Below are 65,000 nucleotides of genomic sequence, written 5' to 3'. Positions count from 1 at the left end.
CCTACCAATTAGCTGCGTCCATCAGTCGCCTTAATTGGAGTGTCGTGACTGGCTATGCGATGACCTTGTGCGCGAGAGAGCCAAGACAGACGAGAGGCCGAGCGCTGCTCTGGACGTGTGGAGCGCTCAGGCCTTCTTTAAATCTTCTGTATCCAGCAGGCCATAAGGGTCAAGCCATATAATAGTAAAACATTATACTGTAGACGAGGGATGTTCTCAGAGGTCGGGCTAATGTTAGTCATGCAAATGTACCTGGGTTTTGAATACATTTATGAAATGTGTTTGAAATGATAAAGGAAGTGTGCAATACGTTACTCATATAACCTGCTTCACTCATTACATTAAACAAGCAAACCTGTGTCATAGCTCTAAATCTGCAGTCTTTATCATGCACAACCAGTGCTGTTCGCACTGCAATAACAACAGGGATTTCACTGTAGGAAAAAAGGTTCTTACAATTTTCTAATTATTCTTTTGTTTAGTGGGAAAGTGCCTTTGCGCTTTATGAATAACAGAAAATGACAGGAAGTGGCAATGAGTTCTAAAAGGAATCTGTCTATCTATGTCATCATTTCTCTGACAGTTTAAACATTCATTTAGCAAAATGAACCACCAAACAAGGGAAAACAAGGCACGATTTGAAGCACAATCTTAAATAGAGGCTGGATAAGACTCCTGTAGGTCTACACACACCACACCTTTTCTCTCAACACGTCAGTCAAGCTCGCTCTGTAACCACTCAAACATGAAACCTTCCGTTCTTTAATATTACTATCATCGTCTTATGACATTGCACACTTCCACACTTCCAAAGAGCTCCGAACCAATGGTACTTTGGTTTCCTCACCACAGGACTCGACAGCGCAGTTACCAGCGGATGTCAGGGCAGCTGACTGAGGCACGGCGACAGTTGTTTCCCCTCTCTGTTATTGCACACAGATAATTCAGTCAACGGGCTTTGAAGTGTAGATAAGGGAGGAAGAGGATGATCCCATGGCCCAGAGGCATATGAGGCAGGGCAGTGAAAGGGACATACTATCCATGCAAGGAGCATGGGACCTGCTGAGAGCCGGGTGAAATAACACCATAATACAACTTGTGATGTAACAAAATATTTATTTGAATAACTGACCTTGCATGGCTAAAGTTAATATAGCTGTATGTGCAATACAAATAACTTTTTTTTTTTACATTTGACTGAAATTAGATTTAATTATTCTCTCGCTGAAAGTGATCTGCTTAGCTCAGTGATGACCCATGTTCCTGTCTTCTCTATATCATTTTTCTCCTTTCTTCCTGTTTTATAAATGCTAAGTGTTTTTGGAGAGGAAATTAATTTCCAATAAAGCAGGACAGAGTATCTTTTGTGTTTCCTCTGGCTCGTGGGTCTGTGTACCTGCCAGGTGTGGTTCTTGGCGGTAAGAAGCACGATGAAAGGCCTGGGGTGGCTCATCAAAGAGCCCTTTGAGACACAGCCACGAGTGGGACAGAAGGCCGCAGTGAGGAGCGTGGAAACATGACACCTCTGCACAGAGACACAGCCGGCTCACAGCCCCCTGAGGTTCAGCACCAGTGTGCCCCAGAGACAGAAAGAGAAAGGAAAAAGAAAGGAAACAAAGTTACAAAGTGATATACAATCTTTACTTCCTACTGCTTAGGATCCATGCTCCATTGTTGTTTAGCAACAAGATACTTACAGTTTTAGATGGGTACCGACTGTGACTTTTTCATAAAAGAGACAGCTTGGAGTTGCAGAACCTATTTTCTTCCACAGTGCAATTGCTTCACAATTTTTATAAGAAGTCTGACTTGATGTGATCAAAGTGCGTCAGCGGGCAGCACCATGCATGTCAAACGATGGCAGCCATTCTTGTTGCTATGACGGCTGGAAGTAAAAGTCCTTAGGAAACCTTCCTGGCATCGCGCCACAGCATTACAAGGTTAGACTGTTTGTTGTTGTTTTCAATCTGCACCAAAGAGCCGGGTTTGTGCACGAGTCAGTGTCTCAAAGATACCTCTGTCCTGTTAAATGATGAATGATGGAAATGGAAAGCAAAATATCTAAACCTACAACAAATATGTATAAAATACATAAAATGAACCGCCGAAATGTGACATGTAAAGTAAAATGTATAAGACAAATACTCTACCCCTCCCCTATGAGTGAAACATGTGAGTCCAGGTTAAAATAAAAACAAAAAGAGTGACATCAAAAAGAGTAATTATCCAACTTCTAGTCTTTACACTAATTGACGTTAAGGATGTTTTCATCCTGACAGAAGCATTCAGGCAATGTTCTATAAACCAATTTAAGAATGGCCAGCAGAATGAACTTATTAAGTGCTGCCTTTTGAATGTCACTCCGCTCTGATCAAAGAGAGGTGTGCTTTAATGAAGTGTAATATAATTTTAACTGTGTGGCCCTTAAATTAGCAGCGGTGGGGTCACGGCTGGGCCTCACCTGTCGACCAGTAAAGGCACACACAGGCTCTTCAATCAGAGCACAGGACAGCTCTGTCCCTCACTGCCGCAGCACAAGTATTTATAGAAATAGCTCCACTCACAAAAAACACTTCACACAAGTCGAGTCACACACACTACAAGTGATGCTGATTAAAATGTACTCTACAGTTAATGCTGGAGGATTTGTAATGCTGAGTAATGATCCTGATGCTGAGTACATCTAGAATCAGAAGCTTTACCAACAAAAAGGGCCAATATTTAATACAAGTTTAAACCTAGTTTGGTTAACTTGATATTTACTTTACTACAATTACAGCACAAGCGTCTCATTTATAAAGCATGTATACGTTCAAACATTTTACATATTTTCCATGTGAAGTGTGTGAGGATTTTTTTATTTTAAAAAGGCAACTTGACGTGGAAACGGGAAGTCTGGTCCAAGATTACTGAAGTTTGCCCAAAGAGGCTTTCAGACGTGAGGCAGAAGGCAACCTGTGCTCAGAGACATGAAAAGTAAATAGGGTTGAGGTTTATAGAGGTTTGTGTTTTGTTTGTGCATATCCAATGTCAAGTTTTATAAATGAGACCCTGGGCTTGTTAAAGGCACACTATGTAACCTTTCTGTTGGAGGCTACACATCTCACCAGTTTCACTATATGACATTAAATATATATTTTGTTATTTATTCAACTGCATGTGTACATACCAACTCTCCACAGATCTGACTTGTAACTTGCCCATGTGGCATTATATGTTTGTTCTCCATAAAGAATGATCGGTTTAATACCTGAATTGTTATGGTGCACTTGAAACTAAACCTGGACTAGATCAGCACTAGAACACTCAAGTGTGAATGCACAGATTAAAGTGTTTAGCTCAATATCTTTACTTTGCACTTAAGTAACTTCCAAGTGTTCCCTTATATATTACACTGTATAAACAATAGACTATACACAATGTTTTATTCCCCCCTGTGCTGTATGAAGAATACAAAGGGAAGAGGTTTGTACTGGTATTGCAGTATTGCATGTACTCTGCACCTGCACCAGCCATTCAGCCTCAAGTCTATAATCGCACTGTTCTGAGTCGTGGACAAAACCAACAGCGTCACCTTACACCCTGTGAACGCACACATATGTATTTGTGTAACTTCGTACATGTTTGCTTGCCCTGCGGCCCTTTGATCCAGCTGCCCACCCAACCCACACACAGCCAGATTCCATGTGCGATCCCCCCACTAACCTACCCCGGACCCTCTTCCCTCCACACTCCAAGGGCCACCAGTGCGCCGTGCATATACAAATCACTACGGCCTTGTTAGCATAGTTTAGTGAAGATGTCAGCTTTACGAGGAACTGGGATGCTTGCTATGCGTGTCAGGGATGGCAAAGGGGGGGCAGCGGAGGGGGAGGGGGAGTACATTGGTCCCAAACAAGCCCTGCTCTATAAATTTAGGTCTGAGGAATGAGAGAGGCGAAATGACATGGCCTGGTTGCTCTGCTCCTCTGAACCGACGGTGCAGTGTGATTTAACAGGGCCGGCAAAGGGAGAATGGAAACAAGAAATGGGATCCACAAAGATGTCCTCTTTTGTGATATATTACGAATAATAATTAATCATAAATCACAGCGCCTCTCTTGTCTCTCTCGGGTGTGTGGGGCAGTGTTGTGGAGAGCGTGCGCTGGCATCATTAGAGTGTTAATCTCATTTCCTTTTTGATGATTGAAAATGGAGAGCGGCTCGAGTTTATCAGGCAGATAAATGGACGGCCCGTGTGAGAGGGTCCAATCTGTCACGCGTCGACACTGTGGGTTCACCTGGCGCTCCTGGAGAAGAGGGCACTGCTGCTGCTGTTTGTCCAGGAGAGCGTCTGATGGTGTCGCTCATTAAGGAGTCACAATTAGCACGTCATGTGACACTGTGAGGCATCTACAAGAGAAATATGACGTGTTCAAATGTAGGCTGACACTCCATTAGATATGACCTTTTGTGAAATTACTGATATTTGAGGTTTAATTTGGAATTGAATGAAAACTTCATCTTTATTCTTGGAGCCGGGCCCCTTCCGTCATCCCTCTGAAATAGGGTCTCCGTGGCAGCCTGCAGGTTGTTAATTATGGTCTTTATAAATTGAATTAGGAGCACGTCACTGTTGGATTTTTTATCTTCCTGTCCTACAGGTTCAAGACTAGATAAGATATTTATCATGTCTTGGATGATATAAAAATACAGCCTCTTACATATTAATTATACACTGTCTGATTTCCATCTGACTTTTTTCAGCAGCTTCAACCTTGAAGTAAAATAAATTCATGATTATTTATTAAAATGTTTATAATTTAGGGCTGCTTGGTGGTCGAGTGGTTAAAGCTGCAGCACTTATTCCCAGCCCCAACAATTTGCTGAATGTCCTCCCTGCTCTCAAAATAACTGACTGCGACCGTGTAAACAGAGGCAGGTTTACATGACTGTAGAAAATAATATCATTTAGACCAGAGCAAAGTAGTATGCTGTGAAGTATTGTCAGGTGTGCCTTGCAAAAAATGCCAGTTTGAGTTAACTTATTAATCATAGTTAATTTAATAATTTACCATTCTGTGTGCGGAGCGCACATCTGATCCAGAAAAGAAAAGGATCACCATTTACTACGTATACAAAACATCTTCTCTACATGTCGTATTATTTTAGTACCGATATGTGCATTTTATTTATGCAATGCTTTTTACAGACCAACAGGCTACAATAAAACACAATAAATGTAAAATTAACAGGATGACATACATTGTGTTAGAATGCTTGTTTGAGTCTTAAATTGCAGCGGAATAATTCAAGCCAAAAAGTCAAAAAAATGTTGAACAAAAACTGATTTAGAGAGTTTTGTTGCTATGAAACTGTATAAACAAGGTTGTTATGGAACACAATAACCTATACCTCTACTATGAGTGAGCAGTCCCTGGTCTGATGGTCCCTTGGCTTATGGTCCCATCCTCTGTGTTCCTCACGTCGATAGCGACAAACCCAGCCGCACAGCCGCCAGCAGCCAACGTGCATTTATTTATCCCTTCTATTCCTAATTCAGTTTGACGAATGAGTGACAGCTTGACACTTCATTCGGCAAGATTAATAGAACGACACAATATTTACGTGGCAGAGACAGCCAATTATCCCACCATCTATCATCCAGATTATCTTTCTGATTGAAAACTACTCGTCCATGTAATCGGAATTATTTGGAATTAGAAGGGAATTTATGGCTTCTTGTGTCACTTTTCCTGGACGGTGCTAAATTAGAAATATTAGCTACATAAAGACAATATAGGAAACGGTGGTAAGAGGTTAGACATTGATGTGTTATATTATTTCTTCCCCTCAACTGAACTCCGTAGTGCTTCCATTCTATTAACAGATGCTTGTAAGTCAGCTGGATAAGGGGCGATGGCGATATATTCGTGGGTTGTTTCAATCAAAAGCAGAATTAGTTGTGTTTACCCAGTGATGACAGTAATGGATAGATATTATCAGTGCAGATAGCCTTGTGTGTATTGATCTGGGCCTACGTTTTCAAACACACACTCAAGCAGCGCCACCAATAGTTCATTTCTCCCGGCTATGTCCTTCACCTGTCTATTTCTATCTTCAACACTTTGCATTTCTACTCCATGCATCACCGTTTCCTCAAAACTTCCACGGCTAATTTATTTGTCTAATCTGTCAGACTGCCTAATGCTATGAGGGTCTGTATCCTCCCAGAGCCTAATCGTGTTTATTAAAATCAAAGGGGACGAGAACAAATGAACACTCTGGCAGATGACAGTCTATGATGTGACGCGCGGCTCATGGTGAAGCTCCACCGCTCCAATCAATAAATGCACTTTTAAACAGCTCTATGGTAAATTAAAATAGACCTCTGATGTAATCTGTAGCCACCGTGGAGCCAGAAATAACTGTACCTGGCAATTATTTGTTATAGTCCATGAATTGACTTGGCGCTTTTTTCTGTAAGTCTTTGCTAATGAAATTTGTGCAGTGACGTTTCATCCGTTTAGGAAATCCTGCCGCTCTAAAAGCCATGCACTTGTCGTACCTTGGACTAGAAATAGTAAAAATGGCCACACATTGCACTCTTTAAATCTATTGCCAAAGTCTATTTGTACTTGTAAATGGGATTACGTTCTCCCAATATAGAGCTTGTTTATTTTTACCCCATATTAGGCCTAAAGGGTGCCAAATGATCCTGCAGATTGCTGACAGCAAAAAATGAAAGGTCTCCAACAGTTATTATAAGCAATCTGTCTGTGCTGAGGCCCAATGTGACTGCTGCGCTTGCTATACCAGTGGGGTGACCTCAGTCAGATGAGGAGGTGAGGCGCGCTCAAAGTCAGACACACCGTCTGGATGCCGGGACCACCAGGAATACACATTCCACATCCACTGTACAATGTATGCTGCTCAAACTCCTGTCCAATGACTTGAAATGGAACACTTACAAACTTTTCCTCCTGAATAGAAAAGCTTAAGCGCTTCCTCTGTTGGCTGAGCGCATAGCTGTAAAAAGCAAGTATGGACTCACCTTGTCACAGCCAGAGGGTTTATACATAAAATACATTCTATTTAATATTTGTTGATACTGATGGATTTCTGTGGTTTTGCAAACTGGATCAGAATGAACTGGCAGAAAAGGCAGCTGTGGCTACAATAGAAGCTTAAACACTACCAAGTGTGTGGAGAATGAATAACACAAATGTGAAGTGTCCAAGCGTCTGAAACATCATTATCATTGTAGGTGTCACACCTAAAATTAAATAAGGTAAATTTGTATTTTGAAGTGCTCAGACTAAAATACTCTCACTTTGTGTTTCGGGTAGAACAGCTGTCTGTTGAAAAATGTGATCATTTGGCTCGACCCGAGGGAGCAAATTAACAGTATGGAGCACTAAGTTTTCCCGTAACCTTTCTCAGTCTGCAGTGACATTTGTGATTTTGCCATAGGCCTGTGCGTCCACAGTTATGTGTGAAGATGCACAGGGACCCTGCATATGTTGCATGTGTTAGGGCCCAGTCTGTGATGTGTGCATGTGGGCATGTCCAGATGTCAGTGGGGGTCTCCAGACTGAAGAGTCAGGATCTCACAACATGCCATCCATACACTCCCACACGCTGATGCATGAATACTCACTGCATTTAAGCACCACCAAAATATAGTATTATAATGTTTTTTACAACAAATATTACAACTGCACTCGTGCATTTCTTCTGGTGTATAGTGATTGTATTTCAGGGAGTGTTTTTCTAGTTTGGCAAAGGGGCGGTGGGTCTCCAAACCAGTGTGGGATAAGAGGGCTGCAAATATGGCGATATATGAACCTTACCGTTGAGCTGTCATGGTGCTAATGGAGGAAGTGGAGCAGAAGGTCAGAAGTCCTCAGCACCTGTGTGGAAGATTAATGACCGTTGAGTCTCTGGGAGAGAGAAACAGACAAAGAAAAGGTGAGACTTTTCCAGGCCTGAGCCTGGAGCCGCTAACTCAGAGACAAGACAAAACTGAGCCTTGCTTGGCAGTAATAGATTTGTCGGGAATACTGTAAATGAATATTGTACATTAATTGTTACTTCCAGCAAGACTGGAGTTCCTCTTGCAGATGCTCTCGGCACTGATGACCGCAGAGGCCTTTCTGATTACCTCCGATCCATGTAGTGCCACAGAGAAGAGATATCATCCTTATCTTAAGACAAAGGCCTGCACATTGTTAAAACAATTTGGTGAGTACTAATATAGGCTGTCAGAGCGGCAGGCTACTTCCAAGAGTGAAGTTATAGGGGCCCCCCTCTTTGGACCCCGGGGAATCACACCGGATAAAAGGCTCATTTCCTCATCAAACACAAGATGAGTGAATTGGAATATTTATGAGTCTCCAAATTTAAGTTAGACATTCAACAAAAAAGCATTTGATTATAATGAGACTTAAAAAAAGAATGGGTTAAAATTAAACATGGATGAATTCAAGTCGCAGCTCTACAGCTGAGAGCAGGGACAGCTGTCATGTGGTTTATGAGACAAGTTTTCCATTAACTGCAATGAATGAGCAGAAACTCACTAGTCAAGTTGAGTACAAGATAATATTTGAACTGTATTATTAAGGGATGTGGAAATTAAGTTAGTATAATTGATTATGGTACAAAACTGTGGCTTGAATCTGACTTGTGTGGAACATGATGGCCCACATTGTGCAGACAAAATGAAAACCTCAGGTCTCTTGATCCTTTGTAGGTCAGAGGGCACATGTAACACAATGCCACATCGACTTTATTGATAATCTATGACTTCTTCTTCTTCGACTTTCTTCTGGTTTGGTAGAAACAAGCAGCTCTGATTTTCTCAAATGGTTAAATCTATCGAACTATTTATACAATCAAGCAAAAAACGATGTTGTAATTCTTTGTCTATTGGGGGAAAAAATATATAAACTGATTTTTTTTGTATTTGACATAAAACATATAGTCAACAACATTAATATGATTGTGCATGTTTCTCTGTTTCTCTGTGTGCCCTGGGGGAGACCCCCAGAGCCAGGACGCCTCAGACAGAATGACCCTGCCTCAGGACATCATACTTCTCCACAGAGGAGTTCATCCCTAAGCCTGTCATTTACATGAGATTGATTTAATGACTCTTTTGCTGGTAAACAGTTAGTGCTTTTTTAAGATTGACCAGAAGTGGAAGGAAAAATAATCTTGATCTAATGAGCAAATGTTCATTATTATACAGTATGTAACCAATGAAGCAGGTCAGTCCGAGTCAGCCTCCTCTTGTTTCAGTTTGATCTTATTCTCTCAGCAGAGACAAGAGCCACCAGCCTCCTTGTGATCCACCTGGCAGCGGGTGGTTTGGACCCAGATATGTGCACTGACCTCTGGGAAAGTGTCTAGCTGTGCTTGGCCAGCTGCTCGGGCATGGGTGTCTAATGCTAGAGATGTTATTAGCTGACACGGCACCTTGATTTTGCAAGCTGTCGTATTCAGGATAAGCAAAGAGTGGCTGGAATAGAAATAGATGTATCGACCTGTTATCAGAGAGACAAACATGCTATTTTTTGCAAAGGGGGGACACGTAGCTAGCAAAGTCTGTGACGTAGATTGTAATTTGTTCAGTCCTGAATAAAGATTCTCTGTCTTTTGTAAACTCAAATGCATGTTGAGTACAATTATTTTTGGCCAATCCAGAAAAAATAGCTGTAAAGAGATTGCAATAATCCAGAGATGCATCACAAGACTATGCACTGCAGACCCAGAACATGTGTTTTTCTTGATTTTATTCTCAAATTAAATTGCCATGAATAGCACTCATAACGCTCTCCTCATTGTAAGGATTGTATTGTATGTGTTTGCATTGTTGGTTTGTGTATTTATGTATTTAAGGATAGCCCCGTGTCTTTTTTGAGAAGGTATGTTCACTGGAAGGTGACTAGGTGCTTTAACTGTGAGGGACAAAACAAAACTTCATGAGTTCCTCAATGAAGCCATGAAAATGATCCACACAAATGACCAACCAAACGACACGTAGGCTCGCAAGAAAAACCTTTAATGACCCGAATCACTTCTTATTCTCAGAATTTGAACTCTTAACTTCAGGTTGACGATTTAGCCATTAAATATACAACTAATTTATAATAGGTTAGCCCTTTTAAACAAGACTACTGGTAGTTGACCCACCTACACTGGTGTGATTTAATGTATGTGCCTTTGATCTTTTTAGTCATTTAAATAATGAAAAGCATCTTTATTGCGTAAATGCTCTGATTTGAATTACTGTTGACTTTAACCTTCTCAGTGTCCTTTTATGTGGACCTATAATGACTTATAATGCAATGACAACTAATTGTAATGACAATTGTAATCTATTCATATGTATTGCCTCTATTCTCTATTGTATTTTACACATGTACTTTATGTATAAAGTGCTGTACTGCATTTTGGTAACGGTGGTGACAGGGCTCATGATAGATTTGTCATAGATAGAGTGGATCTTGTACACATGTGTTTGAATAGTGTATTTGTGTAATTTTCTTGAGTGATTGTGACTGTGTTTGGAGCTTTATGTCATGCAGCTCAAGTGAAACTGTAGACCAAGACAAATGTCCACTCTGGGGCAATAATGTTTACCTTACCTTATAAGAATTTCACTACATATTGTACTTGTACGTGACAAATAACCTTAGCCTTAACCTTACTTCTCAAATCTCCCAGCCAGCCCAAGTACAAAGCTGTGATTTGCCTCTGGCTCTTCCCTGCCATAGGCCCAGGGCATGTGGGCCAGAATGCTCCGTTGGAATGCCATAACCAGCCAGAAGAGTTCAGAGGAGGCTTATTCTCACTCACGCCACTCACTGAACTCCTCCACTCTTTTTGCATAAAGTAATTGCTGTCAAGCTGTATGCACTGCAGAGAGTTGCTTTGGCTCTGCATGCACCAAGAGTGAGATTAGGGAATAAAAGAGCTAAGTCAGTGCTGCTTAGGCACTCCCAGATCCTGCGTCTGTCATGGTGCTGCTATGGATGAGGCCTGACAGTGATGAATATTGGCTAAAAGTTGGTATTCCACATGATGGTTTTCCCTAATGAGAATTGATGATTGTGGGAGGGAGGGACTCAGGATTGTGTGATGAGAAGGGGACCACTCATTAGAAGCCAGTCATGCTAAGTAGAGCAGCTTTAAGGTGGGCTGGACTGCTGTGCTGAGCTGTGCCACACCAGCAGTTCTTCACAAAACATCAGCTGATATCACTGATCAATACTCCCTCACACACACAAGTGTCAAATGAAATACATCCATATGAGAAGAAAATCAATAAGAAAACTCCTCCCAATGCACAAACAGCATTCAGCCATAGTGTCCACATAGCAGTGCATTTATGGGGCGACTCTCAGCGTCACATGTGCTATAGTAAGCTTCTTTCCATATGCATGAAGCTGCAGTACACCTGAGTGTATGAGTGCGACTGCGGTGGGCAGTGCGGCATGGGGCACAGGACCACTTCTGGAGCAGATGGCTGGGTGCCATGGTACTGAACACGCCTCAGGCAGCCCCAGAGGCCATTGCACAGCCAAAGCCTCATATGTGCAAGGGTATTAAGTGGCTAATAGTTAATAGTGAGCCAGGTCATTTACTATCATGTGCGTACTTTATGGAGCACAACTGCCACTCCCGAGTGCAGAGGGGGCTGCGCCTAATGCGGCTTGATCTTTCAGATGTAGATAAAAGTGCTAAATGAGTGCACCGGCCCATTTGAGGACTATCACCTTCTTAACCAAACATTGCACAATACATCAGGTGGTTTAATAGCTAGTGGCTGGAATGATGAGAAAAGGCATTAGTGGAAATGTTGTTCTCTTTAGTCATGAGACTGGTTACAGAGTATGTACTAAGAGTCCCAAGAGTCCAGCTCCACTTCTTTTTAAAAGACCTGGTCTTGTGATGTGGCACTCCTCCAGAGGTAAAGGGAGATGAAGAGATAACCTCTTTACACAAATACATTTAGAGTTTGTGGGAGCCTAGCACCCAAATATACTACTACTATACTACTATATGTGTAACTCTAATAAGACTTTTGGTTGGATAAGACAAGTTGAAAATAAATAATAGGGAAGAAAACTCATAATTTCAACAAGATTTTTAGATAAAATAACACAGAAGGGACTATGGGTAATACGCATGTGCAATAAATACAATTTGACTAACAATGTAAAGTTAAGCCAGTACTGCAACTAAAACCACTCAACTACACAGCAGCATTTATCTAAAAATAAGATGAGTATACATTTCCTCACCAAGTAAACTAACTGTCTACATTCAAATCTACTTGCTTACTTTGCTTTGATAGATTCAGCTGTCATCATCTACAATATTGTGTTTTTGAAATATTTCTATTCAAGGAGCCGTTTTGATTTCCTTCCTGTTGAAAAGACATGCTTTTAATCATCCAAAGCACAAACTGTCCGAGTGTAGTCATTAAACCACACACACACACACACACACACACACACACACACACACACACTGACTGCTGCCTATTACAGAGATGGAAGATTATAGCCTAAATGAAGCCATTAGTTACGCAAACCGAATGATCATCTTATTTGTATGTATAAATCTGATCCATTTGCATGGTTCAAGGCAAATATTCCTTCCCTCAAATGCTTTTAGAGAAATTGAGTAAAAACAACAGCCGCATCAAAAACAAAAACAACATCATGGCCCATAATGAAAGGAGTGAAGGCAAAGGCACAGGGCGATTGCATCCATTACCCTCTTTACTACACAGAGCCTTCATAGGGATTACCCCCAGTTTCAGAGAGGTTGATTATTAGACGCTCGCAAAAGTTTCGTTTGAATCGCCCCAGTTAAAGGAGAAATTGCAGGCTGAGGAGAGAGGCTAATAACAGTTATTAACCCCGTGCGGGCGGCAGTGTAAAAGAGCGCCACAATAACGAGGTGCACCACCAAGGTTTGCGGCGCAGCCAGCATACCCCCGAGGAGAAGCTAACTTATTAAAATAATGAATTAGCCGACCAGATTACTGCAGCCTGCGGCAAAGGCAATTATCCCCCTCCAAATCCCTGGACAGGACTCCCTAGCGCCACCATAAAACAAGTGCTCTGAAAGCAGGAGCCCCGTGCTCCACACAAATGAATAGGCTGTTAATTAGGATCTCTCCCGCTGCGGGTAGCCTTCCCACTGCCATAACAGAAAGCACTTCTACCACAGTACAGAAGAGCGTGTAATGGGAGGTGAATGAGGGAGTGATTGCGAAGATAGTGAAACACATAAAAAGTAAGAGTGGTTTAAAAACACACTGTGACAAAGCAAGAGCAGCTCATAGATAAAAGGTTGAAGCAACCATTGGTGGCCATAATTACAATTTACCCCTCATTCTTTCCAAATAAAACACAATTATTACAACTATGGTTATTCACATTCACAAAAATACATGTCATAAATATTAAAGGCGCAATGGACGATTTTTCGGTGATTTGAGAACGCAGGCGGAAGTGCGCATGCCACTCCCCCGTGTGGACTGATACAACACACACGTGCGTTTGTTTATTAGCGCAACGGATCGCATCTCTCGTCTCCCGTAGATTTCTGTCCACTTCTGCGTCAGCTCGAACTGTCTTTCTCCGTCTTCATTTTGCCCCGTACACTGAGGGAACTATATTATGATAGATCCATGCGCTTAGGCACGCGGAAACGTGGGGACGAGCCTGACGTCAAACCAGTAACACACTTGACAAACATAGTATCAGCTGAAACAGCTGCTCCAATACCAATACTCAACATGCTCTTGTTCGGAAGTTGTTCCTCAAGTAAAACACATGAATGTGTGTTAGCTAGCTCTGTAGCTTGTGATTTGTATCTGTTATAACATTATGCAAAATGGCATGAGTTCAGCCGGACTCATTAGGTCCGGACCTGAACCTAAACCTCTGGATTCGAATCCGGACTTGAACCTGAACGTGGGTTTAGGTATGCATCCCTATACATGATGGTTCAAAGGACACAACGGGTGATAGTGACTAACCATAGCCATACAGCTTTAAATACCAATATTTATAAAGACCATAAAAGTGGAACATATAATGGTGGCCTTCCCCACCCTTTATATGGTGCTTTGCTCCCAAGAGAGTGATTTCATACAAATATGCAAGGCAAGAAACATTATGCCAGTGTATTGTACAAAAATGCCTCCAAGGCTTGACATGAATGCAATTTCATGTAATTTGAATGCCTTTCATGAGGCAAGGACTCTTTTGAACTGTCTTTAAAAGCTCATCCACCATGGTATCTGCCACTGGCCCTGGGTACAGAGGAGTCATGTCGACAGGCCCAATTAATGATGTGGCGTCTGAGAGTGAATGAATGAGGAGCTTTGAGAGGATTCCTCCACCTTAAATCCCCCTGTGCTGCTGCTCCCAGACTGCCTGAGAAGAACAATCAAACGGCAGCAACCCCCTCCTATTTATCACTTTAAGACATTACCCAGACATGGGCCGGAATATTAACCAGCTCCTTCTCCGGGCGAGATCCACACCAAAGGCTGCGTGTGGCAACATACATTTTTAATCACAGGGGAAAATGAGGCATCTCAAACGCTCTCATCCACTGCCTGATTTAACTCATCACCATTTCTCTCAAGAGCTCTCAAGTTGTTTTTTTCTCTGTCCAAAGACAATACAGTATTTTCAATTTGCTGATATTCATCCCCCTGTTTATTTTAGGGTCTTCCTCTGTCCCTTCATTTGCCTAAGTGTGCTGTGCCTTATACCAGAGGGACAAGTGCAGCCAGCTCCCACAGATTAATTGAAGTCATGTTCTCCAGAGCTTGGAGCTGTACCAGGCTCTCTATGGTGAGAGCGGAGGGGCCAGGGCATGGACACCAAGCGGGCAGGGAGATGATCTATTCACCCCTACCTCTCCCTGCTGGGCCCACCCACTGTGACACATGGCACCTGGTAACAAGGTCAGCACACTGTTGTGGCACCACAGGGGAAGCTGCTCTTATTATCAAGAGAGAAGTCATTCTTAAGAAGAATCTGATCTCAAATTACAAGACAAGGTTTTCTATATCCACCAGCCTTCCTTCAAAGTTTTCAAGGGTACAGTAATATCCACACAGTTGTCATTGTGAAGTTGTACAAGAATTTAGCTGAATGTAGACGATTTCTTTTACCATCAATACGAACTTTGTTGGATTTTGGAATTGTTATAAACCAGTTGTCGAGTTTGCTCTCCCTGTTTTCTAATAATCACATCCACAGAGTTAGTTTGATGTGTATTGCATTGGTGATGAGGTGTCTGTGTGCTGTGTGTCTGTAGCACACGGAGGGAGCTGGGCAGCCTTCATTCACATGTGGCGGCAGGTGAGCGGTGTCACAGACTAAAGGTCATGGACTGGACGCTGCACTCTCAGCCACTTGATGCAGCCTTCAGTCCTGCAGACATCACACTCTACTGTGGCTGTAGGTGATGGATTATGTGCCACTCATGCCGTCATGATACCACATTGAGGCTTGGGTCAAGATGAAACATTTGCAGTGGCAGAAGCTGTAAGCTTAATGAGTGCGATGCCTCTTGGCCTGATGTACGGGCCCCTTCAACACTCCCTTCAACTGTCACATTTTACACTTCACACTATTTCTGAACATGGAGCACAGACTGTGCTCCTTTTTGTTTTTATGTTCATGGACACCGATTAGAGTGAAGTCACAGTGGGAGTCATGTGACTTGAGGGTTCAGCATTATTTGACTTGTCTAATTCTCCTGACTCTGTAAAAAGGTTCCTTTGCTCATCGATAAGAATAGAAATTGGTCTTAACACTTTGCTGGGCACTGGGGAATGTTTTTATCTCATTTATTGAGACAAAGTATTTGTGGATACAAGCATTTTGGTTCCAATCAGCTTTTAAAATGATAACATGCACACATTTTTGGATTTGCTGTTAAGTTTGGCGTCAGAAACCTTTGTACTCGCCTCTTCATTGTGGGGGAAAAGGGCATTGATAGGAAAGCAGATAGAGCTGATCAATACCAAGTGCAGTTTTCTCCTCAGGCCTTCTTTCATATCTCTGTCTTGTTTGTGTTTTGAAGGGGTCGGGATGGGCTCTGTTAAAGTGCTGGTGTGGGCGGGCTTTTGCCCCTTTATCAATTGGGATTTTAATTACACACGTCTAGGGCGACAGCTAGATTAGAAACCAATCGACGCTATCGGCCACAAAATCTAATTACTGTTTATTGACAGATAAGGGCAGGCCCCCTTCACTTTTCCAAATAAGATAAACCTCTCCCGTCGTACACAATGAGGTGCAGCGCATACTGTCCATGAAAGACTCTATGATAAGTACCACTGTGTTCCTCTTACTTATAGGGCCCCATCCTGTAACTGACGACAGACTGTAAGTGCATGAATATGTGGCCCCTCAGGTCAGTTATGCACAAACACCTCCAAAACAAAAGGGTTCAGTTTAATATCACCTACAATCAATGCATTTGGATGATGTGAGAAGTTGACAAATAATGTAATGCATTCTACATGACATGTTTTTGTTTCTTTTTCAAAGTTCTCCATAAATCACTATTGTCTTAATGATGAGTAATGGATGACACTTAGTCACAGAACACAGACAGGTGAGTCCCTCTTGTGTGGACAAGTGTCCCTGGAGGCCAGTGCGCTCCACTGGTCACTCTCGTCGGTGTAAAAACACGGACCTATCAGCTGTTCGCCACAGCACGATGCACATTCCTCTAAAAGGGAGAATCTGCCTCAGGTAAATGCCGACTGAATGATTGGATTATTGTTCTTTCATTTAGCTGTGTAATAATGGCTGGATTATAAACATTGCACAATATAGATTTCCTGTCAGATCCTATGAATCAGACATCCTTATCTCATTTCCAGACTGCCACTCCAGTCAGTGATGCCATCTCACTGCGAGGCAGCATGGGAGCGCAGAAGAAGAAGAACATAAACGTAACGACGTAAACATAAGCAGACAGAAAGACATGAAGCCGCACAGACAATCAGACACCAGGCTCTGCACGGCACGTGCAGCACAAAAACACACCTGTCCATACAACTTAAACAAGAGAGTTTAGCTCCCTGCTGCACTGAATTCAAAAGAGACGCAGACAACAGCCATGACGAGAGGGGGACAGGAAGAAAAATCTTTTCTAAATGAAATTTACTGATTGTGGGGATGGAGCATGGCTGACAGCAGGTGGGACAAGAGAGGCTCTGGACCCTCTGATTTAGTTTCAATCTTTCAGAAAAATGTTTGAGGTTAAATTATGCAGTATTTTGGAGCAGACCAGGAGATTGATGCTCGGACCTCAAACGCATCTGTAGTTCTTTCATGCATTTTGCTTTCTGCCTCGGCCACTCTCTTCTCACTGATTTTTCTTTTCACTGGATTACCAACACTGTAATTGGGTTATGGAGCTGCTTGGACCAGCAGTCACAGCCCGAGCAGGCTTTTGGTGGAATCAGTCTAAGCTCTCAAGTCAAATACAGAAAGTCAACCAAACAAAACACAATCCTGTGATAGCAAATATACTGTAGGTATATATATAGAGAGCAAATATACTGTAGGTATATATATATATAGAGAGAGAGAGCAAACATACTGTGTAAGTATAAAACAACGACTTCATAAATAATAACAACAAGATCGTACTATATTACTTTATATAATTTCCCAGTGAGCTGAAGTTCCTGGACAGAACCTGGAATCCTTCTTTTTGAAACTGCTGCACACTTTATAGCAGATCCTCTAACTCACATTTTAATTCAAGCTCGAAAAGTTGCCCAGTTCCAGTGTCGCATGTGAGAAACCTTCAGCATCACCAGTTTGAATCCAGTTCTGACAGTTTGTCAGTTTGTCTTCCCCAGTCTCATCCCCATTTCATGCTTTACTGTCCGGTCTAAAAAAGCCTATGGACCAGAAAGTGTGTGCTCCTTGTTTAAAAAGTGGCGATCTAAGTGAAGATTCTCGAAAAGCTGGTCAGAGTCCAGTTGAAAGACTTTATATTTTATCAGTCTGCTTTTAGAAATACGGTAATGTTTAAGGTTCTGATAGATTTGTTTGTGGTCCTCAGATTTTGATATAAATCCTAAAGCAACATGGCATCTCTGACTTAAAGCCTTAAACTGGTTTACCAATCATCAATCAATTCGATCAAAATGTATCAAATTGGCAGGGACTGTCCAAAAGAGTACCTCAGGGCTCCAATTTGAGCCTAATTTAATATGAATAATCTTTGAGTTGATCTGTCAAATGTCAAGTACCATTTTTATGTAGATGAGGCCGTACTTTACTGTTTACCTCACTGGAATGGGCTATTGAGTCAGCTTCTCCTTGATGCTGTTAGTGCTGAATTCAGAAAAAAAACTACAGCTATGGTATTTTTTCATGTTTCATGTTAACAGAGGGTATTCCCCTGATTAAGACCTCTCAGATGAACAAACTGTTGAGAACCAGATTCAAACTCACTAGTAGAACTTAAATCACTTCTTCACGTCACCTTTCTGCCCCTAACTGACCATCACTGCTGTTGTCATTCTTAGTGCTCAAACTGGGCCATTTCATGTATAGATTTTCTGTTTGATGGGATAATTTGGTCCTTATATCGCTCACAAATCAAGTGATCCTTGAGCACTTCACATAACTCAACGTGCAGGCCCTATTTTCACGTAGCCTACAGTTAATTACAGAGAATCAATATTACCTTGAAGTGAAATCCTTTTCTTTTAATGCCACTTTTCCCCTCAGCCTGTACTCATGTAATTGTACCTTTGTATTTTTTATGGATGACACTGTTGCTCGCATTGTCCAATCTGTCATTCAGCTTTTCTCTGAGTAATAAATAAGTAAAGTGTGGGCTACCTCTGCTGCTGCAGTTGGAGGTGGCTGTGTTGAGGAGCCCTCCCTCTAGTGGAGATGATGGACTCGGCTGGCGCTGTCAGAAGGCCCGGTGCAGTCTGGGACAGCAAATTAAGCACACATAAAAAACATACAAATGAATAACAATGACTAAACATCCTACACAGTGCTTCCTCCTTACACAAATGACACTTTAGAATATCCAGCCAGACAATAACGAGGTGCCTGCGGGCTGAGTCCTGGGACAATAAAGGGTCTGATTTAATTGAGTGATCACGTAGTATTTGAGGAGACTCCACAGTTTAGTTTGGGGACATTTTCTCCAGCGACGCATTGGCAGTGAACGGGCCCTAAAATGTGGAGCAAAGTGCAGCTGTGGACGCAGAGGTTATGTGATCTACCAGCGGGGATCTCTGCCACAGACGAGACGCGGCTGCTGCTTTTGTGCCGTTATTTATTCATCAACAGTGGAAACCGCGAGCCGCCGCGGCGATGGCGTTCACCCGTTTCTTTCTGTCTTCTGTCACCTGACGTTTCCTCGGGTGCAAATGCCCTCACTTGTGCTCTGGGTGTCGGGTGAACTTGGAAGAAAACGACTCACTTTTGGCTGAGCGGCATCCGATTAAATAAACCGCTCGACAGTTACGCGCGCATCTCCCACGTGTTCCCATAATTAAGAAACAACTTCTTTTTTTTTAAATAAAATGAGGAATGTTTTATGTGACTGGACATTTTCACAGTGAATAATTGACAATAAAACACGTGCTGCAACACAATTCATAAATACTAAATGTTATTCGCAGTTAATATGGGTTTTTTTGATGCCCGTTTGACCTGGCGCGCCCGGGTCCCGTTGCGCGCAGGAGGTGTTGGTTTTGCCACAGGGTGCACACCGGAGGAGGGGTGGACGTGTCGGCTCCGGTATGTAACGTTAAAGCGGCGCACGCAGAGACGCACAGCCACCACACACCTCCTCCCCAGCCCGGAGTAGAGGACTAGAGCCACTCCGCACCCGCACCATGCTGAGGAGGAGCCGCACAAGTGACATGACCAGTCCAAGTAAGACCCCACACATCACGCACCCGTTATTCTGACGGTTTTGGAAGTTGCAGTGTCAATTTATGCTTGTTTATTATTCATAGATTTGGTGGAAACGTTGAGGGACAAACGCCACCTGTAGCCAGTGTCTTTTTTTTTTTTTTTTTTTTTAATTGGATAGTTCAGCTAAATGCATTTTTTTCCTTAAAAGTAAATCTTATTCTCTATAGGTTTGGGGAAGGTTAAATGTGTTGATATTGTCTTGTTTAGGCTGTAGAATATAGTCACTAGGCCTACTTCCATATTGTTGTAATTAGCCATTTAAGAGTGGCCACCAGAATAGGCAAAATACAGATTTTTTTAAATGTTGCTCAGTGAATACAGTTTTTCTGTGTGACAGATTGAATTCATAGAGCTTTTTCATCTCTTACTGGCATATCAGCTGTCACAAACAGATTTCTTGTCTCAGTTCTGATAGGAGCCTGAAGTAGCTCAGACATGTGTGTTCTGCCAGTCACTATCCAAGCAAGCCCACATTCAAATATGGACAAATGTGATGGAAACATGACTTTTGTTTTGTGAACTAATATAGCTTTTTTTCCTAAACCTTTAGTTATGTTTGTGTTGTGTTCTGTTTCTGTAAGGATTTTGCTCTCTCATGAAAGAGCCAGATGCTGTGTGATGTGTGCATTGGAGACACCACTGCTGCTCATCAATAGGCCTGTGATGATCAATAGCCATTGCGTGATGTTTTTGCATTGATTACAGAAACGTGGGCTGATGAATGCAACTGGATTCCTCTCCAGGGCTTATGCAGTTCCAGTTTTAGGGAAAGGCAGGCATACAAGGACGCCATGCGCACTCCTTTGGGTGCAGGCTGCAGGTTGAGCCCACAGGTGCTGCTCCTCCACACATCCACACTTCAACTGCAGGAGATATGTGTAGCTGGATTGAAGTTTGCAGAAAAGTGAACATTTGGCTTGTCTCGTTATCTTGAAGCAGTGTGGTGTACTAACTCACCGGCCCCCCTCGTTTCTTCAATAAGATCCCGTGGTAATCTCTGTTCTTATAATGTGGGGATACAGTGACATGCAGACCCTCACTGTCCGTGAAATGGTATCTGCATTCTCCACATTCTTACTGAGCTTCATCAACACTGAAACACAGGCGCTTCTAAAGCTGGGGTTAGTCACGACAGAGCTGGATTTTCCAGCGCTGAAGAAGCTGAAGGGATTCCAGAATATTAGTTAGAACTGAGATCACCTCTCACAAGTGGTGAAAGCTTTACAATGGTCCCCTCACACGTGCAGTCTCAAACAGAGCCAGCCACCAGCTCAATAAACACATTTACTGTTTTCTGTGGCTTAAAAGCTATTGCTTTTAGAAAATGAAGTGCACTCAGTGGAGATGGACAAGGGTTTTTATGTAGCCACAACATGCAGTACTTTGTGTTCTACTCAAGTTTAACTCTTTGAAGAGAATTGCCCTAAAAATACAAATAAATATGGAATTATCCCTTAGACGAAACAGACTGTTAAAATTCACCACAATTATTTCCAATTATACAGAAAACTATTATATTGAAATATATTGAATTTTGAAACATGTAAGTGAGTGAACATAAGATGTCCTGCATGCTTGTGTGACTCTTGCTGCTGTAGGTGACTGGAGCTCTTGACTTGGGTCCGTCCCGTGGTTGTTTCCCATTGTTTCCCTGTGTTTGTGGTGCTTTGGTGCTGCGGTCCTGTGGTGTGCCGGCTGCTGTCTGCCTCCTCTGGGCGCACAGTGCGAGTGAGCGCAGGAACCCTCCTCCCGGAGCTCCGCCGGCCCCTCTGTCGCTTTAAGTCCTGCCCCTCGGAGCCAGCCAACAGCAGCTGTTCCATATTCATCAAGCCCTGGAGTCTTAAAGAGCCCTATCCTGAGCATGGAAAGAGTCATTCCTCTCAGCCGCGCTCTCATGCTCTCTCCATCTTAGCGCTCATCCCAGTGCCGCGTGCTGCTCCTGGTCCCTCCCCTCTGCCTCTCTCACACTCTCCCCACACTGTCCTGTCTCAGATCCACACATGCATGCACCCAGCCCGTCCCAGAGCCACATACCTGTGCAGGCCGGGGGGACTGCTGCTGCTGGAGGGGCTGCTGCTCGCCGTTGTCTCTGAGGTGCTCTGCTGCGTCTGGAAGAAGCTCTCAACTCTTTTCTCTGTCCTCTGCTCTTATTCTTGGAATGCTAAAACTGGACTGATGGACATTTCAGAACTTTGTCTTCCAGACCCTCTCAGCTATCATAACCAGTAGGTGCCCCTTTCTTCTCTCACTAACCACACTTTTCTTGAGTTCCGTCTGTGTGTCTCTGTTTTGTTTTGTCAAACTTTCTTTCAGCACTCAGTGTCATTTCTCCATTTACCTTTCTTTTCGTTTTCACATTGTTCTCCATCCAGTCCAGTGTTTATTGCCTGGTCTAATTTCCTCTATTCTAAATTTCATTCAGAGCATGGCCAATTGATTTTGCATGCCCTGAAGGAGAGGGGGATATTTTCCAGAGGCTGAGGTACATGTCTTGTTAGGATAACGGTCTGTGTGTTGATGGCTTTGTTAGCGGAGTGCACTATCCTATCGAGTCAGAATAAAATAATATGGACATATTTTATCAGTTCATTTACATCTTAATGCCAAAGTAAGTGCGGAGGCAGAGAGTTAAAGCAGCTCCAGCTGGGACTGTGCTCCTGAACTATACTAATGCTTATTTTATCAAAACATAACACATGTTTTCAACGTGACAGTTTTCCACTTCACTTTAAGTGAGTAAAAATGTCATTAGACTCATTACACAAAGTGTAAATAATGTCAGTATTTTCGTATTATGTTTGCAATTAATAATAACAATTAATATAATTATTTATATTTGTTTGGTTTCTTTTTATTGTAATTATATATTCTTCACGAATTCCAGTCAATATTATTCTCGGACAGAATTGTCCTTTTTGTTGTTGGAAATGTGTTACTCAAACGCGGGTTTTAATCATAGATGTAGCATTCAAATGTTTTATATTCACAGCTATTGACGTTGATTTTTGAAATGTTTTTTTTAACTAAACACTCTTCTGCATATTTTAAGCCTGATATTTTTCTATTTTGTGATATTACTTGGACGGATTGACTTAACTTCATCAATAAGTTGCTGCTCCCACCAAATACACTTAATTCAGAATTAAGTTTAATTCCAAATTGTTTTATTACATATTATAAACCCCCTTTTTTGTTAAATCCACTCGTGTTGTTTTTTGAGCAGACCTTTTTAAAGTTCTATTACATTTTGTACTGTTTTATTAAAAAGCAATAGCTTTTAAAAAAAATAATCATAATTTAAATTACATTAAAACGTAAGTACACTTAATAATTAAGTTAGGTTTTATTCTCAAATATATTTATAGAAATATGACTTCCTTGTCTTAATTGATTTACTTGGAATTCAGCCTAAAATATTTAACTGAAAATAAGAATATACGCAAATAATGAATAGTGTAGCTGTTCATTTTGTGATTTCTTTATTTGTATAAATAAACACGGTCTTTTCCACATTTCCAAGTAGTTATGATGAAGTCATGTCTCGACTCAGTGCAGTGTCTTTTCCAAATGTTACATGAGCTGATTTTTTAATAAACTTGACTTTGCGGTGCATCATAGGAAATCAGATTAATTTATTGATAATGGCTTATTCAAGGTTTTTTGTAATAAAAATAAAATCCCCCAAACTCTGCAGGCCAAATCCTTTTAAAGTGATTGCGCGCAGCGATGTGACGGGAGCTCTCCAGCACTGGCCTGAGTGTGCTGCTCTTTTCCCTGGCCTCACTCCTCTGTCCTCTCAGCCTCTGTTTGCCTCTCCGTCCTGCCCCTCCGTCCTGCCCCTCCGTCCTGCCCCTTCGTCCTGCCCCTCCGTCCTGCCCCTCTTGTCTGAGAGGATTAGTGGGACAAATGCGCTCCATGTAATTAGCACAGCACCGTTGTAGTGTGCACTCTATAGGCTGACCCCAGGGCTTCCCCAGCACCTGACAATCTTTGCTTTAGTTCAGATCACTTATTATTTCAAACACACAAACAAGTTTGACACATTTCTCCTCTTTATTGTAGCTTTGCACAGGAGCTCTATCTGTTTTATTGTCCAGTGTTGAAGTTACGGTTTGAGCTGTCAGCTTGTGTTGGGTCTTGTCTGTTAAGCGTTGTCATTTTTATAAAACAACTGTGCAATCTCTGAAATGTGCTCATTTATTATATCACAACTTAAACATGCCCATTGCTTTAAAGTAAAGGGTTTGCAATTTCCTTTCATCAAATAAAAGTGTTCATGTATTTGTTAGATCGGCAGAAAACAGTGAGCACACATTGATGAATTAGATTTCAATTTGTTTGACTTCATTCCCGGTCTGCTACTTTAGAGGCTGCAAACGCTCTGCCCGCCTGATTCTTATTAGGTTTCAGAAAACAAGGCGCGGGAATTGCATTAGTGTATCTTAAGTTAAAAGCTCTTTGCTCTTTGACCAAGTGTTTCATTGTTATTGGGGTAATCAGATTTTTGCTGTCTTCATGGAGATGCTATCACGGGCTGGAGGCAGCGGTGGGTAACCAAAGCAGCCGTGCACAGACACTATCCAGATGGGATCAGCTTACGGTAATTTGGTTTCAGAATACATTACCAGAAGAGGCTCCACGCCGCTATGGGCCTGTGGTGGACTGTCCAGTCGTCCCACTCCCGCATATTCTGTACTCTGAGTTGGAATGGGACAATCATCAGAAACATGTTTTACACTGAGTTTGATTCAATTCTGAAACCTTGTTCCTTGTACCAACAGGGCTTTGTCCAATTCATTAGAGAGATTCCTGCGTCCCCTGGCCACGCTGGAGCCCTCTCATTTCTGGTATCTAGTATCATTACTTTTCCTGTAAATATGTCACTCAGCCTCTGTGTGGGGGAGGGGAGCATGTTATCTCACTGCAGGCCAAAGGGATGCACAGACAGGATGTCCACATTTGTGATGCTCTGAGTCCATCGCAAATGAATTCAAAATATATTGTTAGGTTATTTGTTAAATAGCATTAAATACTTTTACACACTATAACTGCAGCATGAAAGCACTGAAAGATATAGACACAGTTCTAGCTCATAAAGGGAAATGCGGGTGGATCTCCTTGTTTTAGAGATGTGCAAAATAGGATATTGCGTGTATTATTGATGATATTTAAACTATTATTAAATTACATTAAAAAGAGAAAAGTCTAGTTTAATCTCCCAAATAAGTGTATATATACTATATATACATACATTCAAACATTGTTATCAAGAGAATTCCAACAAATATTCAGATCTTATTTTAGTCACTATTGCCCACCCTCGTGAGGTCATCCAAAAAGATCTATCATTGTAAAGAAAATAATAATCGGATCCTTCTTGTAGAAGGCTAATACGTACATACGTACCCTTTAGGAGGTGGTAATCCTCACCAACTGTAGTGTAAAGTCTGTGCCACTCACCACAGCAGATGTGTGACTAGTGTGGTGTGTGTGTCGTGGTCTTTCTGTTTGTTATTGTGCCTTTGTTCATTCATTTCACATTTACACTTTAGTTCTCACATTTGCAAATGTGATGTAGGCTGGATAACTATATGCCTGTTTATCAGAAAAGCTCATTGGTATTGAGCGGCCTGCTGTTTGAAAGCTATGTTTCAGAGCAGTAATTGAAATGCAAAATAACATTAGGATCGATGGTTAGCTTTGTTTATTTATGAAATCAATATTGAAACGGTCCGTCACAGCAGCAGCTGTGATTCTCACTGACAGCTTCACCAAGTCTCTGGGCCTGGCAAGAGTGGCACCCACAGTGCACCACTCTCTGCTCCGACTGCTAGTCCTCCGGACATTTGAATCATTTCAAAATAATGACGTGTATGTTTTGAAGTTAGTATAAATCAAACTTAGCTCCTCCCTTTTATCAGCAGCACTTTTCATGTGCAGCGTGTGGTGCAGATGAGTCTGTGTAAAGCACTGTAACAACAGTGCTCGTGGTGAACACAAAGTCCCAGCATCATCAAGCTCAAAGTTAGGCCTGAAATATGGTAATCAAAACAAAGTTGAATAGATTTATCAAATCACAGAAGCTGCAGTTATAAAATCTTCTATGAACATTGTAAAAAGATGGGATTTTTGCTTTAGTTCAGCAAGTAGTGTTTCTGCTTGATGATCTGGTCATGTTTAAAATGTATACTGTGAATTGAATCTTATAACCCATTATAAAATCTAGCTTCAATTACAAAAACAAAAATAATAAATCTATTTTAAATATTTATAATTAAATATAAAATCACTGCATCCTTCTTGAGGAGTTTAAATCTTAGCGATGAGCAGGTCTTGCACGCAGACTGTGAGACAGAGCAAACATTTGCGCTGTGGATTGTGTTCAAATGCTCCATTGTACCTGATAAACCTGTGCTTTTCTGTCTCTTCATTATCATTTTCTTGTATGTCTGTGTTTGTTTGTATTTGGCTTTTTTAATGAACAGGATAATTTATGGCACAAATGGGACAGGCTCTTTGTCTTAAGCAGGTAGTGATTCCCCATAAGGAAAGATTAATGAAGTAATTTCATGCATGATTTTATGCCTCCATCCATTGTGTCCACACCTGCAATACGCACTAGACTATAGTATATTCTATGGAGCACTCGTTTAGTCACATTCTTGGTCTTGTAGCCACTGTACTGTGATATTGGCGCCAGTGTATCAGTTACATATTGGATATTACAGGATAACATTGTGTCCAATATCATTGGCTTTATGTCAGTATTTATTCATGATGCTATAAGATTAAAAGAAAATACTTAAATGTTTTTTGGCTTTGTGTAAAAAGCACAATGTGGAATATGTCCCATTCTTTTTTTTACAGTGAGAAAGATGATCTGTTTTGGTCGCGGCTGTGCCCCTTGACAATGGGCACGTGCTCTTTACTTCCTGAACTGAGCCCATTGTTAGAACTGGATCTGCCCCGAGCGGCCCAGACAGTTTACGTCAGGCACACAGTCGCTCTGCTGCCAGAGGCTGCTGCCAGGGCCGCTCTCAACAGGAAGAGGAGCAGATCAATAGATGTGATCTGTTCTGGAGCTGCTGCTGGAGCTCAGGCTCATGTTGTCGTAGTGGAGTGAGCTCATGGTTTTATAAAGACCACTGCGGCTCGCTAGGCTAAAGCTAAATATAATACTCTCCGGCAGACTGAAAAACTTAATTGCCCAAGCCACAGAGCGGCCTAGTCCCTCAGCTGTAACCCGGCACTAGAATCTAGCCTACGGGCTATTGATCCGGGCTCCGGCCCTCCATTGGTGGGAACACAGGACACTCACTCTGTGTTTGCGCCCTAATGTATCACTTACTGCCTGCTTCCTTCTTTCCCTATTTCATGTCTTCTGGACTGGCTTTTGTTTGCGTCCACATATCGGCACATCATACATCTCTGTCAACTTCTCTTCAGTGTCTGGAATATCCTCCCCTTAAGGGTGGCTATCTTTGCCAGAGCGGGACTAATGAATGGGAAACTCTAAAATTAGGGGCCTCTCCCTCATAGATTAAAATGTGTCCCTGTGGAGTGGGGTTTGCCTCCAACCAAACCACAGCCATCACCTGCTTTTCCACTTGAGCTTTGTGCTTGTGACTGTGCCTCCTAACGCTCACAGCCCATGTGCAGTGAGCCAGTGCAGCACAGGGACATGTGTGTCGTCTCTGGAGGCCACAACCTTTATTCCCTCGACAGTCATTAACCTGGAACCAGGCGTGCTCCATATTTCAGCTGAGTGTCTGAACCTCAATTTCCCCCTTTTTCCCTGGGGTGCGCCGGACCCCACATCCATGCCATTTACATTTCCCCGGAGAGCTCTCACGCCCAGGTGACACACCTCAGTCTGGAGGTATTACTTTGGTTGTAGTTGGTTTGCTATACTCTGTCCATCAGTGCTGTGTGTGACAGTGGCTCCTGAAGAGGGTCAGTGTGGCAGCTAAATGCTGAGGCTGCTGAGAGCAGGTCTGTCAGGAGATAATTGACTTGGTCCTAGCTGCACTGAATCTGGGGCCACTGGTTTTGCAGGACCCTGTGTCCAGGGATCTCCACTCCCATCCGAATCACCATCACCTCTGCTAGAATGCAGGAGACATCTAGGAGAGGGCTATACTTATCAAAAGAGCAGCAGAGGATGTGCATGCCGCTCAGCAGGAATACCTACAAATCGAGTCAATTAGCTCCCGGATGTAACGTGTTCTCACAACACTGTCGTCTAATGTTCACTGCTGAGGAAGTGCTGAGACATGAGGGAAAGGAGCTCTCAGTTCTGTTCAGGAAGTGAAGAGGAGTGTGAGACGAGCCGGCGGATCATTAGGCCGCCTAATCCTGGTCACAGCAGCACCACTGGAATGATATTAGGGATCTAAAATGCAGTTAGGAGAGCCAGGTGGAATCAAATTAAAACCAAACTGCACAGTGTGCGATTGCAGGCCCATAACCCACTACTCAGCATGAATTTTGATGGGTACAAAGGGAACAAAAGGAGGAAGAACAGAAGAGAAAAGAGAGAAAGGGAGATAGTGTATCTTAGACGAGCAGCGCACCTTTGGGCAGCAGACAGCACAATTTGAAATGTTCTTGAGGAAGAAAGGAAGACACAACTATAGATTTTAGAGCATTAGGTCTCAGTCATTTCAGCACACCTTTTCCAAGCTGCCCTCTGTAGCACACAAGCTGATTAGCATGTGGTCCTCACATTGAATTATTTATCAGAACTGTTTTTGCTGTCATACTAGTTAATGCTCTTGATTAATTTCCATGTACAGTTGTAGTTATAGATTTAAATTAGACCAGGCCCATTAGAGATTAGGAATATTTATAGAATTGTTGTAGTCTGTTTGATTAATAACTTTGGTTCACGTGGTTAGTATTGCCCTCGTGTCATTAATCAATGTATGCAGCTTGTTAAAAACATAAGCATAGTCATAGTATAATGTGTCATAGCAGAATGAGTTAAGGGAGCCGGGCTCATACATTTATTATAAATGACCACATAGAGCCGGAGGGGAAACAGTTAAGACACTTATGCAATTATGCTAAGTGTCACCCTGAGGATGCCCTTTGAACCAGGGTTAAGCTTACTCTGAATTTGTGAAATAAAAGCTAAATGAAGCCATCTTCTTCTGCTATGTTTTAATATATTGCCTTTAATAAGCCAAGTGCATGTGCCCTTTGGCACAGGTGCACATATTCATCTAAAATATAGAACATAAAGCAGATGAACACAGAGCCACGCATTCATTTACACACGTGCATTTGGTGCAATTATTAAGTTGTTTCAGACAAGCATAAAATAAATGTATGTTTTTAGTTTATTTGTGCAATGATACACTTGGAGGCATTGGACATTTTACAATCCAAAAACTGTTTTTTTTATTATTTTTTTTATTTTTTATTTCTATTTCACATCATAATAAAAATATTGAGTTTCATTTCTATTGTTGTCCAGATTGTTCAGAGCAAAGATTGATACCACAAGGTCAACAGTTTTAACAGGGGCCATTTTTATTATTTATTTTAGCTGTTAACCTTTTTCAGAATTTCAAGAAGTGGTGGGACCTGGAACTCAGATGAATATACATGACAGCAGGGAGGGAAACCCGGGTCTAATTTGACATGCTGACCCCTATCTCCACAGGCCAGCGAGGCAGGGTGAGAAAATAAGGTTGACCTTGTGACCCCTGGGCCTGAAGCCCTCCATCGCACACCCTTACAATTTAATCAGCCTGGAACAGGAGGCCCTGTGATAGGGGGACAGGCTAGAGGCTCCTCTCAGGTGCTCTGTGATGGACAGCTATCATCCAATCAGGCAAAAAGCGTGAACATCCCTGTGCTGATGCTAAACTCTCATGTCAAATGTGTAAACATTAGCATTAGCTGGCAATATGCTAATGACGCTAATGTGGTAAGGCAAAACTTTGTCTGTCAAGCTGCCACTCACTAGGAGCCTCTGTGCCTGTATTTGCATAAGCCACACCAGGCTCAATTTTGTTAATGCAGGCAAGTGCAGGGGACCTTTGACCTCTGCCACGGTAACCAATGCAAAGAAGTGCGTCTATATGTTCATGTGTAACCTTGCCTTGACTCTAACAGGTCACTGTGTCTACACCACATCTCCAATACACCGAGTATCCATCTCCTCTGCCTGTCCGCTGCTGTAAAATTAGCCCTGGCTCAGTTGATACGTTGTTCTCCCCAATTTTGACTGAAAGGTCATGGAGCAAGTCTTTATCTAGCCCACTAAAATACGGTTAGCATAACAATCCAGCACACAGAAACTGTACTGACCTGACCAAGTATATTTTGACTTTCATCATCATAATGAATCAGATTATTTTGCAACATGCATAACATAAGTCTATACATTCACACAGACGCCATTCAGTTGCTGTGGTGAGTGGCTAAAGAGACACTGAGGATCAATGTCTTATTGGAAAAAACGGGGGGAGGGATGTTGAATGAAATGAGTGATGATGTGTAGAAATACCAGTTCTACACATCAACAAACATCAATCAATACATTTGAAATACATTGAAAAATAATGTCTTCACCTAAGTATTTTAAAACGACTACGACTACAGTAGAGATTTAAACTTTTTTTCCCCTTTTCCCCCCTTGCTTCCCCTCCCCTTCCCACAGGCTGTTGAATAGAATGGCTGCTGATGACCGGCACCTGCCGTCCAGTTGTGGGTCCTACATCAAGACAGAGCCATCCAGCCCCTCCTCAGTCATCGACACAGTCAGCCATCACAGCCCCAGTGGCAACTCTGACGCCAGCGGGGGCTATGTGAGCACCATGAACCACTCCAACGGCCTGGACTCTCCTCCCATGTTCACCCCCGGCGGGCTCGGCCCAGGATCCTGCCGCAAGCGTTACGATGACTGCTCCAGCACCATCATGGAGGACTCGTCTATTAAATGCGAATACATGTTGAACTCCCTTCCCAAGAGGCTGTGTTTGGTCTGTGGAGATATAGCCTCTGGGTATCACTATGGAGTGGCCTCATGTGAGGCCTGCAAAGCCTTTTTTAAAAGGACAATACAAGGTATACTTTATGATATGAGAAAGCCATTACACACACACAAACACCTTATAGTAAGAACATGTGGTAATAGACCAGCCGATACAATACAAGCTCAGCACAAAGTCGATTAATAAGTCACATAGTAACTATGTGGAGTAGAGTCAGGATGAGTGTAGACCTGGGAGGACGTTTTTTTTTTCAATCCCTGTCATGTTTCCTCTGTCTTCAGGCAAGGACTTGAGTGAGTGCCTATCAGAGGCTTGATGTGGAACAGCTTCTTATTAGAGAGGCCCCACCAAGTCATCTGGAAGATTGAGACTGTTGTACTTTGAGGGAAAGCAGCATAGCAACTGTTGGGACCTAAGTGCTACAAAACACCAAAAACAATTCCTACACCGAAAGAAAATACAGATTAATGTGACTTAATGTTCAAATATCAAAGTTTCACAAGCCCAGCATATGTCCTTCAGTATTTTCAGAAAATCTTCATGAACAGATCATGTTTGGACTGTTTCTCTGATAGGTGTTGATTTTGGCCCTCATGGCCCTATCAGCTTTAGACAGTCTATGTACCTTTTTGCAGACAAACAACAGCATTAGGCCAATCCTCATGTTTGCTCATGCTGCCATCAGCAATCCTCTATTGAAAAAAGATGAGCATTTTTTTCGCAGAATCAAGTAACATAACAAGGCCTTTGTTTCCTCAGTCATCGTACACTGACACTCACAATAGTAGAAAAAAAAACTTAAGTGGAGCTACGGCCCAAACAATTAAGTCAAAGGTACACGCAATAAACATAGAAAGCTCCGCCACACTTTGTATTGTCGATTCAAAGTCCCTCTTTCTCTTCTTGGAGGGTTGCCTGTAATGGAGCTAATCTGCCGTCGTTTGTCTGAGCCACAGGAGTTTTGTCAATAACAATCAGCGTTTGGAAAGTGTAATTAAGGCCGAGGCTTTTCATTAGGAAGAGGGGAGGGGGCTGTCTCCAGGGACGGCCATGCCAATTAGAAACTCAGGCACGCGTCGCCGGGTAATTTCAGGGAAAGGAGGGGAAAAACCCAGGACTTCTTTAGATTGGAGAGGGACCCTGCTGCTGCTTCAGAGGAGAGCAAGAGAGGCTTAATGGCATAATAATCAGACCAGGGTCCAAGACTAGGAAGGCAGGAGGACGCAAGCCCTGTTTGGGGGAGGTGTAAGCGTTACAAAACTGATGAAAAGAACAAGCATGAACAGTTGGATGGAGAGTTCTTGAGGATGAGAGTGCTGCTGATGAGAAGTGATTTATTAAATGAATAATAAAGTCATCCAGGGTGGAGTTACAGACAAGTCTCTGTAATGAGAACAAATCAGTCATTATCACAAAGACTCTAAAGTATAGGCAGCATTTTTACTTTTTACTTGTGTTTCTGATTCATCCACCGTTCCTTTTCAATAGTGAATATCCATCTTCCAGCACTTATTCATTCAGAAAATGCCCCTTGAACCCTCACATGAGGATAGTTACATTAGTCAAGGCTAGGTCTAAATTAATGTCAGCCCTGATGCCCATCCATCCTGGATGTAGCACTCTGACCGCTCCCTAATCATAGCCCCATCCCTGGACTTCTCCTGTGCCACCAATCAAAAACATGCGAGTGCGTTTTCTTCCCATTTTGAACCCAAGTGTAAAATTGGTTGAAAGCAACTGAACTCTTTGGCCTTCTTTTATATGAAGTAATAGACCTTGACAGAAAGCCTGTAAAAGTCACTTTAGATTTTGATGAGAAATACCTGCCATTTTAGTGTAATTTACTTACAAGACCTGACTTTCCCCCCTGTGCCCTGGCATGGGTCCTGAGAAGCCATAAAATAGATTGAGACCGATACTTATCAAGAAAAGAAGGAGGGAAATCTTTTTCTTCTCTTTTCTCAATTAGGTTATTGGTAACCATAGCATAACCTCTAACAATGGATAAGCATGCAGTGGGCAGGAAGTCAAGGGGATTCTTTGGTCTAAACTGGTTTAATGGGAGAATATTTCAATAAGAAGCACTTAAAGGTGCACTGTGTAACTTTCCTGATGATGGCTCTGCTTACGATGTTATTGCTTTCCCTGGAATAAGATAGTTCTAATTCAAGGTATTTTTTTTAAGCAATAAAACACCTGTAATTGGAGGAAATGCAGTTTAATGCCCCTTTAATGCCCCTGCCCCAGTAAAGTTACATTGTGCATCTTTAAAGCTAACCAATCTAACAATGGTTAAATATATGAAAAGATATTCACAAATTTTACCAAAATAATCTGACATTAAATGTAATGTATACATCTAGTTGTTTATTACTCTGATGTTTACATTGCTCTACAAATGATGATGCCATTATTATATTCACTTTACTCTGTAACAACAGAGAAAACAACCAGAGGAAAGCCAATCAGAGCTCATCAGCCGCTTCCCTCACACCTTTATTTACCCCAATCCCAAAGAGATGAGAGGAATTAGCATAATGATTTCTATCACAGATATAAGATGGAATTTCTAATTATTTATAACAGCTTGGGACCTCCGTCTTGATCTGTCCAATACTGTTAACATAATTGCATAAGTTGTCAGAGGGTTTGTCGAGCGATGCCAGTGGAATATCACTCGACTTTCTGTTACTTCTAATGTTTACTACTGTCACACAATGTAGTAAATATGGTCTGGGCACATTTTGATATATACACTGAAACTCCTCATTATATTTGAATACATAAAATCAGTATAAAGTGCAACATGATTTCATAATACAATAAGAAAGACTTAGATGATTAATGTCAAACCTTAATATCTGCAAGCCAATTGAAAAGGAAGATAATTCAAATTCCTACGTCGAAGCCTCTATTATACCAAATCCCTTTTACTGAAAAGGCCTGAAGTCAGTGAAATGTGGGGAATCAGACGGCAGCGGAAGAATATCTGTGCCTATTACTGATGCAGGGGCGCACTGGAGACAGCTCTTTTATTGTGGAGCAATGAAACTCTTTTTCATTGGAGTCAGACGTTGCAGCTGAATAATGCATCAGGGCCCTCGCCGGTGCTCTATGTAAATAGTCAACAATGGCAACAGCGGTAACAACAGGTATGGGTTTGCCTCAGTATTATGTAAAGTGGTCCGAGGCGCATGTCCGGCTTTCTCCTCCGGCTATTGTGGCTTTAGCTGAACCATCGGAGTGGAGGGTACAGGAGCTGGACAGAATACATGAACGCGCCCGCTGTCCGCTGAAGGGTTAGCCGGGTTTTAAACATTCATCAAAGAAGTTATGTTTTGGCTCTTTTTTGTAGTAGGGTTAGTCGGTAAATTACTATATGTCAGGAAAATGGCAAAACAGATTATTTTATTAACCTCCACGTAATTCAAATCTTTACATTTCCCCATGAAATTTCCCCATGTGGGATAATAAAGGAATATCTTATCTTATCTTATCTTATCTTATTTCTTTATTGGGTTGTTCCTTTTGCTGCTGCTATACTTTTAATACTAGACATTTGCTTTCAATGTAGAAAGGAAGTGAAAAAACAAAACCCATTCATCACACACAACAAACACTAAATATACTGTGAAATATCCTTGCCAGATTCCCCCTCCCCTCTAACGTCTTTCTCCTTCACTCGCAGGTAACATAGAATACAGCTGTCCGGCCACAAATGAGTGCGAAATCACAAAAAGAAGACGCAAATCGTGTCAGGCTTGTCGCTTCATGAAATGCCTAAAAGTGGGGATGCTAAAGGAAGGTAAGAAGAGCTCTTTCTTTCACCATGTTGGATTCTAATTTATAGGTGTATGTTTGGTCAAATTACAACACCAACAGCCTCGCAACATTGTCACTTTAATTCTTTAATCTCCTGGGCTTAAAATGCAGTGATTGGTTGCAGTGCCTTAGTTAAAAAAGCAGTCAATTAACATTGACCGCTCAGAATAGAATCTACAAAAGCCATACCAGGGATGACAATGGAGCGTATCTGTAATATTGTGAGCTACTGACAATAAATATGAAAGCATTTAACGACCAGTAATACTATACCATGAGATTTGGATGACTATTTTACTAATATTCCATAACCATGAGTGTGTCCTCCCACCAGCACTACAGCGGTAAATAATGTGCAGTTGAGTCGGGGACAGAGAAACGCTGAATAGGTTGATCGCTCTGTCTGAGTAATAGAAATGTAACCTTAGTCCTCCTGGAAGGGCTCAGGCCAGGTCCCCCAGCACACGCACCGGTCTCAGCTCTCCTCGGAATATTGATCCGCTAACTGTTTTTTTCCGAACATCTCAGCTCTCTTCCTGTGGATGTTTTTTTAAAGTCACGCCAGCGGGGAATTCTGTGACAATTAAACATGCTTGCGATGGATTAGTCTGGCTGTCCTCCTCCTCCTGTCCACATGGCCCTGAAACCCCCAGAGACACCTCTGGGAAGCACCTCTCCATTCTCTTTTACCAGATTGCATTGCACTAGTGGTTTTTCAGCAGCCTCACTCGGACGCACTGTCTGCTCCTGTCGAAAAGCTGGGAGAAATGAATAATGAAAGATGTGTGGCTTGGGGTTAAGTGGTGTTATTACATTTATTCAAACCTCTAGGGGAGCTGAAAGAGAATTTGTTGCTTTTTGCTTCCTTAAATTATTGGCAGGATGCTTAGAGACATGACGTGACTTGAAAATGTCTTTATCCTTTCAACCAATCAAGGAATCTCACTCGTTATTTGATTTTGAGACACATTTTTCTTCTTTTTTTTAAATGAATAACCTACTTCAAAAGAATTTATTATTATTATTTATATACTGAATTCGGACCAAAAGCCACAGCCTTAGCCCGTGTGGATCGTCACCCAGTAACAGAATCCCCCGTAGCTAAAGCTAAAGCCTGAAATATGGAGAAATCACATTATCTGATGAAAAATGTATGTCAATATATCATCTCGGAAAATAAGAGACAACAAAAATACAGTTTATATATGAATGACCAGTGTCAGGTGAGTGTAAAATGAGTGTAAAACTTAGAATACGCTAAGCCCAGTCAATTCTGCACTCTTCAACAGCACAGAGAGAGAATAAGAATGCTTCTGCTGGACTTTTGTAATTGTGCCCTGTATTTTACTTAAATTCAGCCAGCATCAGATGAAGTACGGTAGTGTTTCTTACTGTAGGTTGATGCTCATGAAGCCGGCAGCTCCCCTGAGAGAAAGGGCCACTGCTCATGTGACCCAGGTTACCACCGACTTCCAGTACTGTAGAAAGGTCACATTGTGTCTCAATGGAAAATGACCTAATTATAACTTTACAGCAATATCGGTAGTGTTACACCGCTCGCATATGTCTTATATGAAGTTAGCTGGGAAATAGTAGTGAATCGTGGACTACGAATATGCGTAGTTTTAACATTAAGTGCAGTACACTATGGTAAACAAGAAAAAGAGCAGAGTCTTGGAGGAGTGGCTGTACTATCCTGACTGTATAAAAGAGGAAGTGATCAATAGAAGAATCAAATGTCAGGGGCAACAGGTTTTTCCTCAGATCAATGGAAACGGATCAGGGCTTAGAGCAAGAGAGAAGACAAGATACTATTGAGAGATTACATTGACATCATTCAGTGGCAGTTACACTGAACCGACTTCCTTTATCCCTTACTGCACAGAGCCTGTTCCCTCCCTCACACAATGACTATACATTTTTCTGCAGATTTGAGCATCTCACACATCTGAATTACAGCCTCCATTTTAATAGCTGCCTGAACATGATGTTGTTCACTGGGGATCTTGTAGCTAACCTGTAAACGGAGCATGTGCCAGAGGTGTCACTATGGCAGCCCGGGGGTCAGCGGGTGAAGCGGGGGGCAATGCGTGACAATTTTTCCACTCCCCTTGTTCATCACCCATCGTGATTAAAAATGCTGTCACACACTTCAAGCATGCAAAGCTGGCCAGAGAGGCCCTTTGAAATAGTGCTGATGGCAGTTTAGCCGGGAAGCTTCCTTGAAAGGCAAGGTTCACCATGCCTTACCATGTGGCCTTCTGATTTTCCCAGCTAAAATAGGGTCTGGCTAAGCCCCCTTTGGCATTGCCAACCATCCCAGACATCCTGACACTTTCCCCAGGGAGAGACATCAGAACAGGTGAGAGACTCAAAATAAGGACCCCTACCGCGGTCAGCCGCACAAAGTGAGTGAAGACAGCCCCTTTTGTAGACGAGTGCTTGGAAGGGGATTATTATTGTTTTTGGAGAGAAAGAAGAGCCCGGGGTCAGCTGGCCCTAGCCCCCGCCCTGGGCCAGTGATAATCCGTGCATAAATGCCAGCCGCCTTGGCCACAAGCCCTCTGTCCCAGCAGCCCGCTTTGAAGAGATGACACCCGAGCTCAGCCTGCTCCCATGGTCCCACTGTAGCGGCCCATAAAGCACTGACATGAAGTGGTACGCCACTCTTTTCACACATTTATAAGACACCTACTGTTTACTCTGGAGGGAGCCAACCACTCAGAGTCAAATCACTTAAAGCTGTGAGAGCCAACAAAGGGACATTTGAACCTCACAAAGACTTCTTTAAAACCCTAGCCATGGCACGCAGAAGCAGTCAATGAGTCTGCCTCTGCTTTTAATCAGTGGTTCCTCCCTCTGTGTCTGTCCTGTTGCACAGTAAAATGAGACAGGTTAGTGCCAGGCTTTAATTCCTGTCAGCATCTGTTAATTATGGCCAGGACTATTCTAATTAAAAGAGGCACCCATCTACCTTCAGCAGTGGCTTTACACTGGGCTCACATAGCCCCATGACGTGACTAGGTGAGGGGAGCAGTGAGGACACAAGACATCCAGGAGAGTCAAGTCTCCAGTTTAAAGCCTTATCTTTAAACTAAAGCAGAAGAATATGAGGCAACATACACAAAGAGAATCATTGATACAAAGTATTGTCGAACCATTTTCCGTTTTACTTGCATGTGCACATGTGTACAGGGAGCTCCTTCTACTTGCTGGAAAGACTCAGTTGGGAATTGGGCATAATTGGGTTAGTGGGTTGTCAGTGTCAGGAAATTGAAAGACAATTCTAATCAGATTTGAGTTTCAAGGGAATCAAATTATTTCTGGTAGTGTAAGAAATCGTTGCCGTTACATATCATTGAGTGTATTTTCAAAGTTATCTCAACTCATTACATTGACCAAAAATAGTCCAAATGTACAGTACTGTGCCCGCTCTGTCCCCGCTGCTGTGGTGCTGTACTGCGCGACCTCTATCCAGCGCATGGGACACTTCCAAACTCATCCATTCCAAGAGCACTCGCTGATGGGCAAATTGTATTAGGCTCATTTGCAGTGGCTACACAATGCCCCGGTTTGACACCATTCTCCCTGTTATAAAGTGATGAAACCATCAAGGAAGTGCTGCGCTGCCCCTGCCGCCGCTTGCTCAGAGGACACGGGACGCTGACAAATTAACTCCTCCTCCACCAGCAGCATTACACTCAGGCTTCTCTCATCCACCTTTTAGTATTCAATTTGTTTAGGAGGTTACATTATGCACACAAGGCAAATTGAAAAGGATTCTCCCTCTTGACAGATTAAGATATCAGGCTGCGCTGAAGCTGTACAGTCGAATATGGAGGTACAGGATAGAGACATTTGCATAGCATTACATTAAATAACAAAATACCTGCCTCGCCGTATCAAATAAACAGAACAACATAGAGACATATTTTAACAATGTTGAAAATTAATACAAGAGAAAAGACATCCAAATGGAAACATCCTTATCAAATAATGAGATAATAAATAACTTATGTTATGATGAGGCTGGTTTGACATTTACAGTATCAGTGTAGGACATGGCCTTTAGGTGTGGTTGGGCGTGATAAGACTGCGGTGCTCCTCCAGTGAAAGAGGGGTGAAATAAGGCTGTTTTATGGGAAAGCAATACCCAGGTATCTCTGCGCAGAATGACAGCAGAATACAGGGCGCATTGTGCAGTGGATACCAAAGCCCCTAAGCGTGGACATACACACAAACACACGTCCCAAAATGCATGTAAGTGGCAGCTGATTAGTATGCAGTCTGCCTCACCCCAAAAGCTAAATAATTAGAGGGCCAGTCTGTGAGATCAGTGACCCCACGTTAAATATTCATATGTTTAGACCTGCTCTGGGCTCAGCTGTGTCACACTAGACCGGTCAGGCCTGGACCACATATGGGAGGACAGCAGTGCTTCTGACACGTCCACACACACTCGCACATCCATGAATTCTATAGCTCAATAGTTGCCGTGTTCGTAGCATTTCTGTATATTGAATATTAATTTAATTGTGTAGTTAAATTAGACATGAATCACATGCTTATATTCTGGCAATTGACTTTTGACTGTTGACATATTTTATCATAACTAATGATCTGTTCTGTCTTTTCTTCCCCAGGCGTGCGTCTGGACCGTGTGCGAGGGGGCAGACAGAAGTACAAACGGAGGCTGGACGCAGAGAACAACCCATACCTGGGGTTGACACTCCCCCCTCCCACCAAAAAGCCTCGTGAGTACTGCCCATTGTCTCCCACCTCCGCCGTCCCGCTGCCAGGCCAGCAAGCAGGTAAAACTATAGGACCTTCCCAAGACAGACTCATGCCCCCTTCTTTGGACACAAATGTAGGCCAAGCTCTGATCAAGGCTGGAATATGAGAATAAAGTTAAGATAGAGGCCACTTGTGTGTTGTAACTTTAATAATTTTGTCAGTGATTCTAGTTAAATCTGGAGGATAAACACAACAGAATTGCCTTTAATAATAGCTTATATATATAAGGGCTTTTAAAGTACCTTATCTTTAATGTTCTTCTCCGTCACTGTCTGTTCTCAGTCACAAAAATAGTATCGCACTTACTGGTAGCCGAACCAGAGAAGATCTATGCCATGCCAGACCCCACCATGCCAGAGAGTGACATCAAGGCGCTAACCACACTGTGTGACCTGGCAGACCGCGAGCTGGTCGTCATCATTGGCTGGGCCAAACACATCCCAGGTATGAACTATTTTTACATACTGAACATATTTTTAGACTCATAGCTGTTCAGAAAACAAACAGCATATATCTAAAGTCCTTGTATAAACTAAAGAGGGACAACATGTGTTGTAATCAAGGGATTTAGAGCAAAGTTGGGCTCTTGCCCAATCAAACAACAGATCATAGCACACACATTTATGCACACAGACACGGCCTCAGGTGCACACACAGTGAATTATTGATGGACATAATCATGTTTCTTCCTTGGCCCTAACACATTCTGATGGACAAGGTGTTAGGTTAGAAGTGGCTGTTGAATTAAGGATACAGCACCTCACGTCAGCAGAGATTTTTTTTGCAAGAGCTTTGTTCTGATTTTGACACAGGATATATTGTTTAGACCCTGTTTTTGCAAGCCAGGCAAATTCCGCTTGATCTTGCTCTTGACCTCCATAAGTCTATAACATTAAAGTGCAGCCAGTATACGGGAGTAACAAAGTAAATGAATACGCCCCTCAGTGGCTCCTCCATAACCTCTACCTCTCATCAGCATACAGTATATTGGACAGTCACAAGTGTCAGCAGGGAAAATGCACTTACAGGCCACCTCTTTCACACAAACGGACAGCACAAATAATGCTCCTTCACTTATTTAGGGAAAGGGGTGGACTCCAGCTGACCTCAGGGAGGTGGATTTTGTACTGAAAAGGTTTTAGAGCTCTTCTCAGAAGGAGGCTATTAATCAGTACATATCTGATAGTAAGGAGATTAGCCCAGGATGTGCCACTGCGCTGTACCTTACTCGGCTTGGATCACTGCTGGGATCTCTCCCGTGGCCCTGCATCGTCAGCACGGCCAGAGTTTAAACAAGAGGCTTACTCAGGACTGGATCACTACTGACCTGATAACACTCACTCTGACCCAACATTACACAGGTGATACACATGTGCCAAAGCAGCTGTTTGCTGCTATACTTCTCTACAATAATAAACGCAGCTCTAAACACATTTAAATGTGGTACGTTTGTCTGCCACAGGTAATCTAAGGCTAAGCAGTGATGTAAGGCTCATTAGTGCAGATCAGTCATGTAACAATTAAATTCTCCCCTTTCAAGGTTTTATTTCACCAACAATTTACAGGTAAACAAATATAGAAAAGATAGACTTTTCATTTATTATGTAACTTTGTGTGTCAGTATGAAGACGTGTGTTAATCAGATTAGAGTAATGCTCTATGTATTGTACCATGGATATCATCACAGCCGTAATAAGCTTTGTCCCAGAGAGTGGGTCGATAATGATCACTAACCCAAAACCTGAGGCAGTAAGTCTGATTGCCTGTCCTGAGTGTGGACAATGTGCTGCACATGCAATTTGATATCACCAGATTTTAAGTAGATTATAGAGTGATGGGATTGTGTGTGTCATTTATTGTCCACAGCCTACATACAAGAGGAAAGTTGGTGCATGACAGATACAGTGGTTTGGTGTCCCTGTGGAGCAGCCTGCATGAGGACAGTAGGTGTCCTCTGGCCATGAAATGGCTGCATAATTGAGTTGTACATGGCTGAACCTGATCAGAGACGGTTCACTGGTTGAGTGAGACTCCATAGCACTAACACTCTATGCACCAGCGGTACCTCAGGGCAGTCACCACTCACTGTCTGCTGTACTTCTCCCTCATCTGCTCTAGAACAAGGAAGGAGAGTGGGAAAGGGCTGATTACATTTTGATAGATTTTTGCAGCCTTAGGCAGCAGAATTAAAAAGATTAACAGTTCATTATGAAATAGACCACATTGATTAGGCCATTGACAGATGGGCCGATACCCCAAGTCCAAATGTAACAATTTAAATGTCATGGAAATTGGCACTTACCTTCTCTCAATTGGTTTTTAATTCCCCCCTGTTCTATACTAATATTTATGGTCATTTTGAGAAAATCTGTTCATCAGAGAGTGTAAAGTTATGCTTTGTCAGTGTTAGCCAGCTTAGTGCAGATAGACAAACTCACAAGAGCTTGTTCAGGAACACAAATACATTTGCAAATATGATCAGGTGTAACGTGTATCTATACAAGACAGAGCTGTAAAAAGAGTTCTTAAGCACTTTTGACAGAGCCTTGATTAATGTATAAGTAGTGTAGACACTTGTCACTGCTCCAAATAGCTCTGTGAAAAAGACTTGACTTGCCTGAGGCCCAGGGTCATTAGAGGCCGTGTTAAGAGAACGCTGACAGATGGCTTGTTGCTCCTGAGGTGTAAACAACCTTTGACACACATAGGCCCACAGACATATACACCTATGCACCTCTAGTCCCTGTCCGGCCTTTAAAGCAGGACTTCTCTGTCCGCACAGTTCTAGTTTCTGTGCACTAAGACATGGGTGCCTTTTATGGGAGATTTCTGGAATGATCATCTGTTCCAACGGTCAAAAGACTGATTTTATACCTTTTTTCCCTGCGACTGGACGGTAGCTCGTGTGTGCCTGGTCCCGTTCCAGAATCTCAGGCTGCAGTGTTTTCAGTTGGGAATTCAGTGAAGTCTAAAGGGCCAAGCAAACATTGACATTACACCTCTGATGTTTTTCTCCTACACAAAAAAAAACATTTTTACACTGGCATTTTTGGCATGATATTTAGATACAATTGAAGCCTGTGTCATTCCAGTGTCCAGTTCTCTTTTTCCTTTTGACTTTCAGATCAGTCCAGGGTAATATCCTTGTTTACGGCTGTATGTGTTTATCATGTCCATTTTATTGTATTTCTCATCAGCCGTGCTCTTGACAGACAACAACATCCTGGCGTGTTGTTAGCGCCGTTAAGACGACACCACAGCTCTTGTATGTTGTCTTGTTTTCGTCAGTCCCCGACTCCCACACACACCTCCAGCCCCCTCCTCACCCCCATCCCCCTGTGGGGCCCCGTTTTCTCTTTGCCATTAAATTGTGAAATCTACTTACTGTGTTGCCAGGCTGATCCCGCTCAAGCTGCGTAATCTCCTTGTAATAGAGTGTGAATACTGCCCAGCAATAAATCAGCACCTCATCAGCGTACTTTATTAAATATATATACCAACAGACAGCTCTAGTATATTCAATTTACTTTCTGACGTAGGCTCCAACACAGGAGATAAAGATAGATTGAGTAATCAGGTGCATGCTAAAGCCCAAACCTGAGCAGGAGGTAAAGAGAGGAAGATTGAGACGGGGCGTGTTGATGGGGCTGACAGGGTTTAGACACAGCACTTAAGTTATGACAGCTAGTTTACTAAACTTAACTGCTCAATCTGGTATTGTCATTGTCACGCATAACTAGTTTGGGTAAAAAGGTGTAAATTAAACAATGTACAATCTTAAGTAGCTGGGCCGCAACGATTAATCGACTAATTGCAACTCGTCGACTATAACAAAAAAAAAGGTTTTAAATAATTGTTATTTGGACTACCGTATATAGAATCTAAACAGACATTGGAATTATAAAATCAAAATGCATAGAAGAATCATCAATATTACATTTTTCATACATATTCCATAATTCACCCTTTATTTTGTTAAAAAAATGTTTTAAAAAGAGTCAAAGTACAATAGAAATAATTGTTTGACTAATCGGCTTTTTGAAAGAATATCACTGACTAGTCAACTACTAAAATAATCATTAGTTAAAGTAGGCTGCATCCTTTATTTGAGGCTTTGCAGATGTCCTCCCCATTAACAATATTTTTTTCATGCGAAACCCCTTTTTTACGTACAACCCACAGTAAAGTAGATATAATATAATATCAAAGCGTTTAGAAATTTATTTTTGTACTGAAATCACGGCATTTGAACACATTTCTCGATAAACGCTCAGCAATGGCTAAAACTATTCAGCGGTTATTATTAATGGATCTTTAATGAGAAAACACTGTGCTCAGTTGTGGAATAAAACACAGTGAAAAATGCTCTTTTGAATACAGAGGGAAGCCAGTCAAATGTATAATGCCTGATTTTCCTTCTAAGTTGTGCGTCCACAGAGCGCCACCCCTCATTAGCACTGCGGCGTGATGGCAGCGCAGATAAATTATGTGTAATTACGGCCTGATTAAAGCCAGATTCATCTTGGTCTTTGGGGCTAAACAGAGATATGTAACATCGATATAGGACTGGGGGGGCTCGCTCGGGGGAGGGGCTAAACACTTCCTCGCAGAAGGTCAGGAGGTCACAGGGTGCAGATTAAAACAAGAGGATTACAGCGTTTACAGCCTCAATGTTCACAGGCTGCCACTCGAATCGCCCATTCTTCAGCGCCTTCAATAAGATAATGGGCTAGTTATCATTCAAGAAGGAGACAGATAGTGGCTGTGTAAGTGAGCTCAGGGCGACGTTAAAAAAAGGTGAAGTCCTTCCTCAGGCAGTGTAGTTTGTATTGATGAGCTTGTTGTGAATGGTAAAAGCAGTCGTGGTGTCATCAAATATGTGTCCAGGGAAAAGGGCAAACTGAGCTGTTTGTGTTTATACATGTGGCCAGACTTCAGCTCAAATTATTTATGTCAAGCACAGCAATATATTACTAAGCGGCTATTGATTGGGTGCTCCTGGTGCTGTCATGTGAAAGGAAAATAAGTCATACACGCTTGTTTACCTATGACAAAGAGAAGACAAATGTGTTGTTGTTGTTGTTTTTTTTACATTTTACATAGATTTATCGCTCATCTTAGATTTAATAGAAGTAAAAAGTACTAAAGTAAAAGTGCTGTATGCGTATGACAGGTTTTTTATGATTTTAAAATTTTGAACCTGTTGTAAATATAAATTATGACCATATAATCATTACACCAATGAAGTAGCTACTGTATTTGTGGAGAACAGTTCTGCGAAAAAATCTGTAGAAAGGAAGTGACATCATACATTCGTTCCATCCAAAATGTGTGCATAATCAACACAAAAGAAACTACTTTTTTGATCCTCTAAAGTTTAGAGGGTCAACAAAAAGATGCGCTCACATTTCTTTAATGGTCAAAGTTATAAATTGTGACTTTAGTCTTTTGGTCTCTATTACAAACAGGAAGTAAAATTATAAACCTAAAAAATGTGTTATTCTGGGATTAAAATGTATATAATTTTTAGCTAAATTTAAAATATGTTTATCTTAAATGCATTTTAGTTCAATGAATCCAACCTGTCATAGAGACTTTTATTCAAATATATAGGTGTCTGCACCTTTTTCTTTAGGTATTACATTTTCAAACCGGACTAAAAAGTAGAAGTATACTTTAAATGGTTTGAGTTTTTTTTTAGTAAGTACACGGTCACATCCTGCTCAAATATTTTGTTCCAGCCCAAACTACGAGCAAACAAAAAGATATACACAAAATTCACTTGAAAAATTTGGAAATTGATTCAAACAAAATTCGGCACAATTCTTTATCAATATCACCACATTTAACACGTTTACAGCTCTCAAAATCTGTGTGAAATACTTTAAATTTGTACTCTTGATGTACATTGTTAAACAGGTTCTTAAGTATAAGTAGAAAATACAAAAATCTACTGAATGTACAAAACTGAGTACTGTTACTTCTTCAGCCACTGGTTCTGTGTTATTCTAGTATCAGTAGAAATGATAAGAAAAATATGAAAAAGGTGTCTTTTATCATGATTTTTGAACGCGGCATCAGAAATAGACAGCTTTGATAGTGACTTCGCTTATGGCAGCAGGATCATTCAGCTCAGCGCGAGGTGAAGAGAAGGAAAAAAAGATACGCTGAACCTCTGGGGTCCTGTTAGGGGCCGTTTTACTCAAACCGGGGCCCGGAGAGCACTTGACTTGGCCGGGGTGAGATTGCCGCCGGGCTCAAGTCTTCGGGGCCCGCTTGTCCTTCTGATAGCTGCCCATGATAGATCAGCCTCTGTCCAGCCACAGCCACTCTCTGCCTCTTTCTATCTCCCGTTTCCTCGCCCCCCTCGCCGCTTATCTGCCTCCTCGCTTGGCCCCTATCTTCTCCTCTCTCCTCCTTTCTTCCAGCCCCGCTCCGGCTCTACCCCCGTCTGCTCTGTTGTCTGATTGAGGGTGAGTTACGAGGGGGTTGCAGCTGGAAGGGGGCCACCGTGCCTCGTAATTACATCTCTTTTTATTACCCGTGCTAATGGCCCTCGGGGAGAAGGAAACAATAATAAATTAATAGAATATGAACTCAAGCTCAACAGAAATCTCCAGCATTTCATTTTGGACTGTCCCGCGCTCTGGCAGATGAAACGGCGCTCTGATTAATCTCACTGAGGGGTCTGAGCCCACCGTCTGTGCGTTTGGGCTGCCCCCTCCTGCCCACAGCCGGGGGCCCGCGCAGATAAAAGAGATGATGTTTTTGGCTCGGGGGTGTTGGTCTTAAGTGCTCTTTTTCACCATTTGAGGCACGAGTGATGGTGTCGGACGCACTTAGCTGTCTTTTAGTGAAAGGTCTGTCAAATGTTAATTGTTTTCGACTACATTTTATAAAACATCTTACTGCACAATATTAAAATCGCGTCTTTGTTGCGTTATGACAGAGAACAAAGGAAAACAAATGTTGTCATTAGGTGTGAGTGTTCCTGACACAAATCCTGTGGACAAGAGATGATGCGGTGCACTCTGCAGTGGAGTGGAAAAGGCCCTTCAAGCACTCAGACAGGCCTCTCTGCTTTGGTCAATATTGTGTCATGTTTGGTCAAAGCCCGCCAAGGCAGTGGGCTGGAAATGAAGATGTAAATATTGATATTTCATTAGAGGAAATCACCCACTCTGACGGCACTTAACCGGGCCACCTTCAGAGTGCAGCGGCCGGAGCACCGTGTGACCTGCGGAGTCGGGAAGTCACTTCATTACTCGATTAAATTGAGTGGAAAAAGGCGAGACAACGACACGAGATCCCATTTGGAGCGATAATTTAGGCCCTGAGAAGAGGGGACGGTGCAGGGGAAAAACACCACCTCTCCATCTCACAACACTGGATTAAATTCAAGGACTTTTAGCGTCAAAGGTAATTGTAGGCTGCTGCGGCATACGCACATATGGCTGAGAGGTGTCGGCTGCATCAGAACAGCTCAAAAGCCTCTCCAACAAGCCCTGAACCAGGCCTTCACATGCGGGCTGTCACATTGGGTGCAGCGCTTTAGTTCCGCTCCAGTCCTCCTTGGCATTAAAAGGCTAGACAAAGCCTTGCCTGTGATTGTGATGCCAACCTGATGCAGCAATCAAGACCACATCTCCGCTCGCATGACAATTTCCCTCCGGCCAGTCCACAGGCTGTCCAACTTAATGGCCACGTATGCAGACAAGGAAATCACACAACATTTTAAGATGCATTTTGGATATGTGTAATAGCACGGGCGTTCACCAAATATGGCTTATTGCCTCGACTGATAATAGCCGTGTGTCTAGAGTGCTTTTGGCAGTTTGCTTTTGTTGGGTCTAATTTGGGCTCTGCAGACCTCTGACCGGTCCAGCTCGGCACCGGCACCTTTCTGTTAGCACTCCATTCTACTGACTATTGATTCCCCTTCAAAATGTGAAGGCCCTCGCATTCTGATCACAATCTGTTAATTAATGTATCCTCCAGCTCTTCCCTGCAGTGGTCATCACCTCGATAAGGAAAATTGAACACTCAGGGAGCACTCCGCCAGGCTCCTCTGTTCTCGGTTCTGTCTGCACTGTTTTCTCTTTCCCACACACTTCCTCCTCATCATGTTTCTTATTCTACAGAGCCTATACATGTGTGTTCAAGGTATCCGGGCGGGCAGCAGCAGATAAACATCAAGCCGCAACAGCAAAGATCATTTATATTTAAGAGAAAACGGGGGGCGTCGCTTTGGTGAGCGGCCTGGTCAATACTGTAATCTATCGCCTGTTAATCATGCGCTGGCAGCGGCTGTGACAATAGCAAAGTTGTAATAAAAAGCAATCATATTAATCAGGGGTGGAGTCGGGGAGCTAATATGCTGTCAGTATGGGCCCCCTGAAGGCACTGAGCAGCACTGTGGGACAGGAGGGAGGTGTGTGTGAGCGAGAGCGAGCAGTTTATTGACAGCTAAAGGCAAGTATGAAAGGAGAGATTCTTATCCCCTTTTCCGTTCTATTTTGCTTTACCTTTAATTTGAGTTCTCACAGCTCATCTATGGGAGATCTTCCAGTTTGTTTAACTTAATGCACTATTCCAAGCATAGGTAGAGGCCTCCAATGGGAAGTCACAGCAGCAGAGCCACTTTGAGCTGATGATGTGGGAAAGTTATGACCCTGCCCGGCGTGAGCTTCTATTCCGGCCGGGCTTAAACTCTGCCCACTTTGTACATTTGTTTTCTATTACATGTTTCTGCTCACATGCTGTTGACACATTTGTGCGGCGTACATGCCACGTCCTCGACCCCTCCGACGAGGCTGTGTGGCTGTGTTAATCCCCCTCACACCAATGCCAGTGTGACAGGATACAAGGGGTAACCGCGCGGCTTTGTGTCCCTCAGACCTTTGCACTGTCCGCACTCTCAGTAAAGCCCGCTCAAGAGCTCTGACACGGGCTTCAAAGGGAAGCGTGCAACTTGCATTTAAAACTAACAGCCCCGGTTAATATGGGTGATGGCTCGTGTATCCCGGCTACTGAAACATGGGTCAAGTTGACAAACGTGGGAATCTTCGGTTCCCAACTTCTCATGGAGTGTGTGTGTGCTGGCACCAGGCGACGTCGGGATGAACTCATTTCACAATTAGTGGTGATTATAGATGTGTTATAGTTAGAGTAATTTTAGCAACAACATCTGATTATATAAATATCCACAACAAATAATGCATACATAATAGTTGATAAAAATAGTAAGTAACACAAACTTGTCCTTGTCCATTATTTTAGCAAACAAAAATACAAAGAAACTAACAAAAAAATAGAAATATAAAATAGTACTCAACCAGCTAAGTTTCAACTATGAATACTCATCACACACATGTATAAAATGAAGTAAACTGCAAATGTCTACAAACGATCAGTGCCATTTAAGTAATATCTGAGGTGTCATAATGTATTTGTTTTCTTGTGTGTTGTTAGGGTTCTCCACCTTGTCTCTGGGCGATCAGATGAGTCTTCTTCAGAGTGCGTGGATGGAGATCTTGATCCTGAGCATCGTGTTCCGCTCTCTGCCGTACCAGGACGAGCTGGTGTACGCAGAGGACTACATCATGGACGAGGAGCACTCCCGGCTCACCGGCCTGCTCGACCTCTACCTGTCCATCCTGCAGCTGGTGCGCAAGTACAAGAAGCTCAAGGTGGAGAAGGAGGAGTTTGTCACACTCAAAGCCATCGCACTGGCCAACTCAGGTGGGTCCTCCTGCAAGCAGCACGCACACAATGATTTAACTAGGGCTCATTAATCATGATGTGAAGTATACAAGCATATTGTCCTTAAGAATGTCATTATTATATGGAAATTAATTATTCCAATTTACAAATTCAGAAGGAAGGCATAGAATGTTATTTCAAAAAGGGTACTATAATAAGACCTAATTAAAACCTCTCTCTATGTCACACTATTACTGTTAAAATAAAAATGACTTGACTGACACATTGACTGTTGTTGTAACTGAGTTTGAGGCCTGACATTGGTAAGTTTTCCTAGTTTTGTGTAACCTTTAGTTTGGAGCCTTAGATGGAGAGATGATAAGGGCCGTGTTGGCAGAGTGCAGGAGGACAGAGCTTTTCTAATTGAACATCTTCTATATTGCGGTATTTCTCCAATGCTCTTTCTCTATCTCCATAACAGTAGCTGCAGGGCACAGCAGCCAGGAGAGATAAATTTAGCATTTCATTTGCAGCGCGGGGGCTGTCAATAAAATGTGTTAAGTCCAATGGAATAAGTATCAGGGAGTGATAGGCCTCGTTTATTCCAATACGGAGGAGGCACGCGGCTATCGACAGGCCCCTTTTGAGAAGGCAGGAGCTGTCCCGCTCTGATCAATGCTCGCCTGGGTCACCGGCCGCTCTCCCGCGTTTTGTCCCGACCTGAAAAATGAAAATGCTGATGGTGGGGCTTTGCTTTGACTCCGCGCGGCTTTGGTACCGAGGTGGGGCGAGCGGAGAGGAGAACTGAGGGTCGAACGGGGAGGGGAGGGGGAAGGGAAGCACATTAGAACAAGGTCTGTGGAAGATCACTCTCCCGGGAGCCCCTCTGTCTGACAGCTGTGAAAATTCATAGCGATTGATTTTGTAATTAGCAGTTTATCAATCCAATCGACGTGGCCTCACTGATGGATTGCGAGGAAATTGTTTCTTCTAAGTTGTTTTTTTAAGTCTGCTCCTCCTCCAAGGACTACTACACACAGCGTCTCCTGTCCTCTTTCCCTCCATCTGTTCTGATGTCTCTATCTCTCTTTTTATTTTATTTTATCCACTTCAGGCCATAACACAGCATCACTTTGCATTCAAATCAGTCTAAGTCAGTCATACCGTTATGTTTATGCACTGCCAATAGAGACACAGCACATTAGATTTTTGTCTTTTGTTCTTTCCCCTTCCTGCCCCCTCCCTCCTCATCCACTTTCCAAAATGACCTACTTCATTTTACCACTGTGGATTTGAAAATCGTCAGGGTGAGAAATGTCTCAAGGTCTTGGGAATACAGTTGTTCCAGTCAATGAATTTGGGGCGAAGTCTGAAATCTGTTTTGCTTTTTATTGTCCCGTGTGGTAAAATATGCACGGGCAAGGTGAGACCAGTGAGCCAGCCAATGACACGTGGTCTCCTGTGTGCTCGGCGGCGGTTAAACGGAGAGCGAGCGGCTGTGCGGGCTACAGTAGGAGGCGTGAGGCAGTGTGGCGAAACGTTAGAGGAGAGAACACCAGAGAGAAGCTTTCCAAACTGAAACCGTAGCTGCTCTGATGAGATCTCTAACAACAACCAGGACAGAACTGGGCTAACAAAATCTGAGAAGACCCATTTTTTATGCTGTCAGCAAAGTACTCGGCAAGGTTTAGGACTACAAAGAGGACGTTTATTAATAGTATAATAGCAGCTAGAACATGTATCTCCGTCCTGTCCGTCTTGGATTAGACTTAGATGTCAGCGGCAGCAGAAGCACTTTTTGTTTTTTATCAGTCAGGCCACTGAGGCCTGTGAGGACATGAGTTGAAGAGACTTAGGTGCATACCCCAGCTTTTTATTTGGTCCAATTCTCTAATGGAAGCAGTTTCACATTGTTTTTGTCCTTTGAAACAGTGCTGTGCTTAATGTGTACTCACTCAGCAGAGATTGGGTGCTATTCATGCCATTGTTAGCGGAGGATATCATTGATTTTCAGTCACCCTGGTCAGGGGCCATGTGAACATCCTGCCCGCTCCACAGGAGATTAGAGAACTAAATAAATAAAGCAAAAGTGGTTCTTTTCTAGTTTATGATCTATTCTTTATCGGGTTGCAGTGAGTTACACTGATAATGTGTTCCCAGCACTGACACAGCAGTAAAGATCAATCATAAGATTTAATTTAGTTTTAGAAAAATCCATTTCCCATCACTCCTGTTATATTACTAGTGCCTCCAACTGCAAACTATAATGTTCTACCAGATTTTTTTTTTGTCCTGTCAAATTGTAAAGTACCTGGCCCTGATGTGTCTGTGCTCTTGCCCTGTAGATTCTATGCACATAGAGGACATGGAGGCGGTGCAGAAGCTGCAGGACGCGCTGCATGAGGCTCTTCAGGACTACGAGAGCAGCCAGCACCAGGAGGACCCTCGGCGGGCGGGCAAGCTGCTTATGACCCTGCCCCTGCTCCGGCAGACCGCCACCAAGGCAGTGCAGCACTTTTACAGCATTAAGGTGCAGGGCAAGGTGCCCATGCACAAACTCTTTCTGGAGATGCTTGAGGCTAAGGTCTGATTGGAAGATTGGACTGACATAAGCCAATCACAGACTCATGCCGGGCTGACGTTCCTTGGACACTAGAGACTGTGCTGGCAGGACAGACTAATCCTGTTGAATGCAACAGAAAAAAGAACAAAATGCAAAACTTGATTATTAGTATAATATAAAATGAATGATGAAGATTAATTTAAAATATATAAGAAATACTATGTACAGTAATAATTTTTGTTTTTTGTTAATTGTCAGTGGTCATGTTGTTCAAATGGACCATCTGCCCTCCAGCCCTTCTGAATAAGTTGTTGCCAGTTTTTGAGAAAAGAAAAAAGAAAACTGAACAATCCTTAAATGGGTGCTGAAGGCAGCAGAGGGGCACCTGTTCACATTGTGTTTCTCCTGGACAGGACCAGGAAATGTACTGTACATATTTATTATTGAATGACTGGGTGTACAGTTTAAAGTCTGGTGAAGTTGGTCTCTATCATCTTTGTTTTCCTCTGGAAAAAATGTATTGTTAATGTGTGAACTGTTATCAGTTTAAATACCCTTGGATATACCTCTCCAGAGCAATGCACCATGTGATCTCTGTAGATCTGTTTCAGACTGAAGACTCGCTGGGCTCATAATTAACCATACTAGCTAAGGCCGCTATAATCTATAGTCATCTTACTCTGTAGAACTCAGCAATAAGAGGAGCTGTAGCAAATCCAGGCCTCGCCTGCAGTACTCCACATGCTTCTCAGTGCTGCTTTTGTCTTTCTATCTCTAAACCACACATCACACTAGTGTTGATCCCCATTCGCTGGTCGGAATCAGTGCTGTTCATGTCGCCCGCTGAAGCCAAATTTAGCCTTTGTTTGAGCCCATGGAAATTGCCACTGGCGTGCATAGGCTCGATTCAAGCTAGGTGAAAGATGATCAGTGGCTGGTGGTATCAAAGGATTTATGGTGATTGGCTCAAGTCCAGGAGATTCCATGTTCAAACAATCACGGGCCCATATGTCAACCTCTATTTTGGGTCCACTAAAGCCCATGTCCAAGTCATCCCACACACAGGGAGCAAGGTGCGCAGCATCTGCTCTCACCATTTTAGACACCTCCGTCTTTTAATAGCTGTGCCTGCATTTATAGAGCTCGAACCAAACAGAGGTAAATGGCAGGTGCAAGTCTGAAGTGGTGGCACTTCTCACATGGTTTATTTATAACTGTATGGGAGGCTGTTGTCCCACACAATTACAGTGGGCACATGATCACTTCTTCTTGACCTCATGTCGACACTGTGCAGAGTAACACCTCTTGGCTCTGAGGAGGAGCGCACGTCTTGTGAGCACAGCCTGAAATGCCCGAGCGTGCACATGTGAATAGCTATGCAAGTAACAAAGTGTCAGCATGCTCAAACAGCGCGGCCCTGTGTCAGTACAAGGTGTGATCTCTGGTGGGAGACACAGATCCTGATTTAGCCAGATGACCAGAAGAGTGAGTCACTCTCCAGCAGAGTCTCGCTCCTCGACCCTTTTTATGTGAGAAAAATGTGCTTACTACTGAAGAATCTCATGCAATGTGATCGATTGTTTAACCCTCAACCATAAGATACTGTGATCAAAGCAACACACAATGTCTAAGCCTATACAGTAGGTCTGCTCCTGTACTGCCATGTTTCTGGTACCTCATCTTCCTAATCTATACAGCTGGCCCAGTTACAAAGCTCTGTGTCAAAGGTGTACCTTCAGTTCATAAGGGGTCCTGGCCAAAATGTTTTGTCCATATGCGACTTGTATCTGACCTTTTCATTGGGACAGTGTGACCCTTTCACATGTGGTCCTGAATCTGATTTAATTTGTGTGTGGCACAACTGGGACCACCTATCACAATATCAAATATTATGAGATTAAAGACTATTTCAGATTGCTCAACTTAATTGTTCTACTACGAATAACCCCTGTCCATTCTACTTTTAAAGTGTTCGTAGTCTTCAACTCATCAGAAGGGGCTTAATTTCATTTTCCAGTGTGGCCCTTTGTTAACTAAAACATGTCTTATATTACAAGTCTGTACATATATCACCATTTAAACAGTAGGTTGCGGAAATATCATTAGTATGCAGCACCCTGCTGACTACTACCTCATAATCATAGTCTATTTCTCTGACTGATCATGCGACATACCTGAGCCATCTTTGTTTTCAACCGCGTTTCCTCATCAGCGCTCCTGCCAAATCATATGTAATTGTAGGCACTGGCCTCTCTCCTCTCTCATTCGTTTGTAAAGCATGCTTCATAATGACCTGGTCGTGGTGGCTCTGAGCCCACACTTCACTTCCTAAGCGGGTACGTCATTTTCCTGAACACCAGTGTGTCAGAACCGGTCCCTCACTGACAGGAGCAAGCAGCTGATTTCCTGCTTCTGTGATACTTTTAGTGTGATATATCTCTCACTTGACAATGGTGTTCATTGATATCTCTGGTCGTTGAATCATTACTATCTGTGTAACTTTTACATTTTGATTTTCAAAAAGGATCAGCGAATTAAATACTCCCTGAACTCTGCCACTGTTTGTGTTGTACCTTTGTAAAGAAATGCAAATCACACAATCGCAATTAAGATATATGTGACAATTATGTCTTTGCCCAAAGTATTAGCAACATTAGTATGCTCCTTTGCAACTTTAATAGTTCAGTTCAATTATGTAGAGTGTCTAAACAGTATATTTTGGATAATTGAGTTGTTACATCATACATTTTAATTATACTCATACCATTCCAATAGTTATGGTTATTATGTGCTTATTCGAGAACACTTAACATTTCCCCTGAAGCAGCTTAGAGTAAATACTATGTGTGTTTACCAGCAGGATAATGTGTCTTCTACTTAGTCATTCTGCTCTACTGGTGCCTCTTAGCCCTAACCCTGCCCTCCGCCTGTTGTATTTACCCATTCTACTCTGCAGCACCCACTGACTGGAGCAGACGTGCAGCTGTTAGCCACCCAGCCACCCAGCCACCCACCAACTCATCCAACCATTCAAGCATCCACAGCCGGGACGAGGAGCTGTTGCAAATGGATCGGTCACAGGAAACAGGCAGACAGACACGCTCGCTGATGGAGGTGGGGGGTGAGGGGTGAGGGGATGTGGCTCCATTATTTCAGGAAGCTGATATTCCAGGGACTTACAGTATTCCCTCCTCTCTATAATTATAACAGCCAATTTCCCTTTTTGAAATAATGTCTTGCTACCAATTAATACTAATAATCCTCTACATGGAAACAATGGCATCAAGAGTCAAGAGACGGAAAGAAGATGACACAAATTTAATATCTCTCATCGCTAACCTGCCGTGTGCTTATTTTGAAAGGCAACGTGCTCCTCGTTTCTCATCCAAATCACCCGCTTGGACCAGATATTGCTATCAATAAGTTTCTTACAGATACAGTAGCGGGGCAATCATTTACGCCCATTGACAGGTCAAAACACGTTTCATTAGAGTTACGAGACATCTCATCAAGATGCGGGCCCGCTCGCAGCTGTATGACTGCTGTGAATTGCTTAAGTGTGTTTCATTATTCCCAAAGCAACGTTGATGATGGCGAGGGAAAGGATTACACGTCAGGGTGAGCGATTGGCTTTGAACGGAGCTGCTGCATACACTTTGTATCAACCCGCCGCCTCAAATTACACTTAGGTGGAAAACAGAGCACGCAAATGCCCAGGAGAGCTGGTGGCACAGAAATCCAGAGTGCCCGGCCACCTCCGCCGCCACCGCGCGCCCGCACTTCACGCTCGCACTTTTCATCACTTTTCATCGTCAAATTTCCCCCCTCTATCCACTCTGCTGGTTTGTTTCTGGGGCTCACTCATACTTTACAGCCATTCTTACTGTTGCACCCATTCTGTAGTGTGTATTTATTGCTCCATTTGTGAAATTGGAGGCAGTGGCCGACAAGCCTATTACTATTCAATAACAAGAGCAGGGCGTTTTCACAACTATCAGCGCCGCAGATGGATACATTACATCACATCTGCTTCATGCGACACACAATCTTGTCTTTTGTTATATTGGCCACCACAAAAGACAATCTTAGAGAAATATGTTGCTTTTGCACTGCCTCTCCTGTACCTGCCCCATCTGAGCCCGCCCCAAGACTGTCTACAGCTGATCAATAGTCAGTCAAAATGCCGAGCAGGCACATGCACACCCGCGCGTGCGTGCGTGCGCGGCGTCTGAGATTTCGCCCGCTCATTGTCCATCTTCGCCGTTTTAAGTGCATTTATCAGGTTACCCTCCTGCTCTACTCATCACTTAATGCAGGGCTGAGTCGCCTTCCTAAAATTCCTAATGGCCAACGCTTAGACCTTTGTCCCAGTTTGGCCAAATGAATCCGGTTACATTATTTTACTGTTGTGCAATCAAAAAGGAAAGTGATGATACTACACCTACGATTCTGTGGTACAGGTGTCAAAGATAGTACGGTACAGTAAAAATTGGACTTTCCAGGTGAATATTTCCACCGCAATACAATCTTTCCATAGTGTTAAGCTGATTAATAATTTAAAAACAGGTTGTCCCAGTGGCATTGAAGGATGGGGCAGATGCAGAGGATGAATTCCCGTGAATCAATAAAGTATACCTTAAGCTTTAGGCTTAAGTATAGTATTGATACTATACACAGCATCTGTTTAGTCCAGAAAATGTACACACATTTAACATATTTAACGCTAAGTGAGTTAATAACATCTCCTATTCCTGAGTGTTGACAGGAGTGGATCCTATCCCACAAACTATGGGCCTTTGGTGGATTGTCATTTCCGATTCATTGACAGTCATTGACAATAATTCAATTTAATTTGTAGACCATTTTTTAAACACAGGCAGTCCTAATTGTGCCATGTTTGTGCAAAAAATCAACAAAACATGAACCTTAAATTAGTTGTAACTTTAGTCATAGGATATACATTAAATAGACATGATGGTGTAAGAGCTTTGAGAACTTCTTATACTGCATTTTCTTAATTCATTTCTAAATACTTCCTATTACCTTGCATACAGTGAACTTGTTGTTGCAGTGGTGCTCCTGTGCAGCAGTGAGAGCACCGCGGCAACACCGGGCTGACCCTGGGCCATCACGCAGAGGCTTTTAGCTGAAATCACTGCACTCGTGTCCGCTTACTCTGCAACAACAAGGGAGCCCGCGGTTATAAAGTGTACCCACACACACAAGATTACTGCACCTAACGCCTTTTGTTCCCTTATTGAAGATTTATTTGACCAAGTGTATCTTTATCTGCGCTGCTCACTGATATGAAGCTGTGGGGGAGCAGAAATATTTCCAACTATCTGCCCAATGTATCTCCCTCTTGCTTTGGAGAAGTGTGCGGCGGCGGCGGGGGTCTTTCTGTTTTATTGCCCCTGCCATGTATTCACGCGCTCTTATGGGCTTTTCCAATTTAACCAGTGCTGAGGAAATAATGAAGACCGATAAAGAGCGCAGATAAGCATGGATACGTCTATCACGCGGAGAAAAACTCAGTGGGATCCGTTTACAGGTGCTTACCACAGTGGCAGTGATAGAACAGGGAATAAGCTGGCAGTTTGGGCTATTAGGAGAAGATGGGCAAACGGAACCTGCAGATTTAGCGTTATGTGGGTCGAAAACGGGCAACTGGCCAATGTGGATTATAACTGTCAATACAAAAAAAGAATATTTGTTTTGGCTGTGGTAATTATGTAACTCTCGCCACTGAAAATGACCTGGTAAAGATCTTGGAACATCGTGAAAGCAATTAGACCAATAAGGACACAATGAATTTGGGTGTGTAGTTTGATAAATCACAGAGAAATAATGACCCGAGATCTCAAATTCTCTCTTTTTTACTTTTGCCTTGAATCGGAGGCGATCCCCGAAGGAGAGAGGGGTCTGAGTTGTGATTGTGGTTGAAATGTTCCATGTGCCATTTGCCACAGACATGGTCCTGGTATTGGACTGGTGAATCCCGGGATTTCCTGGTGTCCACAGAGGGAGGAAATGGTCAGGCTTAAATCCATGGGGGAGGCCACAGATGGGCTTGACCTTTTCGGCATGTCAAGCAAAGGTTAGAAATCTCCACTGGCCTTAAAGCAAATGTACTTGTTTGCTATAATGGAGGAGGCCCAGGTTTTGCAGCTAGAGACCAGGTCTGGTCCCAGGAGGGTTAGGTCTGATGGAATTCTCTCTGCACTCACATACAAATACAGTTAGCACGGGTTTACTGTCAAATTAAAGGGCTGCTGTGTAGTTTTGACATTTCAAAAAATAAACTCAGACTGTACATATCTATAGTTTTAACTTTTAGCATAACATGTTTAGCTTATAAGAATATATATACAGCAGCGTTTGCCATACAAGTTGATAGTGTTAGCATAGCAGTATCTATGGCCCATCAATAGACAGACAAGACCAAAACAGCACACAAAGAAAGCATGTGAAATAATGCTCTTTTATTTAGATTATTTCAATTCAGAGGTAACATTAAACTCTAAATAAAGTCTAGTCTAATAAAGTACTAACATTGTGCAGCGCCCTGGTGAATAGATCTTGATCGAGCAGCATTATGGAAACCTGCCATCCCTTTTTACTGTGGAAATGTCATAAATATCGGCCAGACATTGTCAGGAGCCTATAGACATATTGCACATCATTTCACACATATGACTGCTCGTAACTCAAATGTTTCTATTCATAAAGCTGATTTTGTATTTAAAATATGACTCGTAAAAGGAGATATATGGAAATGGACAGATTATATGTGATTCCTGTATTAAATATGGTATAGATTGCATGCTTTATGTCCTCTGCTCTCCTCTGCCTGAGAAAGGAGCCTTGACCACGCTGATAATTTACAGTGTTATGGGACGAGCGCAAAACATGTTGTAAATAAATAAGAGTCCACCCGTTTGGTTTTAGGACGTCCTCTTCCCCAATGTACCCCAGCGAGGCACGTGTATATCACCCAGAAGAGAAATAGGGGGGGGAAATAGGGGGGTGGGAGACACACAAATGGGCCAGCGAGCGCCACGGCATCGCAGTCCATTTGCTAATTTCAATATGGTGCGCGTCTGTGTGTGCGCGGCTATGGCCTTGGGCAGCCTCCCCTCTCGGTGCGCCCCCCCGCCCCTCCCTCCACCCCCCCAGCTCGCCCGTGTCCCTTTGACCTTGCACTCAATCACAAACAGACCCCACATATATTGACTCCGTAAGAAACTATACACAAATCACATCCGCGGCGAGTCTCCTCCGTCATGCGTTTTATCTGGGCACAATCAAAGCACTTATTTGCGCGGCGCCTTCTGTTTTTCTCCATTGTCGCCGCGCGTCCAGGTACAGCGCTCGCACAAAGGTGGCCTGACGTGCGTCGATACTGGACAGTGCAACTCCCGCTATTGTTTTTCTGTGATCTTAAAGCCGGCGTATTGGCAGGCGTTTTCGGGCACATTTCGGCTGAATTAACTTTGTCAATGGCCGCACGATGGATGCCGTCCCCGGTTGGTGTGTGTCTTGGCACTCGCCGGTGTACATCCAATGCATATGGCCACGTTTGAGCCGCTACGATCTGCTCAATAACTCTCTACAGTGAGATGTGTGCGATCATTGGCCAGCTGTACGCCGCAATATCACAACAGTAAATGGAGTGTAGCTTTGTTCTAACATTATTCTCATTTGTTCTGCCTCCACTCAGCGCTCCTGGTTAATTGCAACTTTAGGGGGAAAAAAAGAAAAGAAAAAGGATTCAAAAATAAAAAGTCAGTGGAGTGCTGCATTTAAGCACTTGCAAAGTTTAAATAGACATCTGTCCAGAGGTAAATTTGAATAACGGCAACATTTGTGCACAGATTTGGATTTTTCAATTGCCGGAGGGAGATAAAGCAATCTACAATCTCAGATGTAACAAGGAAATGACTTTAGTTGAATAATAACGATGATGCATTCAGAACTGTGTGGACCAGTCTTTACATTCCACATGCAACACCTTTATTATTTGTAAGGGCTGAGGTTTCTAGGATAGTGTGTTTTAAACAAATATTTGTAATAACTGTGATGATTTTGTATTTATTTAAAAAAAGTCAACACCCAAACGGGTAAAATCTGGATATTTTCTGAAGGTTGTTAATATTATCACTGATATAGACCTAGTTCCTTGTTTAACATGTTTGCATTGATATGAAGATTGATTTAGGTTTAATGCTAATGCTTTTCCTGACTAATTCAGTTCCATTTTTACAGACTTTGAAATAGCTCTAGCTCAGATAACATTAATTTGTGATACTGTGGCTGCGATTTAACGTGGTGTTCTTTCAACATATAACTCAAAACAAAGTATATACTTGTAATTTAACTTCTAGATTATTTAATACCTATTGGTTAAAGATACTGAAAGGAAAAATTAATAATAATCTAAGAAAATTTGAGGAAGTAACTCAATATAGGTGACTATGCATGTATTAAAACACAATAACATCATGTGGAGAATGGACTTTGACAGAATTTAGAATCAGATTTTTGTACTAGCATGATCTCACACCCCTGGCATTGTCCTGTCCACCTGCCTTCCCCTGTCCCCACCTTTATAAGCCCATGAAACATGATTAAAACACCCTGTATGAAATATTTTATAGTTGTTTCCTGACCACAACCTGGTCCATCAGCTGCGCCTCCTTGTCCCTGCCTGCTCGCTGCACAAGGTGTTAAAGCGGCCTCGTAGGGGAGCATTACACAATTCTCAGTGCATTATTGTAATTAGATTTCCCTGGATAGCTCAATTAAGTCATACTGCTCCAGGGATCTGCCGGTTTGTGGTTTGACACTCGTTCACAAGGGGGTCCGCCGAGCGTTTAAGTAAGGCACAGGATCACAAGAGTTAAGTTCAAATGCGCTCAGATCTAAATATTCCACCCCGTGTTTCCATTCTGCTCCTATAGACGGGTCGTGTTGCAGCTGCGGAGGGGATGCTGCTGAAGAATGAAGGACAGTGAACTCAGGACAGCCTGGTAATGTCATGTCTAATGTATATTCTAATGAGAAGAGCTCCATCTATGGACCACCTGTTGAACTGCACGCAGCCAAAGAAACCAAGCTGAAATCTGGTGTTAATATAATATATAATTTAAAGAAAACTCCTATTCAAAAAGGTTGTGACATGATGTAAAATATATTTATAAATTGAACATGTATATATAAAACAAAACAAAAACAAATGTATTGATTTGTAAATGTTGAATACTTAAATTTTAATCAATTATAGTAAGACTTTTTACTAATTTATGCTAAATAATACATTTTACAGAAAATGCTGGTACACAGACACAAGAGTGAAACAAGTTTAAATAATTAACCAGCATCTATCGATATTAACTGGCGACACATGAGTAAGTTTAGTGGGAATAAAGGGAAGAAATTATTATTATGCACCGTTCAAAATATTCACGTTTATTTTATCTATTTATTTTTACTTTTTGCTATATATCATAGCCAATTGCATTTATTTTTAAATGTATTGTTTTTTATATATTTTGGTTTCAGCTTTGTTTACATCAGTCTTATAAATCAAATGAATTAACATATAAAGTTTTAAATGAATAGTACTATCTAAGGGTAATCCAACTGTTTTATCATAATTGGGGTTGAATTGTTGAAGATGCAACGATCCTATAAATCCTGGACATTCAGCATTACCGCGAGGCGTTTAGGTGCCTGCTCCTATTCTTGGTGATTATTTATTTGTATGTGATGTGAATATGTTTTGGAGAGATTGCGTGTCATGTGTGGTGACAAAGGGAGATTCAGCACTTTTGATGATATGTGGTTACATTACTGGTCTCAAGGCTGGCGCCGAGTTTAAATGCTCCAGTAACATTTCCTTTTATTTATATCCATAGACCTTGGCTGAAATAAATGAGTTGAGACAAGTGCGAGGGGGGCCCGATGTTACGAACAATTTCTTCCTGCCGTGGTGGGGGAGAACGCCCCAGACATTCAACTCTTTCACTGCCAGAGCTCTGACAGGCCCGCCCCGGATTCGGCAGCAGGAGGCCTCTTAAAAAGATTCAATGTCGGCATCAACGTGAAAGTCGTGGTGTCATTATCTTAAATCTTAACTATCCGGTGCGACGAAAGTGTGAGAGACAAGCGTATCTGTCAGCGGTGGTCGCAAGATGGTTTATTTTCTGTGTACAGTTAGTGCCACCTAGGAAGCGAGGGAACAAGGAGGCGAGGAAGTAAAGAAGCCACTGAGCGAAGGGTCATTCTGCAACCTGGCTTCAATTTACGGCCACTTTTAATATTCTGTCGTAGTTATATTTTTTATGGGGCTCTTTTTACGAGCGTATCCTTATGTCCCGTGCTTATGAACTTTTCTATGCAAATCACTCACTTGAATCAGAAATGGGGTCCGCTCGTAGCTCTTTGGACATCAGCTGCTGCGTCCATCTTGGTCTTCGTTTATTCGGAGTGTGTGTGGTCCACGCTAGCACGGAAGGACAGCTGTGCAGACGAAACAAAGCTCATGAATTTGGTATTCGCAATGACATCATCGGGCAATGTGTTAAAACAAAAAATCAAACTGCTGCTTCCTGTGTGAGAAAAACACAGAGATCAGAGAAATGCTCTTGTGTTGTAGTATTTCTTTTGGTGTGTGTCTCACCTGGGACTAGTTTGTCTGGCTTCATCGCTGTATTTTCACGCTCTTCTTCCTCCCTGATGACTGCACTGCTCCTGCTTTTTCTCACGCTGAGCTGAAAATTCAGGAAACAGGAAGAATGTAAGATGGCACATTTGGAAAGGAGCTAGTGTCCAAGCAAATCAGTAGTAATGCACGTGAAATTAACAATATTACTAAAATATTCATGACTACTTTGTCTTGCTTTTACTGTGTATATTCACTTAATTAATCCTTTTATTAACGTACATACACTTTTAACCCATTTTAAGCAACAGAAACAAAAAAAATCAGACAAAAGGTTCTCAAAATTTCACACTAATACTATCTAAAAAAAAAAATGTACTCTCCGAATATCATCAAATCTAAACCAGGACTATATCGGGCCTAAATTAGGGCTAAAATTTCGAAAAATTAAGAGCGTGAACCAGGTCTAAAATGAGACTAAACCATGACTAAGGTCATTCTAAAAAAAACATGTCAAACAAAAGTAGGACAAAAACATTTGTAAATTCTTATCTAAATAAAATATACTGAATCTCCAGTGGTACATGTAGCACAGTTTGAGATTCAGACTACTTTACTCGCTTCATAATATATGTCTCCACAGTGATCTCTTCCATCCATTTCCTGGCCCTCCTCTTGTATTATCTGAGTGCACAGTACAAAGGCCCTTTCATGCAGCCGGGATCATACATGTCGCTGAACAGGTGGGACACACACAGGAGGCAGGAGTCCACTGGTCTGCTGGATCTCTGGACTATTGTTCTGGAGCCATGGAGGCTGCTGGGACCGATCAATACCACATTAGTATGACCGCAAAACACGCCGCAGATACCATCCTTTTTCCTCCACACCGATTTTAGTGCTATTTTTTCTGATTGGCCAGAAGGTGCGCGTGGGAGAATCCTGACCTGACTGGAGTGATGTGTGGTCGAGTAGCGGCCTTCTAACTGCTCGTCAATGGCCCTAATGAGAGTGGCAAATGGAGACATAAAGAGCGAATGGGTACACTTTTCACTTGGTTCTGACACGGCGTCGCTGCCCCCCGGAGCCCTTGAGGGGGCATTTGGAGATGGGGCGACCATGCTTCATGTTGTACTCCTCCTCCCAGACTAATTGTTCGGAATATTGACCTTGGAAAAAGAGATGAAATAAGTGATATTAAGGAGGGAGCTGTGAGGTGAAGGGTTGACCTACCACACAACACATTGGTCAGCCAGTTTGGAATGTCAGAACTGCATTCCAGAGGTGGATAAAGTACTTCAAATATATTTACTAGGGTCTATCTAACACACAAGTTCAAAAGAGATGTACAATTACTACTACAACCCTTACTGCTAGTGCTAATACCATGAGAAAAACAAGTGTGGATTATTGTCCAAGTCAGTAACCCGCTGTAAATGAACCCGTCCTAGTGAATGAATGAGTTAAATAAAAGTTACAAGTGCATCTCTCATGTCTCATATCTCATCTCCCATCAGTTCGAGGCCTCATTTGCACCTCATTGATTGGTCTGATTGTGCGGGTCTTGGGCAGACACATCCCCCCGTGCCGTGGCCTGACCCCGGTGTGCACAAGTTCACTGTCCCGTTGTGGCTCAGGTCCCAGTCGATGGGTGTCGATACGCGGGATTGGCCGGGCGACAGGGGCTCCAGGAGGAGTCGATGAGGAGCTGATAAGCACAGGGAGGCTGCTTTGTTTCAGTAATGACGGCTTAGATGAATGCCCAGCGGCCTTCCCGTTAGCCCGCGGCATCACCTCAAACAACAGCCTCACGTCAATACACGCATACACACTGATCCATCAAAGCCACGCGCTCAAAATGGCTCCTACAACTTCACTGTGGATCGCAAAACTGCAGAGATATAAAACACAAATCCATATGAATGTGGCAGTAAAATCGCACTTTTATTTTTCAAGCTGATTAATTGCCAACTTAATGGCATTTTATAATGTTACATTAATAGTTTAACGATTTCAGAGCCTGCAACCGTTCATGAACGTAATATCCAAAGTTCATTAGAAGTAAATCATAGCTCATTAACAGAGGCGCTGAGGTTATTGAAATTGTAATTCTGATTTATATGGCAACAAGATATGTGGATTAGCAGAGTTATGGCAAATAATATATTAGCATTGGTTGCACATGACAAAAGTATGAGTAAAGTCAGGAGAGAAGTTTTACTGTTTTTTATGAATTCACTCCTCTTTCTTCATTAATTACAAAAATAAGGCTTTTGATCTATATATACAAACTACCAGATAAACCAACACAGAATCCATGTCCAAAATACTGACATTTATAACATGGTGCATGATCTCTTCACCTATTTTGCCAAAATTGCTTTGATTTCAAACAAGATTTTTAGCCAGTCCCAAATCTGGATAAATGTCTGGGTTTGAATCCAGAAAGGCGATAACAA

At 42.5% G+C, this 65,000-nt stretch overlaps 1 protein-coding gene across 7 annotated transcripts; it reads left to right on the top strand.

Moving 5' to 3' along the window:
* Window positions 1–19,782: 19,782 nt before the first annotated feature.
* esrrb (estrogen-related receptor beta) lies at window positions 19,783–54,433 on the top strand. 7 transcript variants are annotated; one of them, XM_072457374.1, is made up of 9 exons: window positions 19,785–19,952; window positions 22,183–22,219; window positions 24,776–24,841; window positions 30,664–31,070; window positions 34,686–34,802; window positions 39,463–39,630; window positions 39,896–40,057; window positions 49,085–49,354; window positions 51,661–54,433. In XM_072457374.1, the coding sequence occupies exons 1-9, from the start codon at window positions 19,913–19,915 to the stop codon at window positions 51,903–51,905; spliced, it is 1,512 nt and encodes a 503-aa protein (XP_072313475.1). In that variant the 5' UTR covers window positions 19,785–19,912; the 3' UTR covers window positions 51,906–54,433. The 7 variants fall into 7 exon arrangements, with proteins under 7 accessions (XP_072313477.1, XP_072313475.1, XP_072313476.1 ...); XM_072457375.1 differs by lacking the exon at window positions 22,183–22,219 and having other exon boundaries at window positions 19,929–19,952; XM_072457370.1 differs by lacking the exon at window positions 19,785–19,952 and having other exon boundaries at window positions 21,675–22,219; window positions 39,463–39,573.
* The last annotated feature ends 10,567 nt before the right edge of the window (window positions 54,434–65,000 follow it).

Source organism: Eucyclogobius newberryi, unplaced genomic scaffold (assembly GCF_026437365.1).
Source record: "Eucyclogobius newberryi isolate DKJ021-1_F unplaced genomic scaffold, fEucNew1.0.hap1 SCAF_21, whole genome shotgun sequence".
Taxonomy (NCBI): Eukaryota; Metazoa; Chordata; class Actinopteri; order Gobiiformes; family Gobiidae; genus Eucyclogobius; species Eucyclogobius newberryi.
The sequence above is the reverse complement of the archived record's forward strand: the minus strand, read 5'-3'. Positions and strand labels throughout refer to the sequence as shown.

What these genes read in the sequence shown, in the direction of transcription:
- esrrb (XM_072457369.1), top strand. Translation starts at nt 21,999, where the DNA reads ATGCACCCAGCCCGTCCCAGAGCCACATACCTGTGCAGGCCGGGGGGA. An exon ending in CTGGGCCAAACACATCCCAG is followed by an intron (nt 40,058 to 49,084) that starts GTATGAACTATT and finishes GTGTGTTGTTAG; the next exon opens with GGTTCTCCACCTTGTCTCTG. An exon ending in CATCGCACTGGCCAACTCAG is followed by an intron (nt 49,355 to 51,660) that starts GTGGGTCCTCCT and finishes CTTGCCCTGTAG; the next exon opens with ATTCTATGCACATAGAGGAC.